We start from the raw sequence: 59,825 nt of genomic DNA, 5'->3' as shown, positions 1-59,825 counted from the left end.
TGAGAATAAATAGCTGCCACCCATGCAGTTGTCAAGGCGCTCGCACTCTTTCACCATCACTGCAGCAAGCTTAAGGCCACATGCCCTTTTTCATTACTCTGAACAGGCCAGCTGTATTGTAACTACAACCAATTTCCTTGCAGTCTATAAAGCTGTCAATCAAAATCATGCAGAATAAGGAGCGGAGTGGAGGTGGTTGGGGCTGCTGGGGAAGGGCTGCAGGCCTCCAGACCAGATGTCAGAGTTTAAAACTGCAGGACGTGTCAGAGGGAGGAGAAAGGGATGGAAGAAGATCATGTTTATCTGGAGAAGAATCAACTCGCACTCAGACCAAAGCAATCGTTTTAAGTTTCCATTTATTAAAGTTATGAACAAAAAGACAAATAAGTTATATTTTTATTTGTTAGAAATCTATCAGTGTTTGAACATTAATATTTAGAGAGCTAGTACAATTTCTACTTTCATGACTAGCTTTCGACAAACCCATAGAAACAGCTGATCGGAACATAATACTGAAGGGGAGGTGTCAATGTTGTCTAACAAGACAGTTAGCAATGAAAGTGTGCACCTTAAGGCTTTTTTTCTGTTATGGTATATCATTACATATAAACTCTTTAAAAATATACTTCTGTCAAATAACTTGACAACTACTATGTACACTACAAAAATAAATTTTCATATAAATAAATTATATGGCATACATTTATCTTTGTAACTGAAAACAGCATACATCCACGCCAACCGAGACCAGAAAGACAGTCTGGAAGAACCAAATTTTTTTTTCCTTTTAAAATCCTCTAAGAGCTATGATGAGACCTGTAGTGTAAAATGTTATATACTCTTTTTTTCCTATTTAACATTAGTAAGCACTTTATACAGATCAAAATCCATTAATGTAAAAACATTAAACTGTAATAGTGTTTTTTTCAATAGACATAAAAATCCCTGCATTTGTTATCCACATCACAACAATAATGAAAGAAAAAAAAACACATTTTTTATATTACAAAAATATAAATATCGCAATTGACTGAAAAACAAACAAAAAACATTTAAAATGAATAAAATAGTTGCCAGCTATGATTCTCTCCGCTACTGCCAATGTGACACTGGGAGAAAACAGAACAAAAAACATAAAAAACAAAACAAAGAGAACAACCACCTATTTCATGCAAGCAGCTGATGTAACAGGATGAGAAAAACTGCAAAGATTTCTGGGAGAAGCTACAAGTGTTTAACAGGATATGAGTGTAAAGGTTTTGAGGAGGGTACTCACGGGGTGCCAAAGGGGAATGGGGAGTCGATGGGTACGCATGCAGGTATAAAATGGCCATTGGTGGTGGAGTGAGGGGCTGGCGGTGTAAACTCTGACCCCTGAGGCTCTGTGCTGTGTAATGCAGCATTTTGAGGGGACGTCCAATTAGTCTTGTGGCATTTAGCTGTGGATGTTTTGTGAGATGAGGACAGTGGAGACAGCTGTTGCCAAACTGGAGCCAGCTCTCTTTACTGTTACTACATTGAGCATAGGTAAGCATCATCAGTAAGATGATGGACCCTCACACATACACGAACGATTATACACACATGCACATTGTAACACACATGGAGCGCATTGTCAGGCCATATAGGGCTTAGCCCTTAGCAGGCTGCATGGGCTTAGCTTACTGGATGGACAGAAAGAGCTACTTTCGGCAAGATATTCCTGTGAGTAAAGTTTAAATGCAGTCAAGTGCCTTGTTTAATCGGGTCATACAGTATACAGTCTGATTTTTTAGCTTATCCACTAGACACAACCACTTAGGGCGCAGAGTTAGCACCCTGTGTTAACCCTGTTCCAGAATCAGTAACATGAATGTCCCTGTAAAGGTAGAGTGAGTTTTTGAGGTGGGTTTACTGCTCATAAGTCAGTATATAAGACGGAACCTGTTTTGAGCCTGCTAGGGTTAAACAATACATAACCTCATACAGTAAAATACAACCAGCTTAACAGACAGTGATACAAAGCTGAGAGCAGAAACAGGTTCCAATGCCGAGGTGATAAAAATAAACAAAATTAAAGAAAATTTAAAAAACAGCTTTTAAAATTCTTCATATCAGCTCATATTAAATAGCACGCATAGCGTGTCAAGTTAAACAGTAAATGTTTCATAACTACCACAGGTTTGTGATAAAATTAATAGTTTTACAAACGTACCTTTATACAATACTCACACACACGCACACACACGCACATATATATATATATATATATACCATAGCTTTGTTTGATAATTCTAACACTTTCCCTCATGTTTTAAATGAGTTTAAATGTTAGTCAGTTCTGAGGATGTATCTGATGTGTAAGCCAGAAAATGATGACGCTGTTTCACATTATACAGCCCTACACACTCCTATTACACACACACACACACACACCTACACTCACACACACACACACACACACACACACACACACACACACACACACAGACAGATAGATCACTTCTTTTGTTTAAAGAGAGATTTGCATAGAGTTATAAATGTATATCACTTAAAAAATATTCTCAGCAGCAACAGTGAATGCTGACAGATGATTTTTGCCAAAATGAAGCTTTCTAATGGCACAGATCCACAGATAGGTCGACAGTAATCAGAGATCTATCTCTCTCGTGCACACACACACACACACACACACACACACACACACACACACACACACACACACCAACATAAACACACATGCATGCATGTACACACCACAAAAAATATGGCAGCCCCAGTCTGTTAACATGAGGAGTTGTACAGCTCCTAAAATTATACCTACTTTATGTTCATATTTACATATGTATACATCTTTTAAATATAGATAGAAATATCTAAGACAATAGTCCACTGGGTTACAGTAAGAATGAGCACCATTATGGGAACACTGGCAAGTTTCTCGCTGCTTAGCATTGGTGGTGAGCCAGCTTGGGCTATACTGGGCTGGGTTGGGCCAGACTGGGTCAGCTGCTCAGTAATACCGAAGAGTCCATCTTTGGCCATAGTACTTCTATTCTCCAGACCTGTAAACCAAAGCAGATTATACTGTCAGTGGTTTATGATGAAACAGACATTTATAAAAAAAAAAGAAAAAAGGACAGTTGTGCTAAACGTCAAGCTCCTCAACTTGATAAGATCTCACCTCAGCTAGCCCGTCTGCCATTGTTGCTCTCAGCTGCCTCAAACTCCAAATCTTGGAGCTCCATGGACTCTACTTTGACTCCCCTGGTCCCTGTGTGGGTGTAGAGAGGCACATGTGGGTCCTGGAAGGCAGGCTCTGGCCCCTCTGTCCCTGATGGGCAGTAACTGTCTGTTGCAGTGTATCCTGGGTAAGTGGAAGCAGGGCTCTGGCTGGACAAGGGGGGTGGGTGAACTGCGACGGTGACTGAGGCCGATGCTGTCACCGTGGTGATGGGTTGGCCATATGGGGTAGGGTTGAGGTGTTGGTGCGGGAGGTGATGACTAGGTTGTGGGTTGTGGGAAGAGCGGCTTCTGTGGCCTGCTGAGTGTTCTCTATGGCTATGCGAGCCATAATGGCCCCCAGCCTCAGTAGCAGTTTCAAAAGCGTCCATGCGCGGCCGGGCTGGGGGCGGGCCCTGCCAGTGCACCTGGCTCTTGGGGTCCCTGCTGCTGTTTGGAGTAGTTCCATTCTGCGTCCCAGGATCACAACCCTGAGAGGAGACAAAATGTAAAACAGCAAGAACAACAAAAAATTATCTTTCCATTTCATAATGTGACAAGCAAGAGAAAATATGCAATCAAAAGAATCATGCAGGAGACACAATATGACATATTTCTCTTACCGAGGACACAGTATAGGCTGGAGGGTCAGGCTGTCTAGCTGAGCGCCGATGTCCTGATGCTCCCCTCCTCATCTCCTCTGTCCTGGCTCTACCCCTGCTGATCTGGAGGTGGTACTGCTGCTCGTCTGCTCGAGCTTGTCCTCTATGTGAGTGCAGGTTGTAATTTTGCAGCTCCTGGCTGATACCGGATGCTGTGGTGTTTGAGCTGTACTCTGAGTCTGATGAGTCTGAAACTGCGCCAGAGGTGGTGGTGGCCGCAGTGGTGTGGTGAGGACGGACTGAGAAGTGGACCACATGAGGAGGGGCCTCTGGAGATGGGGTTGGTAACCGGCTGCGACCATCAACTGGTGATACCTGAGTGTTGAGTAGAGAGAGTTGTCTATAGTCTGGCTTTTGAATAAAAAAAAAGTCACTAGTCCTGGTTGGGTTAGATTTTCTTGCATTTGCATTTTGTAAGATCTTACCTCTGGATAAGGTCCAAAGTATGATAGTAATACTGGGAGCAGGACTAATCCATTCAGTACCCCAAGAACTGTTAGGATGGCTAACACTGCAAAGAAGTACCTGTATTACAAAGAAAAAGTTCACAAAGGGAAATTAACTTTAATATCAGCTATAAACACAATGAGCAAAAAAATGCATGTAAAACACAACACTTTCCTGTGGCTTCCGCATCACACGACACAATAACATTGATTAAAAATAAAAGATTTAAGCAAAGTCACTCATACCAACACAGACACACAAGAAGTGAAATGAAGCAAGCTGAAGAAACAAAGAAAATACCTGCGCAAAACCACAGAGGTTTAGACGTGGGGAGACATGTGCAAGATCAACCATTACACATGCCCAAAATAATACTTTCACAAAGACACCCGCCACTCCCAAAACATACACACACACACATGCACATATATATATAAACCCCCCACAGACAGGCTGGCATGCACTGCAGTCTTGAGGAGCAAAACCTAAATGTACCTTGTGCGTTTCTATGTCCTGCCAAAGAGGGTTAGTCTTAAAGAAGCCGCGTAGAGAAAAGAAAGGGGAAACATAATTAGCCAGAGCTGGTTAATTCAAAGGCACGGGGGGAAAGGAAAAAAGACAGGGGGAGGGGGTGGGGGGTTAATGGGGGGTGAGGGTACTCTCTCTTGGGTGTGTGTGGTGTATAAGCAAACAAGGAGAAAACAAAGCAGTGAGGAATGTGAAGGGGGAGTGGTAAAGGAGAGCAAAAGTGGGGAGGGTGACATTGGGGCATGGGGGGTGGGGGGTACAAGAGGACAGGGGCCTCTCTCTCTCTCTCTCTCTCCTCTCTAGCGCACCAAAAAAAAAAAGAAAAAGAAAAAGAAAAGCGAGAAGCAAACAAATGAAGTGAAGGGTATAGAATTTAAACAATTTAGTCTAGGAAGAAGAGAAGGGGACCCTCAGCGCCACCCCTCCCTGGCCTCTCTCCCTCTCCTTTCTTTCTCCCTCTCTTCCTCGCTTTTTTCTCTCCCTTCCTTCCAGCTAAGCCCCTGTGAAATTCCCGGCCACTCCACAAGCCACTCCGTCTAATTAAATCTCCAATGTATCAGGTAAGACTCCCCAATCTCCACTCTAAATCTCCCTCTCTCACTAACCCTGCTTCCTTCATTATGGAAGCCCACCCCACACCCCCCACAGCCACCCATTGGCTTTCCACTGGAAGCTCTCAGGTATTCAGGGACACGCCATGAAGGCTTTTTCTTGACTCTTGACTATGTTCTTTGTTTGTGTGTGCACGGGTGGGTGTAAATAGGAGCTAACAAAGGTGTAGATGTGCCATGCAGCTGGGCCTCAGATTAAGTGCACATTCATAACTAATCCTTGTGTTGTGTTTTATTGATGTGTGCGTGTAGAGAATGAAGGGACACTGTGGAAAGGACTATCCACAAGTACGGAGCAAGGGTCCCTGTCTACACAGCAGGGGTGGCCTTTCATGCACAGTTCTAGAAAACTGAATTACAGTGAAACAGTCTCACCCTTTCAATTTGGTTTACTTGGAAAGTAACAGACATGCTAAGATGGAGTAAAAAAAACAAAACAAAAAAAAACAATGCAAAGCCACCCAAAAGATGGATGAAGTGACTTGTAGAAATTCTGATACTGCAATGATGAGGCAGTGAGGCACAATCTATAGACAAGGGGCAAGAGAATCTGGTTTATTTTTGTAGTTAACTTGAAATACAAGTTCTGTTAACCAGTTGCAGCGAGTCAGGATTTAGTTGCATAGAGATAAATAGTCTATGCAGGGAGCAAAAGAAGGACTGCATTTCCTAAATCGGATAATGATCAACTATGGTCCTAGGATGATTTTTTTTTTAATATAGCTACCTAGAGATAAAATAATAGTTTCATAACTATGGTTAGCATTTCCATACAAAGCATCAGGAGTAAAAGCCACGTCACCTTTGAAGAAACATGTGCACACATATGTACATGTGCACGCGTGCAGCCCACATACCAGGTTGCATGCCCCCGCCAGGCTGTTTAGAGTGAAAACATTCACAGGGCTGATGGGGAAAGTCAGGGAAGCATTTCTTTCAGCGCAAGCAGAAAAATATGAGCTGGGCCTGTTGTTATTGCACCGTCTTGGGGCGCTGCTTTGTTTGCTCAGACAACAGCAGAACCTTTAAATGGAGGCCCGAGACTGAGCCAGAAACCAGAGTACACCACTGGAGGTGCGGAGAGAAGGTCTATAGGCCTCTATAGTTTGTGTGCGTATGTTTGTATGTGTCTCTCTGAGTGTGTATCTGTGTGTGCTCTCACTGGCAGGCACACCATCATTGACCCCCATGATTACAGGGTCAGGGAGCAGGTTGGTGTGTCTATACGAGGGGGGAACTGTGTAACTGTGCGGATGTGCACAGATGAACGCTTGCAGATCACATGGAGTTCAGTGCTTCTAGCTCTCAAAGAAGCAGGCCAATTAAATCATACAGCTACCTCATCTGGCAGCAACCAAGAATGTGTGTACATATGGCCATGTAAAGACATAGGTTGTTTAAATTACACACTGAAGTCTGGGGAAACTTCTCATAATACTGTAGGAGTTGAGAACATACAGAATCATTCATACTCCTCCCTTGAACGGCAGCTGGGCACTACCTCTCTGTCTGACGCTTAAGAGGGTGCAAACACAAAAGCAGCCACCTGCACGGAGCTCCGGCAGTGTGTCGGTTTTAATTTCCACTTCTCCTGTCTTTGTACAACTGCTCTCTTGCCCCCCACTCTGTTACTCCTTTCCCTGCTTATAAATGTCTAGTGAGGGCAGTTAAACCAGTTGAGGGAGATTACAAAAGCCAGAGGTCTTTCCTGCTCTCCCTCACTCACTCTCTTTCACTTTGCTCCCCTCTGTCACCTCCCTTACAGCCTACTCCCCCCACCTATTTTTGACCTTTAATTTTCAACCCTTTCCCTGGTTTCCCATAAAATGCCAGGCATGACAGATATTAGGAGGAAGAAGAGGTGGATAAAGAAAAGACAAAAAGGAAAGAGATTTTTGGTGAGGTTTCCTAGAGATCATGCCCCAGAAATAGATAAAAATATTAATGATAATAGGATTGCTAGTGGTAATGAAAAATGGACGAGATTTAAAGAAGAGAAGCAAAAGAAGAAGAGAGCAGCTGTCATGCATGATCGGGGTCTGAGGTGGATTCCTGTGTGGTATACAGGTTGAGGCATGGTCTAAGAACATTATTTAAATATATATGATAACCTCTGTATATGCAGATATGCGTGGTTTCAAGTTCAAATTAAAGCAGTGGTTTCTTGTGAGTTTGATTTTGTACTCACCTGACAATAAAGTCAAACTCAGAGCCTGCGAGCATCAGGACGCCTAATAATGTGGAAAAGGCGCCATCGAGCACCGGTGCAAACATGTGCTCCAATGCCAGCACTGCCCGCTTGTGACGATCCCCTATGGCTGTCAGGAATGCCTACAACACACAGAAAAAAACAAAAACCAATTTATGTCTTGTTCTCAAAAGGATAACTTGCTCCACAACCATCAGAGAGACCTGAATCCATCCAGCAATAGACCTCACCATTCCAGCAAGCAGCACTTATGATTAGAAAGCAAGAAATAAACTTACCAGGGCCACGTGGACAGTGAATTCCACTCCAATGCCCACAGAGGCGATGAGAATGACAACAGGGACGGCACTCAGCTTAATTCCCATCAGTCCCATGAAGCCAAACAGCTCCACAGTCATGAGAGAAAGCACCAACACCTGAAGAGAAAGCAGGAGTTTCTGTGAGAAATGTGGGTAGTTGTTTGATTTACATGAACCTTTAGTTACACTTGTGTAGTTAATAAACTCACAATTCATACAATTCTAAAACATTTTTACACATAGAAAGTGCCAGGTGTTACAAAAAGCCTGCACGACTCAATGCTTGCAACTGTTTTATGTTATTCAATATCCATTCAAATGGTTTCTGTAGGCTTTTCAGGACACATCGCCTTTTTTTCTTCGATGTTTGATTTTAAAAGATCCAAACAATACATTTAAAAGGGATAAGAAAATGCGAGCTAATTCAGAATTATAACGCACGTTTGCTAGGTGAAAGAGGTGAAACTTGTCTGTGAGCATAGTGGGTTTAATTACCACAAATGGAGTTATTCTACTTTATGGTGTATTATTATAGAAAGAACAAATCATTATTCCCTGCTTTAATTGTGCGAACTTCCATTTGACCTTAAATTTGACTGCATACAAGACAGATGAGGCAGAGAAATAACACATGAGGGTGATATGTGTGAGTATCTCTGCCTTATAAATGTGTTAAGCAGTAATCATACATGTGGGTGAAATGTGTGTGTTTGTGGAGGCTCCGGAGCAAAGCAGTACAGGAGCTGCTTTTATCAGCTGACAGGTGTCAGGTTACACGGGGCTCAAATCCTTTGAAGAGGGTTAAGGTGGGCAGAGGAGGTAACTGTGTGTACGTGCACCTATAGGTGACCCAGCACAGAGTATGTGCATATCCACAAAGGGTATTTGTACTGTGTGGTGTGTCTGCCACTTTATTCTGAAGTGCATTTTGGGTGATCTAATTACAAGTGTGCAGATACTGTATATTAAAATAAAATAGTTTGAGGAAAAGATGTTACTAGATTTAACACATTTTCTTGCGTTATATTATATTTACTACAACTAAAATTCTCTGTGTGAGGTATGCACCTGTGTTTTTGTTTCTTTTAAGCAACATTTTTCCTATAAATAATATAAAACATAAATAAGGGACGCAGATTCAGATTACAAAGGATTGCTCTAAATGTACTGAGACCCATTCAGATTTTAAGTGTTAAGAGGAATCAAAATCAAGTGGCTTAAAAACTAACTGTATAAATCTAAATACAAGACATGATATTTACACAAAGCCTCTGTCTACATGATCATGGTGGATTTCAGGGCTTGAAGGCTTTGGGAGTTTGATGTTGTATGGCTGTCTGTGCTTTGGGCTTTGATAGAACTCTCTTATAACTGATGTTTTTATCTTACTAGTAAGGCCTGAAGAGGATGAGCATGAAGTCCCCTCCTCCCTTGTTTCAAGGTTCGGGTGGCCTGGCCACTGCCGGTTGTAAAATACAACCCACTAGAGAGAAAAACCAGAGTACTCTTTGTACGTGTTTCCGTGTGAATTATCACCTGCGAGTTTAAACATTCATACTGTATGTGTGTGCAAGTATGTACATGCACAAGAGTGCTCAAAGTGTTTTTGAGAACTGGCTTGTGTATGCGAACGCATGTTTGCCAGTATCCTTGGAAACGTCTCGTCTGAGAGGAGCAAGAGTGGATGAATGTTAGAGATGGAAATAAAATCAAACATTTTATAGGTTTAGAGTGGGAGCCAGTTGCTGGGGCAACTTTTTGTCCTCTTCCCATTTATTTCAGAATTTGTGTCTGGGAGTGTTGGACTAGACTAAACAGACTGGTCCTAACAAAACAGCACAAGATAAACACTGGTGACTGGGGCTACGATAACACACACCAGCCCCTTCTCTTTTCCGACTCTCTCCTCCTGACATGCATTCTGGACCACACGCAAAAACCAGGAAATGACATGAAGAGAGGGAAAAAAATGGACTTTTAAATAACTGAAAGCTAAGATCTCTCTCTCTCTATGTCAAGCAGCCAAAAACCTTTTTAGAATCAGCAGACACATTTGTATCTTTCTCTAAAGTTATCTCTCAGAACATCTGCTGCAATCTATGGAGCTACGAGTGCTTCTCTGGGCATTGTCATACCACATATTTGTAGTTACTGCATTTGTCTCTGTGCATGTGGTGTGTTTTCTCCAACACTTACTATAATGCCAGCGGTCCAAGGGTTGAGCAGAAAAAGGGCACAGACGAGAAAGGTGCAGGCGAGCACCACACTGATGGACAGCAGAAGCCAGTGGCGTAGACTAACATACTGTTCCCAGAACAGGAAAGGGTAGCCGTTGGGGTAGGAGGGCAAGCCTTGTCGGCTGTAGTTGCTGCAGATGGCCCGTACGCTCTCGATGGCTTCCACAAACTGCGGCGTCTCCCGGAGCCCGTTGAGGTAGAAGGGGAACTGTGCGTATTCGATGGGCTCAGCAGCCGGGACTGGATGGAGAGAAAATCAGAGGAGGTTGATTTAATTGTTAGCAAAGCTGACCCCCTGACTTAGATTTTTCATTATATGACATATGCCATGAAGCAACTGGTGAAGTATTCTCTTTGGGGCCTTGGAAGCAAAGACCACAGATGATAAAGTTTCAAGACTGTTGACACTGACGAAGCAATCGGATAAATCAACAGTGGCTTCTGCAGATCACATTTGTCTATTCGGATTAATTCTCATTATATTCTGATCATTTTGCGTATCTGCAGAAATAATTGAGACTCTACATCCAAACCACGAATACCAATGCTTTCCCTCCCTAATGCAGCTCTGTTCCAAGAGAAGCTACGTTTGCAGACGTATGTGCATGTGTGCGTGTGTGTGTTCTGTGGGGGTGGTGGAGGAGAGTGAAACAGACCTCCATTGACTCAGTCCTGGCCAGCCTGTGGCCCAGCCTGGCTAATGAGGGCCTATCAGTTCCAGACACAGACTGTCAGAGCTAACGTTGATTCAAGGTAATTACAATGTCAGAATCACTGCCATTACCACACCCTAATCTTAGCACCACCACGTAAGGCACAATATAAATGCGTGATCATGTATATATCTGCCTGTCACGATGCTATGGAGGCATAGTAGGTGCTGACGAAACATTTAGAAGTAGCTTTGCAGTATCACTACAGCAGACCACACATCTGTCTACTGCCTATTTTTTATTTTATAGAACATGTTGTAGTATTGTCTAATGTTGCTTTGATTGTATTCATTTCATAGTAACTGTATGGTTAGATGGAAGAGCTTGCTAACATGGTATGGCCCATTATAGTCTCAACTATAAACTTCCATTAGAACACCTGCAGCTTTTGGCACACACAGATCTGCTCCAGGGGTCTCCCGCACAGCCAAACACTTCATGCAGCTTATCCAGTCACGTCCCCCCGCTGTCAAGGACTTCCTGCTTGTTATCCAATTGTGCTTCCAACCCAAACCCTGTCTCTCTCTCTTAATTATCCAATCATCCCCCTTCCTTGTCTTGTAACACCTTCTTACACCAAATCACAGGGTAGAGTCAAATAACAACGTAAGTATACTTTTTATGTGTGTGTGTGTGGTAGGGAAACGAAAACAGGGTGGGTGTTGTTTTTGGGGTCACTGAGTTTTAATAATGTGTGTATGTGTAATGCTAGAGCCCCATGGTAGTCGGGATTATAGCATTTACCACAGGCACTATTAGAAGAATAACAGCAAGTTGTGTCTTGGTCCTCGGGTTTGCAGAGTGAGCTCAGTCATGCACAAATGCACACATATTGCAGTGGTACAGTAAAGTCTAATACCTCACTTAGAGCTAAAAAGGACCAATAACTCAAACCACAAGAGGTGAACGTTGCTTACATGCAGCCGCTGCCTTATGGAAACTGAAAAAGTTGCAGCCGAGACTCATAAACCTCACAAAAGTTAGGCATAAAATTTCAGTAAGCAGATAATAAATGCAGTATGTTTGGCCGTACCTTGTAGTAACATTTCAAATTAATGTGGAGCTGGATTACCGAACTTGTTGGAACTAAAAGCATTATTATTTCAAATTTCTTCCATTCTGTCGCACTGCTCAGTATTCAGTGGTAAATTAATGTGAACATAGGGCATGCAGACTTACTGCTGAGGCGTGTCTCGGGCATGGAGTCGGTAGGGTCGTGGAGCCACTCGGGAGGGTGTGGACGAATGTTAGCTTGTGAGGCAGCATAGGCCACAGGATCATTGCTGACCCAAGCTGTTAGGTAGATGTAAAAAGCTCCGGGGTTGATGATCCCATCTGCATCCACAAGCCTCTGGCGAGTCAGCTACAAAACCCACAAACGAGATGAATTAATGACCGTAATATTAGACTTATAGGTTTTGGTATAGCCTCTTAAACTACAATTTTCAAACACATAATTCATCGAATGCATTATGTCATTCGTCTGTCTACTACACCCAAGCAAACCTTCGAAATTTGAACTGAAATGGAATTATTAGAAAATGGAAAAAATTAAATTGAGGGGGGAAAAAAAGTAGAAAAAAATTGAAGTGCTTGCGGCTGTTAAGTACACGCTGGAAATGAAGGTATTGTAGAAATAAGGGATGTTTAACCATAACATTCTACAGGTGAGCTGACCACAGAAATGCTTATTTATACACACGCATGAGCGCAAGAGAACGGAGCAGCTTTCAAAATATGAGTCAAATATTAGCCCCTCTCTCTTTCCAACCAAAGAAAAACCAACAAGTCAGACACTGGTTGCCTTTCTGAACATTCCCGTACTTCTGATCACAGCTTCCCAGAATTATCATGCCACATTAAAACATGGAAAATGTTGAATCAGCTTCTCCCTTTACATATAGTAGATATTGGCTGGCCAACCTCAGACCCAACGTCCTGACCACTCTGAATAAATTTCTAAAGGAAGCCTTGCAACACTCTCCTGTCAAGAAGTAGCTGTTGCTGCTGCCTGTAGAACCAAGCAATCTGAGCAAGGAAGTTTTAATCAGGGATTCTGGTTATTTTAGAGCTGTGCAGGTTGTGTTTTGAGTTTCTGGAGTTGGGCACTCTCAGGTGAACAAAAACAAAAACATAAAAGTATTTTTCTTTCTAATTGGTCTTGTTAGGACAATAAGTGCAATGATGGCATTGTTGACTGTGGTAAGGTGGCCCACCACTTTGGTCCAGGCTGAATATCTCAGAAACATAGTCAAGGCTCATTCATTCAAATAGTGAATCTGTGTGACTTTATGATCTACTGGATCATCCATCCATCCATCCATGGGAGAAGGAAGCAGGTAGTGTGGGAGTAGCCGGAGAGAACTCACACAGACAGAGGAAGAACATGAAAGGCTGCAGATTAGATTCGGACTCAGGACATAAAAATACAAAGATTGATGTTCCCCTCAGTAGAATTTGAATAATATGTTTTATACAGTGCTATTGTCAGGTTTGAATTGCAATTTTCTTATACTTTATTACCACAATACTGAAAAGCTAATTACCTGTTTGCCTCAGCGACATAGCTATTTAGCATGTTATTATATTTTAGCATCCTGGGCTAAACATCATTGCACCATTGTATTGTACCATTTTTTGTCTGTGCATGCAGGCGAAAATGGTACAATACAAGTAAATACATCACATCAAACTGTCAAAAGGAAATCCAAGTTGAGTTGTCACTCAACTTGGATTTCTTTAGGATAAACTCTCTAAGTGACATTGTAATCTTTGTGAGCATGTGAGTCTGTGATTCTGCCTTGTTGCACTCTTTTATTCAGCGTCATTTACCTTGACGGCATAAGTCAGTAGGTAGACGCGAATGACTGTCTCACTAAGGGCTGTTAGTTTTGCCCTCCCATGTGGAAACAGGAGTGTAGTCTACCATTGCTACCTCCTGAGAGGTAAAACCATTACTGCGCACCACTCTGCCACTCTCCCTTCTAGGAACCATAAATCCCTCTTTCACAGAGGCAGGGAGCGTTCTGGGGGTTGAAGCCGGACTCATGGGGTTAGGTACAAGAAAGGAGTAGTTTTTTTTTTGTGGTGGGGGGTTGGGAGAGAAAAATTGCTTGAGTTAGCGTAACAATAAAAAAATTGGCTGGAGTCCCTGAGCCCGTCTGTGTGCAGTTAACCTGGTTGTTAACACTGAAGGAAATGCCACCCAGCAAATGGAGTAGAGCTATAAAAATAACACAACATCTGTACAAATGTTCCTCACACTTGGTTCTCCTGACCCCTATGGGTACCCAGAATGCCTGGCGCCACAGACGGACCTGCCCTAAGAAGAAAAGAGCTCTTGATAATGTTAGCATGGCCTTTCTTAGGACCTTTCTCGCACGTCACAGATTTATCTTTTAATTGCGATGCATATAGTTTTAAGCCACACAGATATGGAACAAATGGTCACCAGCACAGGGTAGGGACAAATCAAAAGCAGAACACCTCTGCACAGATCCACAGAGTGGCATATCAAAATAAAACATCTAGCTATGCAATTTACCAGGGATGTTGAAGATCTGGTCCTCATTTTGAGGAACAAAAAGGAAGCTACTGCTCAACAAGTACACGCACATCAGAAAAAGGAGAAGCACACATTCAAAACATACAAATGCACACACAGAGCTGTCTCAAAGAAACCACTTGTTTCCAGCTCCCTCAATGAAAGAGGACACAGCAGTGGAGCAAAAGGAAGAGAAAGGGAGGGAGGAAAAGACAGAGGGAGTGAGAGGGAGAGAGCGAGTGGTGGTGCGAGCAGGAGTTTGTAAGCAGGAGAGAGAGACAACTAGATTCCAGTGGATCTGGATCGAATTTAACAGCAGGATACTCAACAACTGTATGTCTTCAAGCTGTCACGGGAAGCCCAGGCAGCTCTGCTGGCGGCCCCCACGCCTCACGGCAAGTACACTTCCCTCACAGGCAGAGGAAGTGATGTCACGGGGCCGCACACCAGGACTGGCCGTGTTTCCTGTCAGCTAGATAACTGCTGCAATGGAGTTTATTTGGATAAACGAATAGCCATAAGAGCAAAGGGGAGAGGTGGCCAACCCTTAATAAACATCTGTAGAGCTGTATGATTGGAACACAGAGTTGCACGAATTCTAAATATAAATAAACAGGAGACACAGAAGAGCTATGCGTCAAAGTTAATCACCCTTGATGAAAATGATTTCGGTGTTGAAACGGACATGGCTTGTTTTGTGTTTGAGGTTTGCAGATATTCTGGCCAAGAATTTTGTTTTTATATTTCTCCAGTTTCTTATCTTCTGTTTTCGCGTTTTCCTGCCAAAGAATGCAGCCATGCATCCACATATGTTGTTTTTTGGAGGTGATACTAAACTAAGAAAAGCATTCAATGCCCTGTTGAAGCTGAGAACATTTACCCAGCTCCACAATTCAATCTTTCCCCTCATTTCCTCCTGTTTCTCCCCCAAACTTTCACATTATCAGGTTGGTATCTTTCCACTGACATACAAGAGACCTGATTTAATCTTCCTCAATAAGTTCCTGTCTCGACCTCCTTCCGAGACCCAAGGTGCTCAAGTCGCTACACTCGAGTCACTGCTGGACATCAAACACTCATTCGGTGGCACGCAGGAGACAGTTTCAACAGCTCAGCTGGAGTTAACCACATGATTCAGATAACATGCTTTGTTGTATACTCACTTTATGGCTTAATTTTGCACTTCAGCTGAGGTGCAATGTCACCATCTCCACCAATGGCTGTGCAAACTTTTCAGAAGCTCATGGAGAACTACTTCATTACCAGAGATGAAGCTAAACAGTCATGTTCTGCACTCAAACCATAAATTATCCCCTTGCAGACTTTCAAGCCACATAAAGAAGAAGCACCCTTTGTTCCTGCAGATGTTATAAATATATCAGTTGTTTGCATGTTGGTGTGGATTATGGAATGAAGTATGTGTAAAAGGAGACATTTTTACTTTTATGTGCAGTGGATATAGCACTAGCATCTCAGACCTAAACAAATGCAACCAAAACCAGAGTCAACCTGGAAGCCGTGTGTCAGCTCATAGGGCTATCCATATAAGCAATAATGCCATTAGTTTATCACTCTTTTTCCTTCAAGGCTTAGAATGCATTAACTGCAACAGACAAGTATTTCTATACCACACCAGTAAACCTCAACTGCTCCACTCAGAAAGTAGTTCGACGAAGTAGACGCTATTGTTTATATTAGAAAAATACCCAAATATGTTTTTAAAATTTACTTCTCAGTGAATCAGATTCAGGTTTCTACTTAGAGCCACAGAATCCAGATTAATTATTTATAGCCCCTTTGGGGTTTGCAGGCGTTTTTCTGCACCAGTTTCAGCCATCCCAGCCTCTCATACTGTAAACCGTGGCTGGAAGCACTGACGATGTGTCAAGCTGAAAGACTTGATGTTCAAGGGAAACAGCTCACTGTCGAGGCCCTGCTATACGCACATCTCATGCACACAAAAAAAACCACACGCAAACTGACAAATCGTTTAAATGAAGAGTTAATAGGTTTTTCAGAGTCAGACTGCAGCTCCAGTGAGAGCTTTAAATTCCTGAGCTCGGTAAAGTCATCACACGAACACAGACAGAGAGAAAGAAAGAAAAATATGAATAGTCAGAGATGGTTTTAAGCTGGGTGTGGCTCCCCTAGAGTCATAACAAAATGCACAGATATGCATACACATACAGCAGCACAAACGAGCTTTGAAAGTGGTGGAAGCATCTCTCAAGTCTATTATCAAGTTGTAATCCATGTAATGCAGTCTGCATGGTCTATGCTTACATAACGTCTGCACATACTTCCTCATTTAATGCAAATCAAGCTGCTAACCTAACATGTCCACACATCTTTTGAATTGCAGTGTACCATTGAAAGTCAAATAGCCAGACAATAGACACTCAGATAGCCAGGATTTCATTCATCAGGAACCAATTGACTCGCAGGCTGGTGCTAACTTCCAGTATAAGAGCTGACAAATGAGAACAAGATTTCTCTAACGCAACAATAAAAGCTTACCGAGACGTGTTCATCCATCTAAAGCCTTTGTTTCAGATCAAAGCTTTGTTTTCTTTCAACAGTTTGCACCTGGGCATTGACCAGGAAGCTTTTTTCGTGATGTCTGTGAATTTTTCTCCCCTTTCATCACCATAACAGCACATTCAATTTACATCTGATGCATTTGATAGACGGATGAGCTTTTATGTGTTGCATTAATGACAAGAGGAATCGCTTATCCACTTTTAACAAATTCAATTTAAATCCTAAACGTACCAGGTTGAAGTTGATGGGCTTGTCCCTGCGCCCTGTCTGCACCAACAGTTTATATGCTAGGACGCCATCATCAGAGCCATTCCTATAATTGTTGTGGGTGATGCGGCCAGCCTCCCAGTCCTTGTCAAAAGCCTGCTGGAGACCTGTAGGAAACCACAGCAAAACACACTGGTTAGATGTGGATGTTTAAAAAGGTTACATGCCTTGTTATCTTCATTCTTCCACTGCAACACACAACAAACAATAACCCAACACAGTAAATAACACAACACCCTAACCTAACCCTAACTCTATAATAGGCTTGATTGATTTAATATGATAACTCAGTTCCATTCTCAACCACTAAACATGACTTCAAAAACAGAAAATCTGCTGCTTTTAATTCAAAGAGATCGTTATGGGGCTTTATCAGTAACATCTGCCTTCTTTTCTATACTACTCTCTGATCCATATGTGTATCACTCCTCTTTTCTCGGCTCTCCCCCAAGGCCCATGCTGTGGTCCGTCTGTGGGAGATGTTGTTTTGGGTCTCGTTCCTTGGCCTGTCTGGCTCCAATTTGTCCCACCATTGCAGAGAGCAATATCAGACACAGTTCTCTCTCTCTCACCCACACACACTCCCTGTGTGGTTCCCAGCCGGCTCACACACACACACACACAGACTCTCACGATGTGTTTTATCGTTAAGTACATTTCCTCACTGAGAATTAAGGCATTCTTAGACTGGGCTGACATATGAAAGAAAATACTGTTCACTGGTACTTTGCAATTCTGTATGAAACAATAAATCCATCCATCACTCCATTCAAAATTAATTTAAAACGTTGTGTACCGTGTTTTATGTGTCAAATATTAAATTTTTATCTAGAAAAAACAAACAAAAACACTAGAGCAGGCAGTACTGGTTCAAGATGTGCCGATTTGCACTAACAACATATTTGCTGCCAAAGGTTTTTGAATATTGTACATTTCCCAAGATGAAGTTGAAAAATATTGACTCCCACTTTACTCTTCGCCATCAATCCCACTTATGGAAGAAACAAGTGATTTTAATCAGCTACTGTCAGTGTCCATTTGTGCAGTCCCTCCTACTTCTGAACTCCTGCCTAACATCTTGTTTTCTGCAGATTCATGTCAAAACACGGAATAAAATTATGATCTCAAAATGCTTTCATGGGAAAGTAAATTATTCCCATGCCTAAACTATCCTGAATAGCAAAGTTAAATGAGGTATAAGCAAAGGCAAAATTTCAAATGAACTAACCCTGGCTCTACACTATTATGCCACATCTGACCCATTTTATATTCTCAACCAGAAGGTGCTGTTTATGCCCATACCTGTCCACACTCATTTCATACCCGAAAATTCGAAAGGAATTTATGATGTGGACACAAATGATTAGTGTCACTAACTCAGTATCCAACCACATGTGAAATATGACCACAATTTCCCATTTAGCTCCTGAGTTACAGAATTAAAAATCTTATAGATCTTACATCGAAGTTAACCTTTCCAGTCATTGGTGTGTTCAATGCTGAGCCACAAACATTTGACATATTCAGTTTTATTCACTGTTTAGGTCGGGTTGAGGTGGCATGTGTACGTCAAGCTTAAAATGACTTAGATTTACCTTGCAGCCACTCCCTGAAGTAATGAAGCCACATGCGAGGCAGCTGTCCATTTTCCTCCTTCAGCACATAGCGAACAGTGTGGAACCTCTGGTAGAGCTGGTGAAGCAGTGGCTGGTTTTGGGCATAATCGGCGCGCTGTGTTACCACATACATGTTGTAGAAGGAGAAGAACTTGAACTGGGCGCCTAGAAAGTCGTACTCGCTTGTCTCCCTTGGTACAATATCTGTCAGCTCCAGGCCGTCCCTCACTTGGGTGGTCCCGTATAAACTGACTCCCAGCAGGCAGAGGAACAGCACAATCACAACCACCTGGAATCAGAGGGATGAAGAGACAGCTTTATCAAAAAAAAAAAAATCTCCAATTAAACCATCTGCCTGTTTATAAGCTGTTTATAAGCTGTCAGATGCTTTTTGATACAATGTAGCAAAAGTGCTGTACTTTTTCTTTTTTCTGCAAAAAGTAAAGTGCTGGATTAATGCCTCGCAGGACTACGTAAAGCAATTTATATTTAAAAAAAAGAAACTGAGGAACATTTTGTAATGTCAAGTACAGACCACCAAATGATTTCAGTTCTGGAAGGCTTTAAAAGGTCTGGCCACCCACTGTGTGCGTATGTGTGTGTGTCTCAGATAGGACATAACCACAATTTCCACCCCCGATTTCCTCCTTCCTTACACACTCCGGTGACTAACCCTCCCATTCAAATTATCACCACAGTGAGTCAGCACACAAACCCACTTTTACCTCATACAGAAGCTATTCCGCCTGTTTTTTTTGTCTCCCTGCTCTACAGAAACACAGAGAGCAACTGAACTCACCTTGGTGGTGGGCTGCAGAAGGAATGGCGCATAGTGCTTCTCAGCAAAAGAGGCCAGGGTCCAGCGCGAGCAGGGGGGCTCGAGGCAGCGTAGGCCCAGCGAGGCTTCTCCAATCTGGGACAACAGGTCCCGTGTGGAGCTGTTGTTCTCTGGACTCTGGCCAGTTGATGAGGCTCCATCACCCTGAGCAACTGAGCTAGCACTTGGGGTCGATGCAGCAGGAGGAGGTGCGGGATGATGATGGGAGAAGCTGGCAGAACCTCGAGATCCCCCATTATTTCGGCCCCCACTGTTGTTGTTGTTGCTGATGTTGGCGTGATTGCTGCTACTGTAATACTCGTTGTTACGGTTGGTCCTAGCTGGAGCTGGGTTGATGGGCTGCACAGAGATTTGGGATCTGGGCTCAGCTGTGGTGTAGAAGGCCTGAGTTCGGGGGTCGTACTCCGTCCTGAGCTGCACTGTGGACTGCATAGTGATTTGGGTCTGCTGAGCAAAACCATGGCTACTGTAGGAAGGAGGGGGACTGCTGTAGCTTGGGGGAGGCGTGTGATATGAGGGAGGAGGGGTACGATATGATGGAGAAGGGCTGTAGCGACTCCCGTCTGCCCCATCCAGGTATGCCTGTGGCTCCATCTGAATCACACGATTGGAACAAGGGCTGCAGACATAAATAAGATGAAACACTGTCAGGCACTGCTGTGAAACAAAATTTAAAACCAGACTTAACGGAAAAAAAAAAATTCCAGTACACACGTAAAACATCTGATTTTGTGAAACAGTTAAGTGTTGCATTACAAAAAATATTTATTAGCCCTATGTTATTGTGAATCTTCTCTCCTTTGCCAGCAGCATGAAATATAGGGCCGGTACTCAACCATGGAATTTAATAGTGTGTGTACACATCTGTACAATAACCGAGCCAACGAGCATGCCCGGGCTGGCAGGCAGACTGGCAAACTTTAATGAAGACTGGAAAAGATAAACATACAGTCAAACAACCAAGGAGTCAGACAGAAAGAGACAACTTTCGCAGTAATTAGTTTTTGACTGAGGGGGATTACGGTGAAGATATCTTTAAAGATAGCTTTGTGCGTACACGGTTCATTATCACGGAAGAGTTCGGTGGAAAACATAAAAGGAAGAACAGGAAAGCAATAAGCGTCTCGTCAGATATGAAAGAGCGTCTTTGTGTGTGCACACCTGTAGAAGCAGCAGAAAATGTCAAAACGCCTGTCCTCTCGCCGATAGAGATCCATGCTGAGGATGGCGGGAAAGATGAGCAGCACCATGGCAAAGTTAAACACCACCACCACTGCAGCCTGCAAGAAAAACAGAAAGGTTATTTCAGGCGAAAAACCCCAAACAAAACTGCTTTTTATCAAGAAAAAGGATCAGATTGATTTTTTTTGTAGTTGCAAACAGTGGGGAAAAAAATACAGGTGAAGATGCGGTGTAGACAGTGAAGACGCGGAATGATATGTAAAATTTAAAAAGGGCATTTTGCTGTAAATTTAACTGCATTATCATCCATACACATGCTGCATCTTACAAAACTACTTTGAAAGTGTATTAAATGAAAGAATTACTGTTTAACAAAAACAGTGTTGCTCTGAATATAAATCAGAATAACACAAGCTGAATAGGCTCAAGTGAGGGAAAAATTGCCTTTCAACACATTTCCAGTTCCTTTCAAGGCAAAAACACTGAGTGTGCAGAGAAAAAGTGAGGCATATGTATGTGTAATAGAAGCCAGTACAATGTTGTGGTTAAGTATTTGAAGGTGGTGCACTAGAGCAGAGGGTGGGGGTTGAGGTTAGGTTGGGGCCCTGCCCAGAGTACAATCTGGATATTGCGTAGTTGCCAGACCACTACACACACACACGCACACACACACACAATCTCGTGTGTGTGCCAGACCACCCAAGGAGCCAGAGGCCCGCGGGGCCTGAGGTGATGAGCAGTCGCTGTGGCTGTACAGACAACACACACACACACCCCTTACAGACTCACACAGAAAAATGCACATAAACACACATATCTGTCACCTTAAAAACTGTACAGCCTCCGACTTAAACCACACCGTAACACCAACCAGACACAGGCACACACACATCCTCGCCCTCCCTCATTCCTCAGCTCGCTGCTCAGTCAACGAGAGAGATATAATGTCAATGAAGGAGACGTGAAGAAAGAAACAGCTCTGTAAGTAGAGCAGAACAATTAATTCTCAATTGGCCCACTAACATCCAGACAGATACAGTATGAGTCCACTGACACACACACACACACAGTGACCGTGAGCTGACCCCAGAGTGGGGATATTTATCATCACATCTGTTTTCTGCACATGAATGTGTGTGTTCCTCTGTGTGTGTGTGTGTTTTGCTGCTGTTATCGGGACAAGATTCCTTTTTTTATGTTTATACTGATAGAAGGAAGTGAATGAGACATAACGCAGGAGCGCGAGAGAGAGCGATGAATCCAAGGTGGAGTCGACCGTGGGAAGTGTTTAATGCTGATAAAGAGACGCACACATACACGCCAACACAAACTGCAGGTACTGACACAAGGTTGCGGTGTGTGGATGCACTCGATAATAAAAGATGAGTATCACCGTGAATGTCGACTTCGTGAAGTTTTACCGTCTAGCGGTAACAAAACCACTAGTGTAAAGTATGCATGGTATGTGTATGAGTGTGTGTTAAGCATGCGTCTTTTCCGACGTGTGTGTGTGTGTGTGTGTGTGTGTAGAAAACGAGGCTCCATGGATTAGACCCATGGGGTAAATGGATCATGTTTGACAGACTCTCTCTACTAAAGCCATCAATCCACACATGCTAATATTGTACTCAATGTGGCAACATCTTACCTCACACTGTGTGTGCATGCAAGTGTGTGTGAGTTTATGCATGTGCGTGAGGACTAAAGAGCAAGAAAGAGGAGGGGGAAATCACTTATTATTTTCATATAGTCAGTGATACATCACTTATGTAACTGCAAATACTTGCAAATGCGTATTACAACAAGTTTTCATAGCTTCCTTATGCAAAATATGTGTTGAAATTCTCGGCTGAATGCTTTTATTGTGTGTGCTTGATTGTGATGATTCAGTGGTAGAGTGGACTATTCTTCAGGTACTCCGGCATCCTCCCCAAAGGCCAGAGGCAAGTATGTTAACATAACTGGTTATTCCTATTCTGTCACAAAAGTATATTTGAGTCTTAATGAGTGTCTTTTTGTCTTAGTGGCGGATTGGCGTCCTGTCTTGGGTGAACTAACCGGCTTTTGTGATCATCCATTTTGGCTTGCTAACCCACATAAGAGTGCCTCTGACTATAAAGATGATGTCAACAAAACCTTAGGTAAACAATAAAACAGAAACTCTTTTGGGTAAATAAACTGAACAAACCAGATTTTTGACAAAAATACGGCACGCATACCTACACTCACATTAATGGAGGGTCACCCTGTGCCACGTGATTAAAGAAGATTAAGGTGATCATCAGTCCAAAACTGATTCAACACAAAGGTCAGATGTCAAATTTGTTGTTGTAACCATCACTTTTAAAAAAATGTATGTAGTCTTTTCTTTCTCTATCCATCTGGTTAGTGCTGCAGTGACTCAACCTTCAAACCAGAGGTTTTTATCTGACCTTATCCTCTCTTTAGAGCACGTATCGCTCTGACAGACTGTTTAAATGAATTAGGAATTCATTGATTATTGGAGGCATTTTGTACTAGTTTTCGCTGTTCTGGTGATGTCTGTAATTACTGACAGATGTTAGAGAAGTCAGAGCTCCCCTCTCGTGTTCCCCCACCTTTGCGCGTGCATTCGCTCACATGCGCACATGCAAACATCTAGGCCACTGCATTTCAAACCTCCCACACAGATACTACAACTCCCCACACGCACACATACACATGGATGTGAGGGTATGTGAGTACACAGACGCGCACACACACTCGCAGAGGGATTCAGTTACATGGACCTCAGCCACAATCTGGACAGACACCGGGCCCACCACTAAACAGCCTCAAAGAAGGAGGAGGGGGGGATTTAACAAAACACACACTCCTCCTCATGCACACACACAAGCGCACACAGACGTACACACTTTCAATGTGATGAATGAAATCAATAAAACAACAGTCTGGAGAAATCTGGAGCCAATGAAGACGGGAACAGGACTATTAGTAAGAGAGAGGCCCCACACGACTGAACTCTCACACGCACACGCACGCATACAACCCTCACTCACTCTAGCCACTGTACCTGTAGAGAAAAGGCTCTGAGCGCTGGGATGGGGATGAGCGCTGCCATGAAGAATGCTGTGACATTGCTGATGGAGGTAAGAGCCACACTGGCCCCTGTCCTCTTCAGACACTCCCCCGTGCGATCCTTGTCGAGACAGAAAGAGAAGTTGGTGAGAGGAAAAGCAATGAAACTTCTGATCAGAGTTTAGCCAGAGGCACACGTGTAATGCTGGAGATTATGTACCATTATCATGATACTGATATGACTGACAGTGATTACGATGTTTCTTGAAGCCCTGAAGTGCTTAAATAATCCACCTGGGCCTGTCTACTTCTGTTTGAAGTAACGGAGGAAAAAGCAACGAACAAAACGACTCTTGGTGAAATCACTGCTGCTGAAAACTCGTAGTATAATGTGCAGAAAGAGAACAGTGATAAGCACACAACTCTAGAAGACTTTGGCGGCAACTGTGTGAAGATCTAAAGACGTGCAGGACCACACAGAGAGCGTCTGCAGGCATGCGCATCTTTGTGTGTGTCTGTGTGTGTGTGTGTGCATCAGACAGGAGAGATCAGGTTCGGCTCTGTTTAGTTTTCATCTCAGCCACACAATAGAAGCTCGGGGATGAGGGAGGCATAGAGACGAGGGCTTGAACGAGAGGGAGGCAGGGGAAAACAAAAACAAGCAAATACATGCCTGTGTTTTCCCCTCTGGAGATGAAAAGCTACCACACTCCACAAACACACACACACACTCAGCCAGTTCTTTTTTTAATGTTATTTATTAGATTCTGTACACTTCATCAGCTAATGGATGAGAAAGCTCTTGCTCCTTGTGTAATCCACACTTCAGACCACACAGAATACTTTAAATGCATCAAATTACACCCTGAACCTTTATTTTTTTTATTAGAACCACTCACAGGTGTGTGTGTATGTGCATGTGTGTGTGCGTATAATCAAATAACTTATCAATCTGTGTGTAAAGCAGAAACAAGGAAGTCATAATCTAATAGAAACAGAAATAAGAACGTCTTTAATTCGGAGCATTGCCTAGATAAGAAGGCTGGGTGTGTGGCGCATGGTTTGCTTGATGCTACATCACAGGCACAGACAGGCTTTCACACATTCCTCCGCAGAGAAGATAAAACAACAAAGGGGATGTGCAGGAATGGGTGACGGTGGATGTTTGCCTCACCTCGAATGGGATCCTCTTGTTTTGCCCGGTCTCACTGAAGGCATGGGCGAGGAGAAAGACATCATCTACTCCAACTCCCAGAGCCAAAAAGGGAAGCACCTGTGGCACACACACCCACAAACTTAATGAGCTCCTGCCTGCAAGATTTTACCTCAGAGGTGTGCTATTCTAGGGGTAGCCACAACTGCATATTATTATAGATACACACCCATGCAATATTTTTCAAATTCTGGTGCTAAGCTAAATTAAAATGAAGCATCAAAACCTGTCTCCAGTGTCCAAAAATATCTACGACATTATCTCGTGTACATTATTCTACTGGTGTTGACCCACTTCAATTAGGCAATTTGAGAAAATGATTTTAAGTCTAGCAGAGACTTCAACTCAAGTCTACTAGCAGCTGCTGTGTTGACCTTTAGTCCATTGGGTCCAGTGGCATGTGTGCGAGTTACCTGCGTAGTGGCAGCATTGAAGGAAATGCCCAGGAGGGAGCAGAGGCCCAAACCAGCTGCCACTGACAGCGTCACCAGGAGGACACCTGCCAGCCCTACAGCCCCCTGAGACTTGGCACAGTCCCATCGCAGCATGGTCAGGCATGCATAGGCCAGCTAGGCACAAACAGCAAGCAAATCATTAATCAATCACCCTTTTGTCTGTAAGTCCCGTCTCAGTTTCAAGCAAAGCAGAGAAAAATGGAATAAAATTTGCCTTTCCTCTAGTCTTACCATCAGAAGGTACCCGCTCGCCACGCGGATAACACTTATGTCAGAAAAAGACTTGAGAATATCTTCCAGAGTGGTGGTTGTGAAAGATAAGACCTTCTGAGACGAGTTTGCCGACACACTGTGCTGCACCGCCTGAAGACAAGACAATAGTAAATAAAGAGGAAGAAGAGAGGGAATAAACTCTTTAAAAAATCTTAAAATAGGATTAAATATCCTATATATACACTTTTATATTATATATATATGTATATAGATTAGAAAAAATAAAATAGGTGACTTATAAATGAACTCTTAATGCAGCACCAGTAGCTCCATCAACATTCAAATGTGGTTTACTGACCAGTAAAGCATTTACTGGACTGGAACTTTGCAACAAGATTTTCTCATCCCTATCTCATTCTTCCCTTAATATACCAACTAGATCTGCACCAGCTATCAAAATACAACTAAATCTGATTTCAGCAGAATAGATAATTGACCATCCTTGTTGCTACCGCTTACTCAGTAGCATCTAAAATGCACATTTCTGGAAAAAGGGAATTAATTTTCAGTGATTTAGTGCAAGCTGCACATCAGATAATAGTGAAACTGTGCTGGCTGTCTCTCTTTTATGTAATATAATATTTTCCCTATTTTTAAATTAACTAAATATTACAGGTTGTCTCTGAAAAAAAAAGCCTTGAATCAGGAGGCTCTGCAGACAGTATCATGACCTATTCCCTCTCTCGCTCTTACTATCTCAGGACAGACAGATGGCTTCGGCATTGAACTGCTGTTACTGCTCAATGGGGAGCAATGATGGCTGACACACATTAAGAAACACGCTCTAGATCACACACACACTTGCACCCACATGTAAACTTCCACATGTGTCTCACACATACCGACATACGTGCATATTCTTGCAGACACGCCTAAATGTGAATAATACAAATCAAGAACACAATTTTGGGCATATTTTTCACTTTGAAGCTCTTGATAAAAAAATAAAACTATGTATTTAAAAATATGATTACATTTTTTTTTTTAAAAATCTGTGATTTCTGGGCCCAAAGATAAATAACACACACACACACATGCACACACGCACATTCATACACACAAGGTCACACCATGTGGAACAGAGGTTGGGGCCCCCAAAACAAAGACCAGATGATGTCACACATGAGCCACCAATGGGGCCACAGCTGGGAAAGCGATTGTGTGTGAAGTTGTGAGTGTGTGTTCATGTGTGATTGTGTGTAAGTTTAAGGGGGAGAGCGAGCGAGAGAGAGCAAGAAAAAGAGAGATATCCAGCACTCACTTAATGTATTCCAGACATGCTCACCCTGTTGCTCTATTGCCCCTCTCTACTCATGAGTGAGAGGAAAACTTTAGTCCTTTACCACACACCAACAGTGCTTTTAGTATCTATCAGGGGCCCCGGCTTTGGATGGGGCCTTCCCATGTTCACCTGTATCCGGTCTGTGATTTACAACGTGGCTATAGAGGACTTAGTGTAGATTTCGCTACTTTTTTCTCTTTCGTTCTCTCTTTTTCTAAATTTTTCTTGCTCTCATTTCTAAATTTTCTGGCCCTTACCTCAGAGTACCGCCTCTGCCAGGCTTCAAGTATAGCTGCAGCCTTTTCTTCATTCCAGTTGATGTGGGAAACCTCATCGTAGCCTCGAAAGTGTTCAAACATCTGCTTGGGAGTCATCAGCTGGAACATGGTCTGCAAGGCCTGGGCACTGGAAGGGAGTTTAAGGGGGAAGGTGGCAGAGAGAGAATGAGGGAGGGAAAGGGGAAGGAAAACATGGAAAGGATGAGAGAACAAAAGGAAGGAGGTCAAGACTTCAGTGAGAACATCCCATCTAGAAAGGAAGCTCACGTGGGGTGATGAGCAGGCTCTCTGGATTGTGCGAAATAATAACAAAATCAAAACTTGGATTTGCAAAGTTTTAGGCCGGCCAATCAATATCGCTCTTTGATTCACAGCGATGTCTAACACTCCATAAATAAAAAGTAAAAATAGATTAGGTGTTCATCAAAATAATGGTCCCTCAAAAGCATCAAACCAACAGGGAGATGAGAGAATAAAATGAAATCATCCCAGGAACTCCATTTTTCAGCTTAATCTCTAATCCCAGAACAAAGAATGTGTTAATTTAAGCAGTAAAAGGGAAAGAAAAATGAAACAAAACCAAAGTCACATTGCCTGGAGCACATTGGATATCAGTCATCATAAACAATGATGTGCTAAGCACATGTGCTGTCTGAGCAAATACTGTTCCATCTGATGTGACTATTGAGCCCAGATGCCCTCAGCCGTGAGACATGCATCACTTCTTAAACCACACAAACTCCCTGTCATTACACGAGCAACTCTGAAGAACGCAAAGTGACATATATGGCATAAAATGCCCCAAAACTCAGTGACCCAAACACAACGCCACAAAGCTAAACTGAATTAAAAACCTGAAAGAGACGCCAAGTCGTTTTAGCTCAAATGTGCACTGTGGGCCACCAGGTAGCCAGTATAGCCACATATATATAAATACAGCCAGAAACTACTTAATATCAATATCTCAAAATGATATACAAACCCAATTAGAGGAAATTTAGTAAGGATCATTTCCTTGTGTATTTACATATTTCCTCACATGCACCCTCTCCCTCCCACATGCAAGCTCTCCTTCAGCCCTTCTTCGTGTTGCTGATCTTGAGGACCACGACATCGAGTGTAATGAAAAATGCACACCGCTAATGGAGTGATACATTATGAAGGCAATAAAGTAATATAGCTGATTAGGTAATAATAAATGACTCTGGACCAGAGTGCAGCTTTTTAAGAGTAGTCTACTGAGTGGGTTTATTTTCAAATCATAAAATTATATAAACCAAAGCAGAAGACATTTGCCCGTCTCTATGAATGTGTGCTGTGTAATATGGTGATAATCACAGTAATGGGGGCAGTTAGTAAACAAGGTGAAGAAGCTGAGTGCCAGCAGTAACAGCCCAACAGAGAGAGCAGCCATCCTACACACATTCACTCACACACAGACACACACAAGCAGGCAGGCACGCACAGACACTCTAATGACCCAACCTTGCCAGGAAAAAACACAACCACAAAACACAAACAACGCACCCCACTGTACTCCGTGACCAGTATGTGTGTTAATGTGTGTGCGTGTGAGTTTGCCTTTGAGCATGCATGCATGCATGCATACACCAAAAGTGCATTTTAGCCTTAAAGTAGGAGGTCCACAAGCAAAAGATGTTACTGCTGCTGTAGCTGCTGTTGAAGAAACCTTCTTATTGGAATCTAAATACATTTTTGATTTCTATGCAAATTTCATGCTTTCTACTTATATAAACATTACACAAAAAGTGCCAGACTTTAATTTGTTCCCTTGTCATGCGTTGAGCTTGTATGTTGTCGGACGGCATACTACCTAATCTTTAGGCTTTTACCTGATTCTTGTGCTGGAATTAAGTCCACATATCGCTGTATATTTGGATAAACTAGCCAGGCAATACATCACTCTGTGCATACACATGTGTGTGTGAGTGGGTAGTGTCCAAGCAGAGCAGCCAGAGCTGAGCAGGAACAGCTGGAGCTCTAAGATTTCACTGGAATTTGCTAATGACTGCAAGATTTATAGCACACAGCACACACGCAAATGTGCACGTGCTGCACAAGAGAACAAAAAACACACAGTCTGTCCAGAATACGCGCTGTCACGATTACTACAGTGTTTACGAAGACGCAAGTTCGGTTATGTTACCTGAGCAGGGGTCCACTGCCGTTCTTGGTGGTCCCTCCAACAATCAGTTCCTCCTGCCAGTGCATGTACTTCCTGGCCAGACCATGGCAGCCTCCACTCAGAGCCCGTGCCACATCGAATGGCTGGAGCAATAAAAGCAATAACTGTCAACAACTAATCTCAAACTAAACACTTTACATTTGACTGAAGCACACTCCACACTTATTCAGATATTCCGAGCCAAAAGCTTGAGGCTTGATGCGTGCCCACCTTAGTCGAGTTCTTATTGGGCGCGGTGCGGGGGCAGTCGGGATCGACAGGGTTCAGGCAGGGTCTATCCATGTAGCCGTGCCCAATGTCCGCTTTTTCTAACATCTCCTCAAAGTATTCCACGGGATAGTTTAGCTGTTGCAACTCCTGAAGGAACTCCTTAGGGTCAAAATTGGTCCACTGCATAGGTTCTTTGCCTCTGCAAAGGTTAAAGGCAAAGGTTAGTGCGCTTTTATGATGCTAGGTTTCTGTTTCTAAGAATAGCTGTATTTGGATCCCCAAAAAGTGAAATTTTATAGTCAAATGACGATAAATTAAAAACAACTGTATCCATTAGAGTTCACAGACCAACACTAGATTCAACTTCTGGCCTATCTGGATGATTACTACAGATTACCTTACACCTGTTTGAATGAAAGGTTTTGTTTTATGTTCTTAAACATCATCTGCCCATCATGTTTTATTTCTCATTCCAGGGAATAAAACCACAAAAAGATAAAAAGTTCAAGGCGACGAAAACAGGCACAATTCTGATAACGATAACTAATCTCTTTCTTGCTAGGTAATAAGTGGCGATAATTTCCCATCATGCAATAGCGGAGTTCCTGCTCCAACCCAGACCTCGTCCCTCTATGCTCTCTTTTCCTCACACATTCCGATCTCTCTTTTTCTCTCTGCCATTCAGACGACATTGTATGTGCTTAACCAGGCTTGGGTTATTATTCCCAGCCTCCCAACCAGAACATAGTAAAAACCTTATTTACCATCTAGGTCCAGACACTCACACTCACACAGATAGACACACATCCACGCACTCTGATGATGGTGACTCAAGCTGATACACCTTTACACATCGACAGAAATGCATGTATGCACTGATGAAGACAGCGCACAATATGGCCATGCGTAAACACATGCAAAGGTAAAGGTCTGCTGAGTATTACTGTAGCAGCAGGCCATTAGCAACAGAACGGCCAGACAATGGTGTGAGGCCCAGGGCTCGAGAGAAACCTTCGCCAGCGATACGCATGCCAGCAACCACTACAATAGAGCCTTCAGAGGGGACGAGTTCAGGACACACACACACATACATACACACACTTGTTTCTCTGTGGTGTCTCTTTAGATGGGTTGAGTGTGTTAGAGCTGCCGCTTATAAAAGGGGCTAATGCAAGATCCAAAGATTCACATCTCTTGTCATCTCTTTCTCATTATCACATTGCCACTGCTAACATACTGTATACACTACCGTTATGAGCTGAGCTCAGCACTTTAGGTCTTATTGTCCCAACATCATCTGAATCAGTTTGCCAACTGGCCTCACAGTAAATAAAGCTATTATGTGAGCCCAATTAGGATTTGATCATTTGACCATAAGCTTGGAAGAGATTGGTCAATCCAATGACATGTAGTAATGATCACATCACAAATGCAGATTCTGTCTAGTCAAAAAGAGCTTTTAAGTACTTACGGGAGATAGACTGTTCCAGACTGGAGCTTGGCCCCCTCCCAGAAGCAGTCCAAAGGTGTGATGATGAGGCAAGGATGTAGCCTTTCTATGATCTAAATGGTTGAGGAAATAATAGAATTGACAAACACTGCCGAAGTAGCAACAATACAGAGATACAAAGTCAAAAACACAAATCTCTACACACCTGCTGGTTGTGTCTCACCTGATTCAGGTAATGTGTTTCTGTGACTACTTCCCCTGATTTGTAGCATAAGTCTTCTAATTTCCATTGTCTGAAAAGGAGAAAAAAAGAGTGAAAAAGTCACTTGGATGAGTGACGAAACTTTTCTCCCAATGAGAATGCTACGTCCAGAACAAAAGTTTAACTTTTTCATCACCACTTAGCACCACGAGTGCACCCAGGATCAACTGAACAAGGAATAATAAAAATATATCCTTCATCATTACGAATTTCTTTGTGTTTGTACACACATAATAATTGCTATATCTCATCATGTACAGCAATGAATTCACTCAGAGATTACCACTTGAGGTGCATTGATATTCTTAATTGATTACAATCTTTTGTTTTTTTTGCTGATTCTAGTTTTGGCCGATATGATTTTGTTTAAATAAGCACAAGAGCTGATAGCATACAGAAAAAAGTTTGCACATGTGCACCAGGTTACAGCACATTTCAGCACTCCTACTCGGACATATCTCAAAATAAATTGTTCCAGCTTGTAGGATAGAGCTTTTTTCATAAAGTGAAAGTGTATTGCAGTATATCCCACTTCATCTTGCATGTTTTCGATTTTTTCTGCAGTTCTGCAATCACACCTCCAAATGCTAGTTTGCAGGAGGGTTACTCCACTGTTGGGATCAGCTTATTCATTTACTTCCAACAATGTTGAATAAGCTGAGCACATCATGTCAGCGTTGGAGCTGAGAAATGTTGACTGAAACACAAGTAAGAGAATTTACACCTGGACTGGCAGAGCTATAACAGGGCTACACTCACAGATTACTGGCCACTGTGTTAGAATTAAGAGGAAGCCAGATACAGTTATTGGACTAAAGATATTAAACTTGAATTAACTTGTCCAGAATTGGAAAACATGATCCTTAAATACAAAATGACAAAAGGCACGACTCGAACAGAGGGAGTTATGGAATAGTAGGTTACCTGTTATAAAGGTAAACATGAACTCTGCTGGCTCGCATAGCTGACTCCAGGTGCTGCAGGAGCGCCTCCACAGTTAGAACATTGGCTCCCTCCTCCCGCGGCGTCTGGATCATCAGCTGAGGGTTAAACATGGCCTCCTCGCCTATCTTCTGTCTTGTATACTTGAGTTCCTGGTTCACACGCCCGCCAACTGGACAAAGAAGAGTGAAGTTACATATTTAAGGCTTGTGTAAAAACATCCAGACCATTATTGTATTTGATTCACAAAATCGTATTTAGTAAAGTTAAAGGTTAAGAAACCCTGCATGTAAGGGTTAGGGGCCAGAATTGTGCTGGCTTTGAATATGTGTTTAAAAAGTCTGTGTTTTTCTGACACAAAGGCACAAATATCTGCAAAATATAGACACAGAAAAGGTTAAAACACTGACTTCCCTTCCGGTTCTTCGTGTAAAACAGGAGTACACCTGTCTAGAAAACATCACACTACTACCAGATTCATTCCAGATCATGCATACTTTTTTATTTTAATGCATTATTTTGCTCTAAACTACAAGGTAATAATAATAATAATAATAATAATGATAATAATAATAATGAGCCTTTAACACAGGACATCTTGCACACACACCAACAGCACGGTGTGCTATAAAGTCTGCGACTCACACAAGTGATCCCCTGCTCGTTCTGCAAAGCAGACCCAAAGACATCACAGCCTGTCTGTGACATTATCTGACTTGTATCTTAAATAAAAGCACTCTCCTCACAGTGAGCCTGTAACACTACAATGGCAAACATCCCAAGTCCTTTGAGTCCACAAAAGCAGCATCACCTCAACAAATCCACATTTCACAAACAGCTCAGTGTTTCTCCTCAAATTTGCTAACTTGTCAGCAGCGCCAAAACACGTTGTCTGCATGTGTGTGTGACACTAGTGTGTGTGTGTTTGATAGAGAAAGGCTGTCTTCCAGGCTTTGCTCCCAGTATCGTGGTGAGACTAAGCCCTGTGCGTGCGCTCTGAGCCCTGAGCTAGCCCGAGCTACAAAAGCAGCCTTTCAGACCTTTTAGCTGCCCAGCTCCACCCCAGTACATCCAAGGAAAGTCTGGCAAAGTATCCCTCACAAACACACACGCACACACATAAAAACACACATGCACGCAAACAAATGTGGGCATGCAAGGATGGGCAAAGATGGGTAAAATTACAAGGCAAATGAAATTTTAGAAAAGTACCAGAATTGTTTACGTTTTGTGTTCAGGTTTAAGATCCGTGTGTCTTCATATGCATCCCCCAGTTTGGTGCGTCTGTGTCTAATTTACAAGCTGATGATTTGAGCCGTTCAGTCATCAGTGACTAAACGCTTAGCGAAAGCTCGAGCAATTTATACTCATCTTATTTCACTTGGTCACCGAGCCACACACATACACAAAACAAGAAAACTGTCCAGTGAGAGAGCCGACTGTGTGAAAAATCTGTAACATTTTATTATGCCTTAATCCAATTTAACAATTCTGCTCAATCCGTGTAACAGTGGGCATGGATTGAATATTTTTAGTCTACTGTAATGGCATTAAAGTTGAACATAAGCATGCCTGTTCTGCTGGGCTGGACCACCCAGTCAGACCAAGGGAAAAGGGAGAGAGGGGCCATGTCTTGGGGCATTAGGAAAACACATTTGATTTCTTTTTTCTGGACTCAAACAGCATTCCTATCTGAACCTGTCTGAATGCATGTTTATAATGCTCATCATTAATAGCAGGCCTAGGCTAACTGGAGCGACATGCTTTCCGCTGCTAGGCCAGCTACAGAGGTCCGTTACACCAGCCCTCCCTTCAAAGGAAAGCGCATGGAACTGATTAAGATCTGACGCACACTGACAGCGCACTAACAAGTCGGCTTGTCTGATACACTCAACGCTCAAAGGCAATGCTAGCCCGAGGCTTGGTTTAAGTGCACTGCCAGGAGGGGACAACGGAAGCACGGGTATATGGAAAAAGGTGCATCCATCAATCAATACCCTTCTACACGTGTGGAGATGGCGCGGGGGGGGGGGATGGGAGGATCGAGTTTAGAAAGAACCCACTGTCTGTTTTGAACTCTTTCCAAGTCGTGGACTGCCACCCAAAGATCCTGAGTTTACAGCAAGCAGCGAGGAATGGGACAAGTCAAAGGAATGTACTCTCCCGCTACAGGAAACAGCACATTACAGCCTCAGGCTTCGAGAATTCCACACTTCACGAGGTTACAAAGTTTTGGGGTCAACACTCACACAGCCTTGGGGTGAAATTAACACCCCAGCTGGACCAAGAAAACATGCATGTGTGTGCGCACACACTCAGCATACGTGCAAGCATGTGCACACGAGTGTGCGTGAACACACAGCTGTGTTTCTTCAATGACACATATTCCCATATTCCTTCTCCTAAGAAAACTGGTTGACCCCAGCATGTGTTGATATCTCGAAGGTGTCCCGCTCCAGGCTCAGCTGCTGAGACCAAAACAAAGTGGAAATAATTTTCAATCCCTCCCCTTACCGGCCTCGGTCTCTGACGAAAACAAAAATCATTTGTAATGTTTTAGAGTGACATGAAAAGTACACATCCAAAATAGATAATTAAGAGAGTCTGATTAAGTCGAATTGTACTATCCATCAACTGGTTTTGAGCCAAAATGCTTTCATTCCAATAAATCACACCACTTAATAAATATGTTCTGACAGAACTGGAATCAGCAAGCTGCTTTTTGGTTTTCAAAAGTCCAGTTTCTTCACCTGTGTTCATGAACTTAGGCTCCAGAAACTTGTGACAGAAATGTTTTATTATTTTCTGACTTGTAACAGATCAAACTGCTAATCAAAGTAATCAGCAGCATATGACTAGTTAGTTATTTAGCTAATCATGTTCGTATTTTTTTTTTTACTGAGTTAGTGCGCACTGTTGACTGCATGGGTTTGTAGTGTACCAGTTATTAGCGATTAATGATTGACAAACGATACCAAAAACCTTAGAAGAAGAGAAGAGAAGAGAAGAGAAGAGAAGAGAAGAGAAGAGAAGAGAAGAGAAGAGAAGAGAAGAGAAGAGAAGAGGCCTATGCTTGTCACTGTAGTGGAGCCCTCGGTGTGGGTATTCAGCATGTTGCATAACATTAACCCCTGGTCCCCCTATTCTCAAAGTAGAGGAATGGCGGGGGGTGGCGGGCACCAAAGGAGAGAAAGTAGGTTTCTAAGGAACTGACATCACCCCCTTCCTCCTTTCAGTTCTGAACGCCCCCTCCTCATTCTCATTTTCTCTCTCTCTTTGCTCTATTCAGCTCTACACTGTGATTGGCCAGATCATGATGGCAATCAGCCCGGCCCCTCTGTCAAAGCCAGACCACCCCCCATATCCTCTCGCCAACTTTCTCTCCTTTCCATGCAACACACAACAGCTTGGCCCCACCCCAGCACATCTCTTATGTCTGACAACGGAAGCAGCCCACAACTTTTGAGGAGAACACGCACCACCGGCGGCACACCACTCCTGCAACTGTGCATGATGCTGGTATAATTCCAATCCCAATTATGTTCAGTGTACACCTGAACATATTTACACATCTATTAATAAATAGTCCGAAACACCTGACCTGCTGCACTACTTAAAGATTTGTGACACAATGTATTATATGTATTTGCATGTGGCTGAACACATCTCTGTATGTGTGTGGGTGTGTGTGTGTGTGTGTGTGTGTGTGTGTGTGTGTGTGTTTGCAGAGAACGGATTAGCTGGATTAGCCCTCCATCCCAGCAGGCACCCCCTATGGTGAAGAGGAAGCCCCCCAAAACCAGGTCATCTCACTGCTACCAAGTCTACAGCGACCTCCCAAAATCTGAACCTCCAGTACTATCAAAGGGATAAAGAGACGACCACCCTATGAAACTACAACGGCATGTACTTTAAAAGGTGCTTTAAAAGTTGTGTAAAGAAAATCAAATGTAAGTTGATTTACACTGAAAAGATCTTTTAAACTTGGGAAGTGACACCTGTTGCATGAGACAGAAAAATGATGCTTTCATACAAGAGCTTGATATTTTGGGTTTCTCTGGAGTTTAGCAATACTGGTACCTGATAAATATTTGGAAAGGTATGAAAGGTTCTTTATACCTTACTTTGGTTTTTCAGAGTGTTTTCAAGTTTTCCATAAGCTGGTATTAAAAGATCGATATTACTGTATTAAAGAACTATAACATAAATATCCCATTTACCTACATACTGAGAACCTTAACCTAACTTTTGTCCTAAGTGAATTAATTCAACGCACTGAGCACAGGCACACACATCTTCATAGCAGGTCTCACAGTGGATGATGTAAGCCAGAGTGAAAACCAAGAAGTGAAGTCAACAGGATTGCGAACTTGAAACATTATTGTGTTAATACTTGGATCTGAGGAAGAGGAACACTTCTGCAGAATTCTCAAATGGTGGTTTTCTTTCTACCAACAGTCTTTCTCGGTCTGACCACTTAGTCAGGGGTGAAGACTTGTTCGTGGAGATGCTCAGTCAGTGATAAGAAAACAACATCCAGACCTTCTGACACTAAGGTGATGTAGGCAGTAGAGCAGTTTGCCAAATCCTCCTGTAGGCTTAGCAGTCAGACGAGGGTTTTCATTTTCTGTTTTAGCAATCCCATGAGCAGTACTCTTGTCAAAGTTCGTTACTTGATCTCCACCGGTTCTGTATACTGCCATTTCTTATTACATTACAAACTGCAAAAAAACCAGCGACCTACAAAACCTTTGCAGTTTTCTAGCAACACTCCTATAAACTTTCAGGCAGCTGCTTAGAGGCAGCCTTGGGCTGTAGGAGTCCTAAATCCTGAGGCAAAGTTTGAGGAGTATAGAGAAAAATTACATAACTCTTTCTTTCTTTTTGTCCTCCAACATAAAATTGCACAAGAGAAAATAAAAACATTTGTCTTTTTTAAAATGATAAGAATATTTCATCTTTAACTCCATGCCTTTGGACAAGAGGTCATCTTTTTCTCATTGGTAGTTCAGTTATGTTTAAGACATAGTTTTGTAGAAATATCCCATAAATCTAATAACAGGGCTATTTAGACTATGGCTGATTTTTAAACTTTCTCATGAGGTTTGGAAAGAGAGGACATACTGATATAATAAAAATGCATCTGTTACTTGGCTATCTTGGTCATTTATTTGAACTTGCTTGGTATCTGCTCCTGGTCGCACTGCTCAGGTAGTTTCCCACAGTAGGTCTGTCCAATGACCTCTCCTACTTCCTGTTTGTCTCCCATTCAGCTGCTACTGTCAATCACCTGCTTTGATCACTAAAAGGACCCCACCTGTTTCTGTCCTCCACCATTTGTCTGCTTTCTCTTATCCATCTGCTGCCACGGCTCTGAGTTGATCTTTTTTCTTAGATTTTCCCGCTGCTCCCATTTTCTGTAGGATATCATCGCTGCAATGTGACAGACCCTCTCAATAAAAGTAGAAAAACATCAACACATCTATGCTAGAATGCATTTGTTTATCACTTTATACACCGATCTAAAATATTTAGCTGCAGCTAGGTGAAGAAAAAAAGTGCCACAGATTTCTGTCAAAGCATTGTCAAAATCTGTTAGAGAATTGTTGAACTGCAGGCGGGCACAAGATTATGATCAGCCCGCCACAGGAACAAGCAAGAAAGAAATGCAGGCTTTAATCCAGGAGCACACAGAATATGAGGACAGGGTTTGACGAGAGGAAAAAGAGAGGCAGGAACTGGCAAAGGAGATGCCAGTGTGTAAAGAGATGCAAAAGGCACAGAACAACTTTGCGAGCAGGAGAAGGAGCGCTCGCTGCAGCAGCACGCACAGCAATCCACAGAGCATTAACAGCAGTTTCGAATGTTCGCTCTGCAATGCAGGTGTGCACACAGCCACAAATATGTGGTGAAAGGCCTTACTGGGAGCCGAGACCCTATCTGACCCGTGGTGAGTTCCCCTCACTTGTACTGCTCTCCCTCCCTTGCACTCTCTTTCCCTCCCTCCTGTCAGCTTAGAAGAGGAGGGGGCTGCCACACAGAGAGGGGAGTGTAAAACAATCGTGGTCAAGAGCGGAAAACTGTGAAATAAAAAAATGAGAGAGTGACAGAACGGAGAGTGGAAGTCCTCGGACTTGCAGCTGTAGCCGAGTGTCTCCTCATGCAGCAGCGCACCCCCGAAGCACTCCGACCGCCGACACAAGTGTGACACCCCAGCTGCCAACCACTGCCCCCAGAATCCCCACCCATACCACCAAACCTCACCCCCCAACTACTGCATTACCATATGTATAGCTCCCCTCTCCCCTGATTATGCTAATCACCTGTCCAGCCTCTGCAGCCCCTAAAATGGGTGTATTTAGCAGTCGGCTGGCTCCCAATGCAGCTTCCCCTGGGCCCGAGGTGTACATTCACACACTCCTCAATGGGCAGATTCTTCCACGTTGCTGCCTTCATTCAGGTCCCTCTCTCGCCTCTCCCACCCCCCACGAAAAAAAAAAAAAAATCCTATTCAGTGCCAATGGATTCAGAGAGCTGTGGAAAGAGTAGTTGGGGAAGAAAACATTGACAGAAAGTCTGTGTTCGTAGCATGTGTGCATGCAGCGGTTGTAGTTCAATTACAAGTAATGTCATAATGCAGCCAAACAGACATAGCAGATCTGAAGCCACAATCATTAAAGCTTTATAAACTCTTCAGCGATAGTACACCTCTTACTCTGATGAAGTCTAGCCAATTTTACCCATGAATTCTGTACAACTTTTAGAGAATCAAACTGAGTTATCATCTACAGTTGTCTGCTTCATAAAACTGTAAATATTCTGTTTGATTTTATAGAGGGACCTGCTTGAATGCAATGCGAAAGATGCACCACACGTTACGCTCACTCACTAGCGGTGAATGCTGGTGATAATTGTGTGGTTTCACACATCTGTACAATCTGACAGCACACGTACTTTGTACCAGGAAGCTGGCAGGTAAAGCCCAGTCCAATTAAACTGCAGCAGATATTCTGCATTCTCAGGTGTGTGATAATGAAGAAAAAAAAAAAAAGACTCCAGGACACAAAAAAGCAAAAAAATCTGTTAATTAAAACTCCCCTGTATTCTCACATTCTGTATTCTTCTGCCAGTACCTGTCAAATTTAAGCCAAGTGAGTCTCCTCCTCTTACTGCATTTACAGCCTTGTGATTGGCCCACAACCAAACCATAACAGACCGTGACATGAGCCTCAACAACCAATCTCAACTAGCTATCTCTTTGTCATTTCCTGTAAAGATGGTCAATGATTTCAGGTATCCCAAAAAGAAAACCACACATTCTTGAGTGTGCAATAAAGGACAAAGTAAGACAAAGAAAGACCAAGAGAATCTGTATTTGTTTTATGAGATTAACGGTTACCACCCTCATAATTCAACTGTTATTCCATCTTACTAATAAATCAAGGAACCTCTGAACTTGCATCTGTTCTGCACTCATCACAACAACCAGTCGCCCAGTCTGTTTTAAACATGGGCAAACTTAGTGCACTGCTGGGAATCTGACTTGCTCAGATTCCCAGCAGTGCACCCACCGAGTTTAAAACAGACAGGATGTTGAGGTTATTTGGATAAGGGGTGATCTCATTTTTGCATTCAGGGCATCTCGTGGACCGTCTGTGTCTTGCTTGCTCGTGCAGCTTTCTGGGATGTATCCATCACTTTGTGCCTGATAAAGGTAAGAGTGAAATGCACTACAACTATCTATGAAAAATTAAGCATTTCTCTTTTTTTGTTAATGGCAATTATCATCTACTTTATAAATTCAGCAAATGCTGGTTGTTTATACTCCATTCTGTTATGTATAGGTGTGCAAAACAAACAGAGCCAAACTTTTACAGAAGGGCGGATTATAGTTACACCAAAAACAATCTCAATCCATAGTAAAAAGCCTAGAAATACATATTAAATGATCATTTGCACACACAGTGAATGTATAGCTAGCCATAGCAGCGTGACAAAAACGCAGAATTTAAGTGAAATCAGCGCTAGTATAGACACAGACTCTACTAGAAAACGCCTGCAATTTGTTCTTCTTGCTGAATTAACTGCTGACAGCCAAGATAGATTTCCTGATTTCTTTTGTTTTCTTCTGGAAGAGGGTCATGCACTGGGGGTGTGTGACAAAATAGAGAATGACACATAGTGACTGATAAAACCCAGTACGACAGGAAGAGTGCAGACTGAAAGACAGCACAGTGGTGTCCAAACTTAAAAAGCATTAGAAGTATACAAAAGCTTCCCATTTCTGGGCTCCTGTGATGGACTTGAAACCTGTCCAATGTACTATAAGCAATACTTATTGCTCTGTGTTAGCTCCAGTAGGCCCTAGACCCTCTGCAACCTAAGGTGGGTGAGCAAATAATAAAATGGACAAATGCACAGGTCCAAAAACACTGGAGTAGTGCAGATGCCAGGGAACAATGAAGTAGAAAATGTTTAAGTGTAAACATGGTCTTTATAACAGCCAGTGCTCTTTATGCAGATAGGTTACAGCACAAGAGACGATTTCACTCAGTTGCATACTGATTCAATCTGGAGCTCCAAACTTTTCAATCATCTGACAGAGGAAATGTTATCTTTGTATCTTTATGTCTTGCATGTGCATGTGTGGTACTTGTGTAACTGCCGTGGTTGCCAGATTCTATGACGACGTGCTGCAGGAATTGCAATGAAATATACAGCTACGTATGTAACTGTGGTGTGCCAGAGGGGCTAAAAAAAAAATTTAAAAAAATACACACACACACACACACACACAGTTGGAAATGTTAGCGAGAAAATTTCTCTGCTCTGCAGTCTGAGAAGCATCAATCCACACCCCAATCTCTCTTTCCTAGTGTACGGTAGGCACTGCAGCCAAAACACAAACACACTACTGCTACTATACTCTTGCTTCTTCCCTCACTCAGTCTCCTCTCCAACACACACGCACACAGACACACGCACACACACACTCTCCCTCTGCTGTTTTGTACAGAAGGGTGTTTCTCCACCCTTCTGGCAGTCATCGCTGTGAGGGAGGGAACAGAGGAAAGGGGAAGAGGGAGGGAGAGGAGGCGAGGGGAGGGGAGGGAAGGGAAGGAGGGAGGCCAGACCACCCTGCTCTCATGGCAGGGCTGAGTGTTTACATTGCCGTGGCTCACTCTGTAATACATCTGGCATTCTGAGGCCACTCTCTCTCCAGCCAGGGACGGGGGAGTGGTGGTGGTGGTGGTGGGAGGGTGGGGGGCAGGAGGGGGGAAAGGAGGCTCGGGTAAAGAGAGAGACCTTTCTGGCAGAGAGGAAAAGAGAGGAACAGAAGAGAGAGAGAGCGAGAGAGAGGGAGGTAGAGGGGGAGGGTAATTCTCTCCACAGTCTCCTGTGGTCGGTCATTCGCAGGGCTCTGGTTTTTGAATAAGAGCGCCTGAAAGAATGCAAAATGTAAACAGAGTGCTTGGAGGTATCTCAGGATGTTGTTTGTGAATGGGAGCATGCTTGCCTTGGGAGCACACACACACACACACACGCCCGCCCGCACACACGCGGGGAACACTTGACGAGCAAATTTTTTAATGTTATTTCACATTCACTTTTACCAGGTAGGCCTAATATACACAAAGCTGTTTTCAAACGCCAGCTTGAGAAAACAGCGCAGCGAGTCTGTGTACAGTACCAGAGGCGCAATGTTTCCCCACACTAAATCCCTCACCAGCCAGCCTGCACTTTTCATCAACTCGTAAAGTTTAACACAACACACTGGAATGTTATTCCTTATAGAGGGGTTTAATCATGTTTGTAGTGAACTGATAAACACAAACTCAGCAGAGTGCAGTTTGGAACAAGCGCGCATGTGTAGGTGCGCTCACGTTTGAGTATTACTGTATACATTTGATGTCAGGGAGCAAAACTGATGAGGAGAGAAGAATAGATGACTCTGTGTCGTGTATGCCGCGCTAACTAGGGAGAAATATTGCTTGTGGGGGGCGTTTGTATGTTTGATCGCTTGCTGCTGCTGCTGTTGCTGCTGCTGAAAGAAAGCTGCAGGAGGTGTAGTGTGAGAGAAAGAGTGAAAGGGAAAGAGAGAAAAAGAAAGATGACGGGAGAAAAAAAGAGATAAAGGGAAAAAAAGATACTACCAAAATAGACTGCCATGCCAACCCTGCTCAACCACCCACTCATTCACAGAACCAAAACTCCAAAGCCTCTTTCTGCGTACATGTGTGCGTGCACATGCACCCATGCATGTATCTATGCTTGTATACACATCAAAAGCTGAATAATTCAGCCATGCAAACCACAATCCTCTCAGTGGAGACACCACATTCAGGGCACTCCTCCTCCTCCACAAAAAAGGATGTCAAGGCTTCTTCTGCATGCACTTAACATTATACTGCACCCTTTTCCACTGCCATTACCAGCAAAACAACAAAACAACCACCAGCTCTGTTGACTCAGTTCTTAATCATACTAGATACAAAACAGACACGGAGAAACGGGCAAGGAATGGCTTTAGAAAAAAAACACAACAACAACAACAACAACATTTGATCCTATCAGACTGGATTTTGAAACCTTAAATCAGGCTGCACACAAACATAGCCTGGCACCACTGTAACTGTTACCATACTGATTTCAGGGACAAGCTAAAGGCGCTCCATTTTCAATTTAAAAGGAAATTAAATTGTGAAATTTCTGCAGTATGACTTTGAAATTACTCCCTCTGTGACATGTCGCTCCTCCAAGTGTATTCTGTCGTTGAAGCTGGAATGATGATGTGCGCTGTTGTAGCACTTGGATATTTATTTGACATAAAATTATTATACAGTAATTCAGAGATTAAATAAAAAATAGATTCACTGCCCTCTGCTGGAGAAGAGATTTTAAAAGTTTGATCAGAAACTCACAAAACTGAATCATCTCACAATGAGAAAAGAGTGCAAACTCGAAACAAAACAGCTGGCACTGAGGCGCTCTATTATACAGTAGGCATACACATGCGACATGCCCGCACGTGAACATATACAAACAGTGACTGGTGACAGCTGCGACCTTTGCTGCATTTCTTCCACCCCCCCCTCCCACTTCTGCTGTGAGTCTTCACTCTGCACCCAGGCCACAGGGTGAGTATCAGGTGAGGTTTTAAATAGTGGGGCCTCTACAAGATGACCTCAGGGTCTCAGGGGTCTACCCCCGTGGCCCCCGGCCTCTGCACTTATGCCCCCCAAGAAAGCGCTCCGGGACCGAGGCCCTCCCCTCAGTCTGCAGCCTTGAGACTACAATCCACTGCCCTATGCCCCAGTCCCAGCCATAAATCTGGAGACCACAAGCTCTTTTTAAACTCGAATCATTCATATAATTGCCATACATTTGATATCAGACACAACTGTCAGGCAATTACACTCTTTTTCCTTCTTGGTAATCAGTTTCCATAGGGGAAAGAGATTCGATTTTCCCTAACCAATCATTAGGGAGCAAAGTGTCTGACTGGATGTAATATATTTCTAGGTCAACACTGATGTGTAGCCATGTCAACATGTCAGTGGTTTTAAGATTGGAGCAGAGCTAAGTTAAAATAATCTCTGACATCGGTCGATACTGCAAAAACATGCCCTTTACGTAGGAGTCGCCAGTGTTAACACGAAGCCTCCGTCTTCTCCTCCAGTTACTGCTCTTCACTTATCCTTCATCAAACCTCTTTGGTCCACAGATTCACAATTCTGGACCCTGAGGTGTGATGAGAACAAAATGCACCCACTCAATGCCTGCTTCATCCTCGCTTCAGTCTAGGCTGAATCTACAGACTAAATAAAACTCCAGCCACGATTACCGCACAGCTCCACATCGTCCTCTTCACCCCTGGCTTCAACTTCAACCCTTGCCCAGAGCTCAAGCTTCAAAAGCCCCAATTTCCAAACCGTCCCCTCCCTGCGTCTCCTCTTCGCAATCAGCACAGCTCCACAATCTCCAGCCCTTGTCTCAGCAAAGAAATGGAGCAAAAGAGAGAGGGGCTGTCCTACAGGAAGGCCAATGTTTACGTGATACTGTTTTAATTAGGGGCAGGCAGCGTTCCTATTTTCTTTACAATTTGGCCTGTGTTTGCCATAACCTAGAATGCCAAGGGATGGCTCCATTTTCCATTTGCAGCCAGGAGGAACCCTAAAGGACTCTCATTCCTCGCTCGTCTATGTCTTCTCCCTGAATGTGGCTTATTGTTAATCACTGCAAGATCATCTAGATGATCTTCAGGTTTAAGCTGAGGATGCATCTGAGGTCGCAAGCCAGTGAGCATGTTTTCCAACACTAAGGAAAGCACACAGAGAGCTTCAGACCACAATTGTGTGTGGGGAGACAGTACACCACAATACTACAGCTTCCTGTTTGAACTAATCATTTCCTGTGAGTGGATATAAACACAGAGCTTGTCTGTAGTGTGGATACAATCTGCCGTAAATAGAAGCCACGGTCACTTTGATGTTTTCTAAGTGGGAAAAACAAGACTGAAAATCTTACTATCTTGCCCCGATTGTTAAGTAAAGCACAAACTTTCATGCATCCTCAGAGGTCTGACACCACTGCGTCTTCGTGCAGGCATGCATCTCGCTCCCAATTGGTCTCTGTCACTTTGTCTAATAAACAGAACTTCCTGTGTCAGAGTATTTATAAACAGTGCTGAGTGAGCACTGTGTGAGAAAAGACAATCCCTGCAAAAGCTGTGGCACGTGACCTACAAGCTAACCGCAGCAGAGACTTAACGGTGGTCTGCTGGAGACCTCAGCTGCTCTGGAGCTATCAGAATGCAGGTGACGACTGACACGACATGGGATCGCAAACGTGAACGTTGCTCCGGTCCACACTGGAGGAGCTGAGAGATCTGATGGGAGCTGGGCTGTATTGTATGCGCGCACGCATCCACAGGCCACACAGCTTCCACGTGGGGTCGTCCATGGGTCGCCTGCGGAGGGGCAGTTCCAACCAAATGAAACATAAACAGGCACTCTGTCCTCTCCTCTTTTTCCTCTCGGACGATGGGCCAGTCCCCCAGCACGGCCCAGCACAGCGTTCCACGGTCCAGGCAGAACTAATCTATCCCTCAGCTGTGCAGTCTAATCTAAACAAACAGATCTCTCCCTACCAGCATCTGGAACCCCTCACTTATCGGGATGTAGAAAACCACAGCAGCCCTGTCTTGTAGTCAGAGCCTGTGTACGAGCAGGGGTTTGCATCTTGGTGTGAGCCAGTATGAGACCATTTTGTAGATGTCTACCAGAGGTCACTACACTACTTGTGTGTCAGCCAAGGTCAGGTTCAGTTCTGTCAATACCAAAATTTATTGGTGGAACAAAACAAAAGTGTACAGTCACTCTGGGTTTGAGTATCCTGACTTTGATGCAACACCAGCAGCGCTAAACTTGCAACAGGATCAGCTGAAACATCTGAAACTGCTGATAAATCACAAGTTACCAGACCTTGCAAAGACAAAAAGGTGCTAATAATAATGGGAAACTGAGAAAATCTACAAATTCTCACATTTGAGAAGCTACAAGAAGACCGTTTACCTACTGAATAAATAACTCTGAAGCTATAGCTTTTAGTAATTTTAACCTCAGTACTCTGGAGAGGCTGAAATAAGTCTACAGTTTGCACTTGCAACAAAACGGCGACAGGTCCCTGCAAATGTTTTATTTATTTATTTTTTTTACATAAATTACAAGAAGTTATGAATATATTACTAATTCATTTCAGCACTTGCGTGTAAGAGTAAAGGATGCACTGTGAAGTGTGCAATAATATTCAGTTCCAAAAGGTGCCGGTCACTTTAGTATACATGACCGTGGTCAGACATGTGAAAGGGTGTGAAAACAGTGCGATCCTCTGAGTATAATCAGGATTCCTATCCCAAAGAGGCTCCCCTCTGCCTAAACTGTTGCCAACTGCGCCTGCGCCACAGATTAGAAGAACACGCTGTCTGTCAGACCCCTGCAGCTGCACGCAAGGGGAGAACAGCCAACCCCGGGCAGGAGGTGTGGTGTTTGATCTGTACAGGAATCAGTTTGCTTTAGTGCTTGATCTTGTTAACTTTTTTTTTTTAAACCTGAGACAAAGTGGTTTAAAAAAGTTGAAAAAGGCAACCGCACAAGCACACGCTTAAAAAATGCATTCATTTTTATAACCAAACAGTACTCCACTTCAATTTCTCAACAAGTCTGCTCCTCCATTCATGACTCCTACAGCCAACTCTACCCATAAGCGCAGGAATGTGGATCAAAGGAAAGGAAAAAAAGCTCAGCCCCTTCCCCTTAAACCCCCCCACAAGCACCACCCATATGCACAGTTTCTTTCTTCCTTATATATTTTCACTCTTCAAAAGTTGTTTAGGAATTTCAAAAACAAGGAAAACTAACAAGTGTTCCATCCACCCCACAAACACGAGTTCCTGCCCTCACTCCGCTTTTTCCCTGCAGCCGGAGACAAATCTTTTTGGAAAGTTGAGAGCTGTCCAAAACGGGACCACACACAGTCAACTGCTGGGGGCAGGCAGGCAGACACACACTCACACACACACACACACACACACTCACACACATCTCACAAAATGGCGGCTTTCACAAAAATTTCCTCTACCCCGAAAGCCCCTTATGAACTTAATTACAACTTTTTATGAGCATAGTTACACTCAGCCCTTGCACATCTTATGTGTGCATCTAGAACGGTTTTAGAAGCTAAGTGTGTTGGGAATAGGCAAGTATTTTCAAGTTTTGCTTGGGTGCTTGCCAGCACCTATACGATAAACAATCCCCTTACCTACTTCATTTAGTAGCACCAACAAACCTTCTTCCTCCAAACTAAACTGTGTCAAATTCTTGGAAACATGCAATATGAAGTGAAACAGTTTCAAAAGCACTGAAATAAAGAAAAGTCCCAGCAGGTCACACTTAAAAACATCATGAATTGCACAGCTTGTCAAAAAACAAAATAATCAAGAGCCTCTTACCTTCCACCCAGAGTTTCTCCACATCCGTTTCCAAATTAGCTGCCCGTAAGCCCACAGCAAAAGCTCCAAAAATCATGAGGCCAACAACCAAAAACTTTCCGCAGTTCTTTTGAATGTAACAGCCCAGCCTAAATAAAAGTCTCTGGAACTTCGCTCTCAGCCACAGAGGTGCTTTCCTCCCAGTTGCCTTCCCCTATGATAAGACAAGAGTCCCAGAGTTACTGTCAGTTAACAGACAAAGCACCGCACTTACCTGCTCAGGTGATGCTGTAGGGTTAAAGACAAAAGATTTTATGGTATTCATGCAAATAAGCTACAACAATAAATGTGTCCACTTAAAAGAACCTTTACAGTTTTAAAGTACAAGCCTCTCTTTGATCAAAGAATCCCACCTGCTCTCTTTTCAGTAAGACTGCACATTTACCTACAACCGGGGATCTAAAGTCAGAGAGCTGGGATCTTCCAACACATCCACTAAATCCCTCTGCTAACCTTTATTCACTGAAAAACCACAAATCTGCTGGGGATCCTGGGTACTGCTGAGGACTCCCCAGAGTGCGAGCTACAGGTCCTGTCAGATCAGAATCCTTAGCATAATACATGCTAAGGAAAGATACCACCATTCCCTGGCATTTCACAGCCACAATAACCAGTTATGAATACAAATAATATTTAAAAAATAGTCCAAAATAAGTACATCTGGACCTCCAGAGTAGACACAGGTAAACAGGACTGTAACTGTCAAACCACAACTAGACTAAGCAGGCTCCCTTGTGTCTTTGTTCTACTCTTTATGTAAAATGGTCATTGGAAGCACAATACTGCTGTTAGTAGCAAACTATAAGTCTTAAAAGACAGAATAAAATAAAATACTGAATGCACTGTAGACCACATGCTCCCCACTTGACAGAAACTATTACATTTTGAGGGGTAGTGTAATTGCTACTGAAGTAACCTGCACGCACACATCGCCCGGTGATATTAAATACCCTGAATCGGCGCATGTGGTAAAACCACAAATACCACCACCACGCACTCACACGCGCTCTCCCCGTCCGGCCGCTCGTGTGTTCCGGCCTGCACGGGGAACTGAAGGAGCTATCACGGGGAGGAATCACAATATTTGTGAACGGAAGAGGGCAGCCACATGGATTCTTTTACTTTCCTCCTCTTTACACGAGTCACCCAAGTTTAGACAGTGTCACCCAAACTCTTTAAAGCTTTCGGTGCTCCGCGTAAAAGAAAGGCTGGATGTTATGAAACGGTCAATGGCAGCGTTGCCTGCGAGAGTAAAAGCTGCATGTTTTTTGCCTGGTGCGGGACCGCTCTAGGTTGGGGATGCACTGGAAACAATCGCGTGTTTGTACTGGGGAAACGGGCACCTAGAACTTGCAGCACATCCTTCATCATAAGCCGGTTGCATCGGAAGAGTCGCGTGAAATCAAACACAACTACTTTGCGCTTTTCTGCAACCTTGCCTCACCGCTGTGTACCCCGTGCCCAGCCCGTCCCGTTACCTAGCAGCGACTGGACAGTTTGGCCACTTTTTTTTCTTTTCGACGAATACAATGAAAGCAGCATCACAAAGCCTTTTCCCGTTCAAGATGAGAAATAAGCACCTCTGAAATTTGCTCCAGAGCAAAGCCCGCATCGCAGTAACTCGGCCGCTGCAAATACTCCAAATCCAGCGGTGTGTTGCGGGTATAGTCCCCCCTGTTCCTCCGCGTTATCCTCGGCCGATCGGGGTCTCTGTTTTCCTGCTCGGAGGGCGCATTACCAGCCGAGGCCATGTTGCGGGGACAGCGATATGGTTTCCCACTTTATAGTATTTCCCCGAAAGCGTGTAGCGATATCCCAAGAGAACAGAGTTTCACTCTCGGAGATCTCACACCCGTGAAGTAGGGCTTCATACTCCTGTTGGAGACGGCGAGTCAAAGTCTGCGCCTTCCATCCCAACATTTCGTGATCCGGAGGTCTCCACCGCTTTCACCGCATTCACCGTGTCTCTTAAAAAAGTAAGTTTCTCTCAAAAAGCGAGCTTCGCGAAGTGATTTCCATACACAAGTTGTCGGGTATGAAACCTCGATAGTCGTAGCATTCTGGTGACATCTATGTGGTCTTCCCCTGGGCCGCGCGTCACGGCCAACTCTGAGATTCAATAGAAATGAAGAAAAAGACCTCTCTCCATTTGGAGGCAGAGAAAGAGGAGGGGTGAGAAGAGGAAAAAAATACTCGAGATCCCGCCTCTGGGGCTGTCAGATTGCAGGAGTTTCTTGCATCTGATTGGTTCCAGAAGGGCAGAAATTACTCAGCAAACACGACTATTATTAGCTGCTTAGCAACAGCTCACTAAAGTAGAGAGACCACCCAGGCAGGCAGACCTCATGTGAGCATCTCCAACTTCAGGGGAGGCTCGCCGAGAGTCGAACCCATTTGGTGCATTCAGGTTTTCACGTAGAGCTCCGTTACAATAATGAAGCGTTTCCCCGAGAGGACCCGAAGTCAAAGACAAGGTATCCGTTTGTGCATCGGAGGGGGCTTTTTGGCATGTCAGAACTTTAACTATTTTTTTTTCCTCAGATGAGCCTCTAACTGGTTCAATGAGGGGGGGCGGCTTGTAGGCTATAGTGTTGTTGCGATCTTTAGAGTCAAACACCGCCAAAAAACAGCTCATTAGTGTTTTGTACATATCAAAATACGCCACAGCCTCAGGACCACAGCTCTCTACAAAGCAAAACAAAAACCCTTTGATAAAACGTCTAAATGGAAAAAATATTACCTATAGAGAACTGCGATGTGTTTATGCGCAATCACGCATACAAATGCCAAATTATCTCCCCTTTAGTCTAGTGATCCCACAGGGTAATATCACAGTATTATGGTTATTTAGCTAAAAAAAAAAAAAAAAAAAATCACATTTCATATAGATGCAGATATACACAAGAACTATTTGTGCATTTACATCTTGCTGCACAATAAGCAAGCGGATTTTAGGATTTCATTATAATCTGATGTCCTTAAGCTCCTAACACCTGGTTGCCAAAGGAGGTAGCATTTATCCGTGAGGCAGGCATCATTTTTATAATTGATTTTATTCTGATAGAACTTTTTTCATAAAATAAAGATAAAAACAAATTCATTCAAATAAACAGACTTCGGGTCAAAATAATAAGGTTATAATAAGCAAAACAATTAACTCCAGCAGCCACTCTTGGCTCGCCAGAGCATCAGGTGTATTTCACACCTAAGCCATCTAAGCTGACTCTGGGCGTGTGGCTGCCAGCCGAGCACTTACCATCATCTGTCCTGGTGGGGAGAACATTCAGAACAAATCCGTGATTTCCCGCTTCTCGGAAAGCGAAACGAGTCAGTTATAATAAAGATAAAAAGGAATGATTAAGTGTTGTGAGGAGAGAAAGAGATGCATCGTAATCTGTCTTGGTCACAGACAGAATGCTCAGAAAAAAGTTCACCCAATTATAAGACTGTTCCTTTTTTGGCCACGTTGGTGGTCTCCTTAGCTTCATAGGCAGGACCCTTTGATTGTCACGTGATTAGCCCGAAGTCATAAACTGTGGCAATCACGCAGCAGCAGCTTCCAGTATTTCAGGCTGTGGTAATTGAAGGAAAAGAAAGAAAAAGAGCGCACAACGCACACCTGTGCACTCTGACATCAAAGAAGTGAATGCAATGCAATTTAGAGACGCACAGATATACGTATCTGCACATGTGCGTACTTAAGGAACAAGCACATAGGATCAAGCATACAGATTATTTCCATTGATGCATAAGGGATTGTAGATGCTGTATAATAAGGAAACCACAAACAGATTAATACAGTGATATGTCCCCAGCCACATAGTCTCAGATTATATTAACTTCTAAAGACTGATTCGTGTTACTATCAAAGTAAAGTCATTTTACTACCCTTAGTGTCCCCCTTGGAGCAAATTACTTTACATTTGGTCTGGACAGAAACTGTCCATTTTACTGGAAATAACATAACATTCATATAAATGCTTATTTCTGATCTGTCTGTATCATAAACACTAACATTCTTCTTTGCAGTTAGTAGGAAGGTTGGTTGTGATGGAGAAAACCCACCTTAAATATATACAGTTTAACTGCCATCAGATACTCCAGGTGTAGTATCTGAGTGAGGGAAAGCATCCAAGGGGGAACAAAGTTGGGCTGCGATGCCCCCTAATGCTCCTGAGAAGAACCAGGCCTGTGTCAGTGGAACAGGAGGAAGTAGGAGCCGCAACTGCTGCACAATATCTGTGCTATGCATGTTCAAGTTGTTGTCATGACAGTAACGCTGCAGGACTCCATAAAAGTGCCTCAGGTCATTGTGGAAAATAGCCCCCCATTTGAATACTGTAGTTAAAAGTTGTAAAGATATGCCTGTAAAAATGCTCTCGGGAGATTATATTGCAAGCATCTGTGTGAACTAATGAAATACATATGCACAAACAACACTAAAACACCCTGGACCAAACATGAACATATATCCTTTTTTATTTATTGACATTAACATGGATGGGATGCACTAATTGTTGACTTTAGGACGGGAGAAATGAATCCATCTTATTCTGATTTGTAAATGCAGGAAACAGTTTGGGTTTCAGATTTTGTAAGATCAACAAGTCCATTCAACTTGTAAGGTATGAAGACACAAACAACAAAATAAAAGGTTTCAGTAGTCACCATACTTGTCATCAAAATCAGATTACTCCCCTTTTTGTGACGGAATATGTTTAATAAATCTGTATGTAAACATCATTTGTTACATGGTGATCGACAGAGAAATAAGTTAAACTGCTCTTCTGCATCTGCTGTGACACACTCACTGTTCGAAACAATATCCTATTTTTTTTTAAATATTTGTTAACTTTTTTTATGTATTACATTTAAAAAAAATTGTTTCAGAGTTAGTTTGCTTGTTTTACTCAAGTTGATTGTTCGAACTGTTTAATTTTAGGTTTTTATTATTAATATGTTAAGTTTTGTCAAGAAGACATACTTTTATTTTTATCTAGCCCTCTTTCACAGCCACATGGATTTCTTAATGGGGAAAGGAGATGAAGTATTCATTTAGGTGCTTGAGGTATTGGGCATTGATCCCAGAATGACTTCACCAACAAGTCACCTTTGGTGACCCCTGGCAGGGCCCCTCACACCCCTCAAGGCTGGTCGCTGGCCAGTGGCCATGAGAAAACGCTGAAAAACCTTGCTTAGTGCATGCGTTTATTTATGATTTGCAGGTGGATTACAGTTCCAAGCAGAACTGTGCCAAAACATTACTATCCCTGAGTCAAAACAATAGCGTCTTTTTAGCCAGGACCATTGTTATGCTTGATGCAGGGATAAACAAAGATTTCTAATCAATACTATGTCCATTACCTGGCGTTATGGACATACTTTTTTAACCAGTCTAACCACTGCATTTTTAGTCAACTCATTTTCTGTCACATTAGTAAACAGTAGCAGTATCCAACCAACCAACAGTTTAGAAAAAGTCTCGTAAATGCAGAAAGTTATACTCAATTTAGTTGAGTATTTATGAAGTGTTTGTTTTTTCCAGTCGTTATAAGACTACAGTAGGTGTAAGTCACTTACAATGAAGTGTATTGAAAAAAAAAGACCTAAAGGGGCAACAACAACAGAAGAACAGAAAAAACTGCACCTGTTTATTGAAAACAAATGTTCCCAGTTAAGCAAGAACGTCCTCTACTCTTGTTTTTCATGCTGCTTACAAAAAATAAAGAGAAAGAAAATCAATATGGATGCGTGGCAGTGAAGGTTTCTTGGTGCTTGAAAGCTTATGTGATATGTTCCATTCATGGGCAAAAGTGTTGTTTATACATCCAATTTAGCTTTAGCAGCATTGTACTGATTGTTAACAAAAACAAACAAAAAGAAAACAGGTATTGCAAAATGTGTAAATGCCCCTAACATGACTGCGTGTTTGCTTGTATGCCCTTGCACACATTGCTGTGACAATGGTAATCATATGTTGTTTTCTAGGTTTTGCCCCAAACTTCTAACCAAGTTGAATAGTTTGCTGTTGAACCATGGAAACTTTGCTTATAGGACAGCCAACACAGTGAACAATAAGACAATAACAGAGGTTTTATACAAAATCCTGGCTAGCCAAACCTTGAAAAAGAAAACAAAGCCTAAGATCAGAGCTTTGTTTCAACCATCTTTTGTAAACATAAATAAAGAGCAACATTCTGGTTTTGTTCTGACCAATATCGTAATGCCTAAAGGGGACCAGCTATGCCCTTTTCTATATCTACTCGACCTTAGAGCTGCTCATCAAATCATCCACCGTCCATTGTCTACCGGCTTTTCGCAAAATGCAAAAGAGCCCAGCCACCACTTTAATCGCAATCGCACGCATCTTTTTCTAACATAGCACAGAAACGGAATATTTAACAGTATTCCCAAAAACACTCTTTTTTCTGACTGTTTTCTTAATGACATTTACATTTACAACAATGATTTTCACAGCAGTGGGGAATAAATTTCATTACAGTAGATTTCTTTCTGAAAGTGCTGTAACTAAGTTTAAGGATATAATTATATATAATAGCCTTGAGGAAAACTATGGTTTTGATTTGGCGCTGTATAAATGAAATTGAATTGAACTGAAAGAGCTTTTGATCTGTGGTTGATTTTGTTAGTTTAGTTCTCCTAGTGTTTCTTAGAGTCTATCTTCCCTCTATCTCATCCATGTGTTTGTACAGCTGTCTTCCCTGTTCATTTTGGTAACTACTTTTTTACGTGTGTTTCTGTGTTTATTACACAGGCCTGTGCAGCAGGATAAAGTGCTGTGATAGATGGGCTGTATCACCGTGGTAACTTATACTGCAATGGTTAGGTTCTAGATTAGAGAGGAACATGTGCAAAGTCACCAGCTGCTGACCAATAAATTCTCCAGAAAAACGGCATCATTACTCCTGCATAGATAGTAGAAGAGTCTAAAGTTTTTCAATAGCATCTCATGTCTTTGCATTTCCCTGATGAAAAGTCATAGATGCAACCTTGTTGTTTGATTTTTTTCCTCCCAATTTTCCGCTAACAATCTTACAAAAATGTTATTGTTCTACAAGCATTAATATATGATCCTAAAACAGAGCCGCTATTTGTACTTGTGGACTTTATATCAAGTTTTAATTTAGTCTAATCCTATTTTTGCACTCACACATTTATTCAGTGCTTTTAATAATGCTGTGGAGTGCCTTTCCTCTCAAAAACTCTGGTGCTTTTGTCTTTCGCTCTATTGTGTGTTTAATCTCTTCATATTTTTCTAATATTCTAGTGTTATCTTATTTGGTAAAATCAGCTGTTCTGCTGCTACTTATGCATGTTTATGATTGGTCAGATGCTGCCAAAGTCCAAACTTTCATTCAGGGGAATGTTCAGGGTAAACCCTGATTAACTAAGCAAGATGACTGTGTTACCGTTTATTCTGTTTGCCAATGTTAGGGTAAGTGAATAACTTTAACGGAAATATACCCTGGATATGTTGTACTCACTCTGTAGTAAATTGTGTTCCCTAACTAGTGCTCTCTATATGCAGTCCTGTGTTTCCATCCTGTGTTTTGTCTGTTGTATTATCCTGCTTTACCTTTTTCTGCCTCTGTGTGCATTTTTGTGCTCCTTCTTTAGTGCCTCACTATTTCTTCAGTTTGCATTTTTGATCTTTCACCCTTTGTAATCTATGGACTTTGGTTTGGTTGTTTAATTCCGTATTTCTTTGTGTCTGTGTTTGGGCCCACTCTAAAGCCAAAGAGATTATTTTTACATTTTCTTGTACACATTTTGTTAAATTGAAACAAAATGTGAAATTCACTTTTTTAGGTCATTTAATCCCATCTTTTGACTGGTATCTTCTAACTGAAATGTAGTTGTACACACTTTTATTGCATCATCATGAAGTATTTATCCTTTCTGCAACTTTTCTCACTATAACTTGGTGCCACGATGGCCATATCAAAAAATAAAATAATAATAACAAAAATAGCAAACAAACTAATTCTCCAAACTATGAAAATAGAAGATGAGTTGAATTAAACAGGAAATGTTCTTTGTGTATTTCTATCTGTAAGGCTGGACATTTTTATTCAGCGGAAAATCTCTCTGTCAGTATATCCCTACAGTATTCCCCTTTGGAAGGTCCATATAGGTACCATTTCCAATATTTCTGCCAGGTCATAAAGCTCTCCCGTCCTCCTCCATCTGAACTGCCCCCCCACCCACCTCTGCACCACCATGGCTCCCTGTGAAGGAGTAGGGGCTGAGTGCAGAGTGAGAGCCTGCTGGGATGTTTATGTTGCAGCTCAAGATTGTCTTCAATCATACGTAGAGCTGTTTGACAGGTTGCAGCAGCAGATTTTGGCCTCTGTTTACCTCTTCCAATTTCTGTGAGGGTTTGTATGTACAATAAGAGGAGCTCTGCAAGGATACATTTAGCAGGAACATAGAGAAGTGGACCAAAACTATAAGAAGATCAAGAAAATGCTTTTTTTTTATTTGAGTGTCTTAATCATAAAAGGTAAACCTACACAGTGAGGAAAGCAGGACAGATTTTGATTCTTCTTCTTTTGTGAAATCACACTGATATGTGAAAAAATTAAAGCTTACATAAAGCAATCTGATTTGGGTGTCTTTCTAGTGATGTCTCTCAAAAGTCAGCAGGCATGATGTGAGAATAGAGATATGAGATGAGGTTTTCCTGACAAGAAGTGTGTGATTGTTAATGAGAAACTAAATTTAACATGACTGGCATTTATGATTTTTTTTTAATTAAGTCAGTTTTATTGGTACTATGTGCAGCAGTTGACAGTCCGCTGTTTGGCTGACATTTACTTTGAAATCTGGGATGGACAATGTTGGAGCAAGCAGATATTTAGACAAGGCAGTGGTCTGTTCTGCAGAACTGGCCTGAGAAGCTGTAATTTTTGGAAGCGAGCTGAGCCTCCAATGTTAACAGGAAACGTGTGCTGGTCTCAATGTATACACATGGCCTCAACAAATAAGCAGTATAATACAATATCAACGCTGTGGCTCTGTAGAAAAAGGGCTTACAAAAAAAAAGGAAGGAAAGTTATACAGTCCAAAATAGGCTGTGAGCAAGGGAGAGCAGACAGATGGAGTTAGTTTCACAAAAAATTCATTTTTATAAATTGCACAAAGAATGAAGGGAAATTTTGAGTCACGGACACACATTCACAAACAAATATATTTGTTTAAATTCAAACATCTGCACTCTGCATCTTGAGTGCACCATATTGATGCAAGATTTACTTGTATTTGAACTGAGGTAGGTCTCTGTGGGAGGGCCACTGGAAAAAGTGACACATTTAAGAGTAAGAAACTAATAAGCTGTCCAGACCTCTGTTTACTCACTCAGACCTCCTGTTCAGTTTGGTCGCAATAACAGCGGGAACTGTTACCTTTCTGGAATGTAAGCTCATAAACAAGCTGCATTAATTCTTGTTAGGAGAAATTGTTTCAGCTGCACAGAGAATGGATGCACACTTTGGTGTTTGTAAATGAATCTTTAAAACGTTTCCTATTAAATATTGATGATGCATTTCAAATTTATAATTTAATACAACTTCCTTGTAAATGTCCGTAGTGTGTCAGTTGTGGCAGTTTGAGCTTAAGAGCTGTATTAATGGGAATGAAAGGTATTTAGCAGTTCTCGGAATACCAGCGCTCTTCTCAGGTGTGCCTAATAGCGTAATAAACCTGTAATTGCAGGATTTTGTGTTGGTTTGTCAGAGGAATGAAGTGCACATGTGGCGTTCTGAAACTGTAAAAATAATTAGAAATAGATTCACAATGTCTATTTTAAATCAAGCAGAAATGTCAGAGTTGTAAATAAATTCAATATATCGAGTGCAAAAAACAGCAGTTTCTTGAGTGGGAACTTGAGTCTCTACCAAAATGTCAATAGACTTCTCTATGCCGCAGCATCATGTATAGAATTAAAACTACTGAGATGTTGGATGAAGAGAGCCAGAGAAGGAAAGGAAATACGGTGGCCAAAACAGAGAAGAAAAATCTGTTTTCATGTTTACATTTATTGCCATGTGTAATTTTGCGTGCAATAAAATGACTGTGCTCTGGGACTCGTCTGCCATGTTTGGCTTTAATCTGCCAAGAGAATATTTAAAAAAAAAGACTTGTGATGCTAACTTGTCCACTGTTTTGGTGAGTGTTTGCTATAGAGGTTGATGGCATTAACTGACAAAATTATTGCTAAAAACCCAGTCACGCAGGCCTAGCAACCACTTGTTACTAGGTAAAAATGGTTGGAAAATACCTCCTTGTGATTGTTTTGGTCAACAAGTATCATGGTTTGAATGGAAATGATAGATTTCCACTCCCCATCTCCTCTCTGTGGAAAGTGCAACACAAATGGGCTTTTGGGGGTTTTCAAGTTTACTTCTGCTAGGCTAATTTTTTACCAAGTATTTGCAGACAAACATAAAAAACTAGAGGAAACCCTGGCAATCTGCTCAGCAACCAAAGCAATCAATAGAAGGTTTTTAACATGGCTCCTTCCTTACAACCAATTTCATCCAGTAACATCCAGCAACCTCCAGGAACCACTGCCAACCAGTCAGGGAATATAGATTTTTCCCTAGCAACCAGTAGTTGGCCAAAACAGAGAAGAAAACATCCAATATGGCCGATAGCTCTTAAGCAATATATCTCTGACGTAATGTGAAACCTCAGTAAGTTACCAGCTTTGACATGCTAGTGTCCACTACGTCTACAGCTCATTGGGTAGTCAGCTCCTCATTTCTCATCGCTGAGATTATCCATTATCAGCTGATTGGGCAAAGATATAGCCTTCTCCAACTTCTCAAAGTATAACTGTTTTCCATGTTGCTGCACCTTAATGAAATACAGCTTCGATGTAAGTTCATTAAGGAAAATCTGTAATCACTCATCTGTCCGCTTTCTGCCTTCATGCTTAGGCGTTAGGCTTCTTGGCTGTTCTTTTCATCCCTACAACCTTTCTGTCAACCTCAGTACTGCCATCATTACTATAGTTCAATCACCTTCTTGCCTGCCTTCTTTGTGCGAATCAGCCTCTACTCTACGTGGTTAAAATCTGTGCTCTCCATCATTTTCTGTGTCAGACTCTCATTTGTGCAACTCACTTCCTTCCCATCTCCACCTCACAACCACTTCAGTCAGAACTCAATCCAAGCCTCAGTCTTCATCTTCCCCACCACCAGTGTCTACATTCCAGGGGGTCCTGTCCTAAATCCTGTCACTGCTGGGATTGTGTTCTGCCCTGATGGGTCGCTGGAGTCTAATCGCCAAATACATTAATTTAATTTCTGACTGAAGTTTGCTTAGTGACCAAATATTCAGACTACTGGATGGTGTCACCATGCCTATGCCCATCCTTTATGTACACAGTCTATGAGCAGGTCTAAGGCACAGAGTAAGTAAAATAGTCTTTATGTAAATTGTACTGCGTTTCCTCATTATCTTAATTAGAAAGGTTTAATAGATGTGTCACACTAACCAGGGTTCATCACAGCTGATAACCTAGCACTCCACTTTCTTGTTCAAATGTGGTCCGAAAATGTCAACACTAAAGTTAAAAAGCAGGGCTTCACAAAACAGTGGGTGACATCATAGTTACTGTGGCAATCTTTTATATACAGTCTGTGTTTTAAATTCAACTACAGCAACGTTTCACAAAGCTAGCATTATATTGTGTATTATATACGGTATAATTATACATTGTTACTCAAAAGACAAACATCAGACAACAAAGGCAAAAGCACTACAATTCTATTCAAACGCTGTCTCTCTTCACCACATTTTTGTTTGAGATGTTTTACCCTAATCTTAAACAATGACGAAAGATGAATAAAAGCACAGCTTTGCATCACACGTGCGGCAGTACACTGCGGACTGAATTAGACAGCATGCGGGTGAAAGCTCATCTATCATTAAACCCTCTCATTACAGTGATTGGGATGTTTGCAAGACTTTTAATTATGATGCTTTTTGCATCAGCTGTGCTGGAATTTGGGCTTTTTGACAAAATGTCAATATTTCTTTGGGAAAATTTACTTTGGTGCAGCCACATTGGATTCTGGATTGTTTTGACCATCAGAACACATTAAGAAAAAAGAGATAATGAGGACACACCAGGCTTGGAAATGTTGGAACATGGATCATTTTTTAAAAATTGTTGCTCCCTAGTTGAAATACAGACACAACAAGGGAATTTTCTCATTCGCTGCTC

General features: G+C 42.5%; 1 protein-coding gene across 1 annotated transcript; it reads right to left on the bottom strand.

The window, feature by feature from the left end:
• Positions 1-339: 339 nt before the first annotated feature.
• Positions 340-49,697, bottom strand: ptch1 (patched 1). Its single transcript, XM_031728203.2, has 24 exons — positions 49,153-49,697; positions 47,534-47,726; positions 32,506-32,695; positions 31,543-31,612; positions 31,341-31,432; positions 29,870-30,068; positions 29,621-29,742; positions 27,433-27,580; positions 25,852-25,983; positions 25,579-25,734; positions 25,127-25,225; positions 23,948-24,073; positions 20,875-20,993; positions 19,675-20,332; positions 18,855-19,164; positions 17,224-17,366; positions 12,087-12,270; positions 10,154-10,434; positions 7,937-8,074; positions 7,638-7,780; positions 4,289-4,388; positions 3,825-4,178; positions 3,164-3,692; positions 340-3,044 (listed from the first exon to the last, which is right to left on the bottom strand). Exons 1-23 carry the CDS (start codon positions 49,321-49,323, stop codon positions 3,165-3,167), a joined length of 4,656 nt encoding a protein of 1,551 aa, XP_031584063.2. The 5' UTR covers positions 49,324-49,697; the 3' UTR covers positions 340-3,044; position 3,164.
• Positions 49,698-59,825: the final 10,128 nt, after the last annotated feature.

Source organism: Oreochromis aureus, linkage group 12 (genome assembly GCF_013358895.1).
Source record: "Oreochromis aureus strain Israel breed Guangdong linkage group 12, ZZ_aureus, whole genome shotgun sequence".
NCBI lineage: Eukaryota > Metazoa > Chordata > Actinopteri > Cichliformes > Cichlidae > Oreochromis > Oreochromis aureus.
The sequence above is the reverse complement of the archived record's forward strand: the minus strand, read 5'-3'. Positions and strand labels throughout refer to the sequence as shown.

Excerpts from the sequence above, each read along its gene's own strand:
- ptch1 (XM_031728203.2), bottom strand. The coding sequence starts at position 49,323 with ATGGCCTCGGCTGGTAATGCGCCCTCCGAGCAGGAAAACAGAGACCCC. Across the intron at positions 19,165-19,674 it reads TTCTGCAGCCCACCACCAAG|GTGGTTGTGATTGTGCTGTT; the intron begins GTGAGTTCAGTT and ends CTCTGATTCCAG. Across the intron at positions 8,075-10,153 it reads CTTGGACCGCTGGCATTATA|GTGTTGGTGCTTTCTCTCAT; the intron begins GTAAGTGTTGGA and ends CTTTCTCTTCAG.